Raw genomic sequence first — 60,798 nt, 5'->3', positions numbered from 1 at the left:
GGGTATATACCCAAAGGATTATAAATCATGTTGCTATAAAGACACATGCACACGTATGTTTATTGCGGCACTATTCACAGTAGCAAAGACTTGGAACTAACCCAAATGTCCATCAATGGTAGACTGGATTAAGAAAATGTGGCACATATACACCATGGAATACTATGCAGCCATAAAAAAGGATGAGTTCGTGTCCTTTTTAGGGACATGGATGAAGCTGGAAACCATCATTCTGAGCAAACTATTACAAGAACAGAAAACCAAACACCGCATGTTCTCACTCATAGGTGGCAATTGAACAATGAGAACACTTGGACACAGGATGGGGAACATCTCACACCGGGGCCTGTTGTGGGGTGGGGGGAGTGGGGAGGGATAGAATTAGGAGATATACCTAATGTAAATGATGAGTTAACGGGTTCAGCACACCAACATGGCACATGTATACATATGTAACAAACTTGCACGTTGTGCACATGTACCCTGGAACTTAAAGTATAATAATATAAAAAATGGGAGAAATAGTGTGATAAGGGACAGATGGAGAGGGTAAGTTTGATGCTACAAAAGAAGGGGGATAATTGCTGAGCAATGCCTTTCAGGAGGCAGAGGGATAGGGTCTAATGCACAAGTACAAGGTTTGCTTTAGGTAAGATTATGTACGAGGAGGTAAGATAAAGTATATGGGCATAGATGAAGAAAGGTGGATACTGTGGTAGGGAAAGCTTCTGGAAATTCTGATTGCTTCTAGTTTTCTTAGTGAAACCAGAGGCAATTCATCAGCTGGGTGTGAGGCTGGATATGGCAGTATTAAGGAAAAAGAATGAAAACAGTCATCTAGGAGAGTAGGAGATAATAACTAAAGAAATATACCAGGCATCCTGGGTAGTGCTAAAGGCACTTTTGAGGTTCAAGACCATGAATTTAAAGTGAGAAAGCCTAGGCACGGTGGCTCACGCTTGTAAATCCAACATTTTGGGAGGCCAAGGCGGGAGGATCACCTGAGGTTGGGAGTTCGAGACCAGCCTGACCAACATGGAGAAACCCTGTCTCTACTAAAAATACAGAATTAGCTGGGAGTGGTGGCACATGCCTGTAATCCCAGCTACTCAGGAGGCTGAGGCAGAAGAATCTCTTGAACCCGGGTGGTGGAGGTTGCAGTGAGCCAAGATCGTGCCATTGCACTCCAGCCTGGGCAACCAGAGCAAAACTCTGTCTCAAAAAAAAAAAATAAAATAAAATAAGTAAATAAAACAAATTAAAAAATAAAGTGAGAAAACTCAGTGTGGTTGTATTTTATGCAGCCTAATTTAGCTGCTTGAGTACAAACACAGAATGGGAGGAGAGTTGGGTTAATTGAATGTTGAAGTTTTGCTGTGCAAGCATGACAAAGGAAGACCTGCATGCTAGAAAGTGATTATAATGATCAACCATGGAATCTAAGCTGGGATGGGGAGGAAGGATGCAAAATGGGAGAAACAAAGTGAAAAAGTGATAGGATCATTGGATTTTAGGACCTGATGGCAACCAAAGAATTGTTAGAGTTGAGGTATCAGAGAAAGTGAGTTGAAAGGACAGAAGGTAGTTGTTGTAGAGTAGAATGCTTGAAATTGAGATTATTGCCAGTGATATGATCTAAGTTCTAACCAAGAGGAAAGTGGCTAAAATAAAATAGAGAAAAAAAAATCCTTGGGGGAGAGGAGGTCAAGGTCCAAAGGAGGTCATGATAGATCATTTATGAGATAGTGACATCAAGAGTTATGACAGAAGCAGTGATGCAGAGTTTTACAAAGTCAGCAGCTAAAATCAAGGAATGGTAGAGGTGGGGAGAGGAACAACAGAAAACTGTGATGAAAGTGTAGTGGATAGCAAAGTCTAATGACTTGATGTTTTAAACTGAAGGTTTGTAGAGGAAGGAGCAAAAAGGATCCAGTTTATGAAAGATGTTGTAAAGAAAACCACACCATTTGAAAGGGCTATGGAGGAAGTGTCCTCAGATGGGAGCCAAGTTTCAGTTAGAAAACAAGGTGAGGGAAATGTTAACAGAAGCTAAGAGTAGAAGGGATTTGTTGGTGATTAATAGCAAGTTCCAGAAGGCACAATAGAAGGGTTTCAAATGTTAAAGCTCTTCCACAACATGGATTATAGTAAGCAACTCCTGGTTTTGCTCGTTCTGTACCAGAATCTTGAAAGGACCTGCTTGATGGGTAGCTATGTACACCAATGCATAAGTGATGGCATAGTTCAGGTTTTCATAAAGGTATCTAATGAGGTATTTGTTTATTTTGAGAGAGTCACGCTCTGTTGTCCAGGCTGGAGTGCAGTGGTGCGATCTCAGCTCACTGTTGATTGCTCAAGCAATTCTCCTGCCTCAGCCTCACAAGTGGCTGGGATTATGGGTGTGTGCCACCACGCCCAGCTAATTTTTGTATTTTTAGTAGAAACGGGGTTTCGCCATGTTGGCCAGGCTGGTCTCGAACTCCCAATCAAATGAGTTTTTGAGAATAATTGGGCACACATGCAGAAACAAGATCACCTGTAGTTTATCCTACTTGTTTTCAAATAACAATTTATAAAGGTTCCTATCTCACTCAGAGTAAAAGCCAGATTCCTTACATGGCCTATTAGGACCACAAGATATACCTTTCTCACCCTTCAGTCCCTTACCCTGCCTTGTCACTTCTTTGCCCTTGTATTCTGCTACTCTCTCCCTCATTCACTTCAGCCTGCCAAGCTGACACTCTTGCACTAGCTCTTTCTTGTCTGGAATGCTCTTGTTCAGATATCACACATCGAATTCTCTTGGCTTAGTCTTTTTTACTTTCTCAACGAGGCCTGTTGTGACCACTATATTTAAAATGGGAAACTGAGACGAACTGAGACACTCCCTTACCCTTCACTCTCCTAGCCCCCCTCCTCTTGCTATACATGGTCCTTATCACCTTCTAACATATCATAAGCTTTACTTATTTATTACATCTATTATCTAGCTCTCCCTCCTAGAATTTAAGCTCCACAAACTCAGAGATCATTATCTCTTTTCACTGGTCACAGGTAAGTCCAAACACTTAGAACACTTAGAAAATGCCTGGAACATAGTATAGACACAACAAATATTTGGTAAATGAACAATAAATGATACTGATCTCCATCTCTACTTTTTCCTTACAAAAGAGTTGAAAATCACCCTTAACCAATCATAGAACAGAATGCATCAAAGGACAGTTGAGGCCCAGTTTGGATCCCCTTCTATATTGTTCTTACTCCCTTAATTACAACCTTAGATTTAGCTTATATATTCCAAGACTGGCAATGTTCTGTCCTCCCCAAGTGGATATTTCTGCATTCTTTTTGAGGGCATCAGAGTTCTACGCTGGCCATTTTCTGTCCTTAAGCTTCAACAATGACACAGATTTTAAAGTTCTTTTGTCTTAAAGACAGAAAGGAAAAGATGTATAAATTGGGTTATATAAAGAGTGAAGTTTTCTACAAGGCAAAGCATCTCATAAAGTCAAAAGAAGAAAAACAAACTGAGAGAAAGTATTTGTCACATTCACGACAAACGGCTAACGATATACTTATGGAGAACTATGACAAACCAATAAGAAAAAGACCAGCAACCATTAGAAAAACAAGCGAAGGAAATGAAAGAAAATGACAAGAACCAATTTTTCATGGGAAGAGATTTAATCTTACAAAAGGAATAATGAATATAAAAAATAAAACAAAGAGTTACCATTTTTCCTCTATCAGAGGCCAAAAAGCTTGAAGGCGTAATGTTTGCAAAAATGTAGGGAAATAGATATGCTCAGTTTATGTACTTTCGGCAGGCATGCATACTGGTGCAACCTCTTTGACTTTATAGGCAATCATAGGCAAATTTATAAATGGACACACCCTCTAAGAGGATGGTTTTATTCACTGTATTTTCCTTGATACAATTTGGATTTTTACCACGTATACATATTGTTTTTTCAGTAAAAAAGTTAAATCATTAGAAAAACATTAATTCTCATTTACAGGAAGACCCTCCTTCCTATTCATACAGCAACATTTTACTTCCTACGTCACACCATGAAGCAGCCCCCAGCAGCAGTAGGCCAGAGTTGTTTTCATGTCCCACATCCCGGCTAGGATTATTCCAGGGCTCTGAGGGCATCTGCTTAGATCTATCTACACATTCATATTTTTTCCCTTCCTTCCTTCCCCTTATTTCAGAAATAGTTCAAGAGGACTGATAACTTGATAAAGAAGTTCTAAAACTGGATCAAAGTAACATACTTCTTTGCACAATTCATAATATTAAATTTTGATGAAAGGAAACTTAACTTCTGAATTATGCTTAGTTTAGGTTATTTTAATAATGTTGCACTTCCTGAATACATATATACTATTACAGTAGAAAAAGTTTTCCCAGAACACAGAAGAAGGTTGGGAGTAGTTAGCCAAAATTTAAAAGTGGTTGTGGACAAGGTACCCTTCAAACTGGGTTTAAGATTCCCTTCTGAGAATGAAAATTTGAAGAATCAAACTGTGACAAATGAGATCAGTAATCTGTAGCAATCACATAACAAAAAAGATTGCCTTTTAATATTTGATTAGTATTTGGGTAATATCCCAAATCCAATCAAAGTGATCCAGCTATAATTTTAGGATAGCAACACTTCCACATGACTGAACTGAAGAAACCTTAAACCTCATCGACTATAATATGCTCTTTTGGGAGGCAGAATTATTGGGGGTGGAGAGTGCACGATACATATGAAAATGGCAGGTTGGAAAACATTAGTCATGTGTCCCCAAGATGGAGCAGAAGAGGTTTTAACCAGCCAACATTCAGCCCACTTGGAAATGTTTATCCCCATGGAATGTGTGTATCAAGGAAGTGCCATTAAGGTTATTTAGCCTGTGCCTCGCAATGATTCCATGTTCCCTGTACTACCTTCCCATGTTTATTTGCCTTCTCACAGGCCACTGCAGTCAGCCTCACAGGATGCCATTTAGTGTCCTAAATCATATGGGGGATTTAGAAGTCATTTAATTTAACATCTTCCCAATACAGGAATGCACCCTGCTATGGTTTGAATGTTTATGTCCCCCCAAAATTCATAACATTGAATCCCCCAAAGCAATGGTATTGAGAGGTGAGGCTCTTGGGAGATGATTAGGTCATCAAAAGTTTAACCCTCGTGCCCTTATAAAAGAGGCCTAAGGGAGTTTGTTCACCCTTTCCACCATGTGGGGATGCATCAAGAAGGTGCATTCTTTGAAGCAGACAAGCTTCAACAAGCCCTCATCAGACATTAAATCTGTTGGCACCTTAATCTTAGGCTTCCCAGCCTTCAGAACTGTGAGCAATACATTTCTGTTGTCTATAATTACCCAGTCTGAGGCATTTTGTTATAGCAACCTGAAGGGACTAAGACACTCTCTGACTTGTCATCACCTTCTACTCCAGACCCACTATCCATGATCCTTTCAAAGAAACTTGTTCTGCCAGTCCCCGAGTAAACTTCCCATCCAAGCTGCAGTCCCAGGAGAAACTCTTCAGTCCTTTGTAAGGCTCCTGAAACTCCAATCCACTCTTAGGAAGTAAATGGGTAACGTTCTCACAACTTTATTTGGCCTTAATTGGGGGAAAGGAAACCAATAAAACTATCACTTTAATTTCTTTATTCATCAATAGTATCCGAAAAGAAAGAATCAGGAGTTACAAAAACAAGTTAAATGCAATATGGAAGCCTACTAAATACAAGTTCACAAACACATATGCAACAGAAACTTGTTTAGATTGTTTCTTGAAGTTTGACTATTTAAAAACATAGGTGTAAAGGAAAGACATTCAGACTGGTCCACGTGGGCTTGTTAGCAGGCAGAGGAACCCTGCTTTCAAAAACTGAGAGTCCAGAGTCACGGCATGTGGGAAGGTTTCCATGGACACTGGATCTTAACAGATGCTATAGTGTTTACAAAACTACACACACAGAGAAAGCCCAAGGAAGCCTGCAGGCTAAGCCCTATGCCTTTAGAGGGCTGAAGGAACCAAACCTGATTTAATCCTGTTTGCTTCATGCAAAACTTTATGCAAGACTTCCCAGACTAGGCTATTTAGCAGCTTTCCATGAATGGTCCTCAGATCATGTGATTCTATGGCATAGACAACAGCTGCCCTATTTACACAGAAGCAGAGGAATGTGGATTTGCTCTTGAGAGTTCAATGTTGCAGGATAGAGTAGTCTTGGATGGTAACCACTGTTCTAAATATGACTAGTGAAGAGACACTGTGGTTTTTTTGCTTTTAACAAACGGATACTCTTGCCCTCCTCCCATAGTGTCCAAGGGCTGGCAAAACTTTTGATTAAGGCATGCTGCTGTGAGTTCTCCAAGGCACTTGGACAGGGAGCTGCATTTCAGACTGAACAAGTGGAGTTTGAAGAGAGGTTTTAGATGGGATTGATACACAAAAGCTTAAACTGCTGAACAAAGTGGAATTTTCTCCTTTCAAATAAGAACAAAGAAAACTAGAAGGAATTATATTTTTGGCACAACAGTTTCTCACAGTTGCTTGTGCATTACAACCTAAATAATTTCCTTCTGATGGTCTTTAATCTACTTTCTACAAATGAGATCTTATGTCAAGGCTTTCATCTTTGGTATTCCAAATGCATCTTAAATAGGGTAGTGAGTGGGGTTAACTATCACAGAAGTCGAAAGACACAAGACTAACTGTAAATGACTGACCTCCCCAAGTCACAGTTTTAGGATTAAATCTCCATTTTCTTCCCCCTGTTGAATTACAAACTTTCTTTTATCCTCATCGCTAAGGGAATGCTTTCTATTTCCAGCCGGAGGTTAAACATGAAATGCAAATATGAAGACAGAGTGGGGTGGTTCTCTTTCCCACTCTCTTCCTGCTTTACCCATGAGGACTCTGTATCACAGCACAACCTGTAGCGTCATCAGGCTGAGATCAAATTTGGTCATCTTGTTTTTGGCCATCTGACATTTCTTGTTCTAACAACGAGATTTCATTTATTCTACAGAGAAGAAGGAAAAATCACAGGAACCTATCTCCCCTCTGGACCAATGTTCAGAACCACAGAATTTATAACTTATCAAATCAAAAGGCTAGTGCATTCTTACCAGCTCACTGAGGAAACTGAGGTCCAGAAAAAAGAAGAGAGACAGGGCCAACTCACTCTCCTAGTTAGTGGTAGGCCAATGAGCATATTGGTAGGCTGGGATATCCTAAGCCTGCTTGGCTGTACTTATCTCCATCCTTGGGAATACCGATTTGCCTGAACTTCTCAGAATAAATAAAAACAAATTAATGTTTGGATCTTGAAAGTTTTTTATGAAGATGCTTCCTCCCCTGGCTTCGGTCTAAGGCACCCCTTGCTCCTCTGGCAGATAGTAGACTGCTGGAAGCTGAGGGGCCAACTATGGGCTGCATCTAGTATGTGGCAGGGTGGGGGCATCTGGGTTATTTGAGCCCCTGCACCAGGAAGAACCCCAGACTCCTTCCACCTATGAAGTGGTGGGACTACTGAAAAATAATAAAAAAAAGCTTAATACCTAGTCAAGAAAATAAAATATTAAAAAACAATAATATAATGATAATAATTGAAGAATAAAGTCAACTTGCCAAAAAAAAAAAAGTGTTTTACAGAGAAATAGCACCTTTGGTAAAAAGTATTTTTAAAATTTGGTTAGGTTGCCAAGGGCCTCAAAGTATACAAGTATCTGCATCATTTGGGTGTACTCTCCCAGAAACTCCATCTAAGTCTGAGGGACACTGGGTTAACTAGCAGGATGGCTATGTATCTAGAGGCAGTAATTGGGACCAAGAGATGCGTGGATGCTGGAGGTCTGTCATGCTGACGGCAATGGAAAGAGGCTGGAAGCAGAGAGCGTTCCTCTCTGTGGAACTTCCCAAACCTCTCCTCCAGGGACACCCTGCTAAGTCCTCTCTGGCATTGTGTGCACTCCCTGTAACCTGCTGACAGATGCAGTAAACTCAAAAGAGGTTCAGATTTGGGTTTGTTCCTCTTTCAATCGTGATGCAGTTTCCTTACTAAACGGCCCCAGAGCACCGTTTACAGTTTCTCTTAAAGCACTCCTAGAAATGAAGGCTGTGGCCCTTCCCCTCCTAGCCAGCCACCTTCATCTCCTTTATTGCAAAACAAATAAACAAAATGAAACTCATTGCTATATAAACAAATACTGGTGATTTGGCGACTGTAGCAGACACTCGTGTATACTGGACTCAGCGCTGAAGTGGAAGAGAAGATGCTGGGCTCCAGACACTATCCTGTGCCGCCTCATTAGATCTCTTTGGTGCTCACTCTCTTGGTCTTTTCAGCTGTTTCCTTTGAGATGTAAGAGAAAATAGGCGTCATGGAAATATTAAACAACTGTTGGCATTTATTCTTCAAGACTACATAGCATTGGCATTTACAAGCTTATGCTGAATTTTAGTTGTTTACTTGTCTGGCTCCTCTGTGGACAATGAACAACTTGAGAACAAGAACTATGGCCTATTCATGATATGGTCATGCAGGGGCTGTCTACTGAATTAAGCTGACTCCATTTGGACTCCTATGAAACAAGCAGATCAGATATTATGGTTCCCATTTTAAGAATGAAGAAAATGATGTTAAATGGAAATGCTACAAGATGTTCTGAATCCATCAAGTCCAAAGAAGTGTTAATTAAGTACAACAGGTTCTGGAGGCAGACTGCCTGAGCTTCAACGGGCTGTGCTACTTTTTGGGTGACCTTGGGCATATTGTGAAATCTTCTGTGTCTCAATGTCTTCAACTGCAAAACCACAGTAATAAAGTACCATCTCTTACAACAGTGCCTGGCACAAAATGGCCAATAAGGACATACGAAGATGCTCAACAACATCATTAATCACGTGGGAAATGCAAATCAAAACCACTTCACACCTGCTAGGACAGCTAAAATAAAAAATAACAGTAACAAAACCATTGGTGAGTATGTGAAGAAATTGGAACTCTATGGTGAAGATGTACAATGGTGCAGTAGCTTTGGAAACCAGTTTGGCCATTTCTCCAAAGGTTAAACATGGAGTCACCGTATGACCCAGCAATTCCACTCCTAGGTAAATACCCAAGAGAGCTGACAACATGTATCCACACAAAAACTTGTACAAAAATGTTCCTAACAGCTTTATTTATCAGGGCCCCCAAATTGAAACAACCTAAATATTCATTAAATGATGAATGGGTAACACAACATGTGGTATATCCATATAATGGAATGTTACTCAGCCATAAATAGGAAAAAAGTACTGATTCATACTGTAAGAAGGAACCTTGAAAACATTATGCTAAGTCAAAGACCGAAAAGGCTATACTGTTGTATGATACTACTGTAATATGTCCACAACAGGAAAATCTATAGTTAGAAAGTAGATTAGTGGTTGCAAAGGGCTGGAGGAAGATGAGAATGGAGGGTTACTTCTAATGGGTATGGGATTTCTTTCTGGGATAATGAAAATGTTCTGGAATTAAGATAGTAGTGAGATGACTGACAATCTTAGGAATATACACTTTAAAGGGGTGAATTTTATGCTATGTGAATCATATTTCAATTAAAGAAATAAATTTTAAAAAACCTGACAACAGTGGCTGATATCTAGCAGACACTGCTGGGGTTCCATCCATAGCCCCTTTGTGTTTAATGTTTCGGTGTACACTGGCATGACTTCCTACCTATTGCCAGCACCTGCATCTCTGCCTGACGCCTTTCTCTGGCTGCTGTAGCCTACTCTGTCCACACACACTGGTAGGCCACAAATGCCAGGGAATTATTGTTTCCCAGTAGAAGCCCTCAGCCAGTGGCTGATGGGAGTTCTTGTGGAAACAGCCCAGCTTCATCCCGACTCAGGCACTGTTACTCCATTCCCAGAGATCCCCAAGAGCATTAAGAGCCACTTGTTAACAGTGGTAACATGCCTGAATACACACTCTTTATTACTTCCTTCCCTTCCTGGACTCATTTCCCAAATCTCCCCCTGGTGTTTCCTGGCATTGCTTCCCAAATAAACTATGTGTACTTGCATCCTTGCCTCAGTATCAGATCTGAGGGGACTCACATCAAACACAGAAACTTAAACATATTAGCTATTATAATTCACTCCGTACTGTCTGATAACTACTGTATCCTAGACGAAAGTAATTCCTATGAAGTTTTTTTTTCTCCTTCATGGGAATGAACTCATTTGGAGACTTAAGACTGGTGAAATCTGAAAAAGCAAAAGTCTAGAAGCTTTTGCTTCTGCTTAAACAACTGACATGAGATTTCTATACTATCAGTAACAATGATGACAAAATGCACATCGAGAATGATTAATAGATATGAGCAATTACTATTAATAGTAATAGTTCTGTTTGCTCATGTCAAATATTTCATATCAATAGTTTAGCAGTTCTTATGACCATTACATTCCTTAAAAACTTCTATGTCAGAGAGAAGGCTAATATTACTACATTTGGTCTACAGACAGGTAATGGAAGGTGCAATATCCTGTATTAAGACTACATAATAAGCCAGTAGGAGGATGGGCCAGGAGTTCAACAGTTCCACAATATGTCAGAGGATCACTATTCTGCTAAGAACTCTTTCCCCAAGGAAGCCTTTAACTTAATGACATAGAACCTGAACAATGTTCTTATTATCTTCTTGAGTCTCTGGGAAGGAGACTCTTTGTTAACCCCAGGCTATTTTCTAGCTAGACTGATGCTGAACTTAAATCCTTTCTGCTGTGGCCCCAATCCACTACTTTCATACTCACTGAGTGCTGACTACATACCAGGCCCTGTGAGACTGCGAGGGTACAATGATGAGCAAGTTACAGAGCCTGCTTTCAGGAGCTCACAGTCTTTGGGTCTGGACACTGGTCATGGCAGGATACACACTTCCTTAAACCATGCTCATTTGCAAACCACTTCCACCTCATTTGCAAATGACCACCTGCCTGATTTTGCCTTATGTAGCCACTCACTGAGCTGTAACCTATACCTGTTGAGACCTACTGGGCCCTGTGAGGACTTCATCAGGAAACTGTCTGTATCAGTTTGATAGTACAGGTGATGGGGTATCACTCAAGATCTACTGTATTGAACAGAGTGTGCCTCCTTGGTCTCCTGGGGTACTGGGCAGTGTTTGAGTGGTATAGGGCCTGATGGCAACAGCAACACCTGAACCAGCATGGAGGCTACCATTCACCTGATGCTTCTGGAGCTCCTGGACGTATCTGGTCATCTCCTCCTCTGTCTGAGTCTGGGCCCCCTTCTGATTCTTTCCTGCAAGAAGAACCAAAGCTCAGAGCAGTAGAAGCTGTGGTAAGCCAGTGAGGAATTCGCCAAGATCTACCTAGAGGCTCTCAATTTATCTCCCATTTAACTTGCGGAAGGAGAGGTGAATTACCCACATTTTCTAAGTATGAAGGCATGAAGGGGCCCTGTGTAATTGATACCTCCAAGGTAACACACCGTAACAAAGCAATCTATCCCAACTCCTCTCTGGCTTTTGTTCCTTTAACTGCTTAGCACATCCCTGCCAGAAGCTGGCCCTGCAAAAAAAGTTATGGTGAAAACCTGGATCCTGACACAGGAGATTCCTCTGAGACAATGACTCTCAGCCATTCACATACCATCAAAATGTCCTGGAGAACATTTGAAAAGATAGCTGTCTAGTTCCACCTTCAGAGATTCCAATTTAATTGATGTGAGGTGGGACCTGGACACCAGTACTTTTTTTACAAGTCTTTCTGGTTGGTTCTAATGTGCAGCCAGGGTTGACAACCATTTCATCTAGAAATGTTTCTCAAACTTGCAGTGATAAACAAAAACAAAAACTACACAGGTTCCCACGCTGCTCTTTTGCAAATGCTGATTCACTATGTTTAGGATGAAATCTCTATGCTTATCAAGAAGAATGTTGACCATTAGGAAACACTGCTAGGACGTATCTTCCAAACATTGCTCTCAACCTTCCCCTCACAGCAGTTTCCCTTGGCTCTGCCTCCACCTGGCTTCACATCTTGATGCCCCTTTTTGCCCATCCCATTTTGATTTGTGATCTAAGATCAGACTGCTCTCAGGTACTAACCTGAAAATGCCCCAGAATGCTGGCTCCACAAACTCCTCTCAGATCCATGGCCTACACTTTCATACGTGCTCAGACCCCTGGGGCACCATCATCTAACATGGATTGCTCCATGTTATACCCACACAGAGTTCTGGACTTGGTCATCCAGGGAGGATGAGCAGCCCACAGCTGAGTGGCTGTGGAAATGGGCAGTGTCCCATGGGGCTGATCATTTGAATTTTGTCTGATGCATGTGATAGAGATTATTATCCAAATGACCACGCTTATTCTGTAAGCCAACTGCATACCAACTGCCTGCACCTTAGAAATGGAGGGCTACCTTTACAAAGCCAGAACAGCAGCAGTTAGAAGCGGAGAGGTACTGAATGGAGTTTAGGGAAGACAAGTACAGGATGCTTCATGGTTGAGGCAGGCTAGGCCACTGACTGTTTTGAGATGTTTTTTGTTGGTTTCAGTAGCAACTCTGTGTTTCTTCTGGAGATCCTGGCTTGGTCTTGACTTCCAGGAACTTGTAGGAATTTCTAGTCTCTAAATAGCCTCTTCCTGTTCTTTCACCTGTCCCTGGAGTTACATTGGTTTCCTGTCTTTCCACACCGAAAACAGACTTGGTCCTGGGCAGTGGTAGGCCAGTGATACCTTAGACAGTACTGGACCATTTATACTGTTGGTGTTCTCTAGGATCCTTGTCTAGAAGAGCCTTCTAGTTACCATTTAACCTGATCTTCCTGAACATGATCCTAGGTTCCAGCCAGTTCTTGACACAGTTAACTTTTTTTTTTTTTTTTTTTTTGAGACGGAGTCTCGCTCTGTTGCCCAGGCTGGAGTGCAGTGGCGCAATCTCGGCTCACTGCAAGCTCCGCCTCCCGGGTTCACGCCATTCTCCTGCCTCAGCCTCCTGAGTAGCTGGGACTACAGGCGCCCACCACTACGCCTGACTAATTTTTTTGTATTTTTAGTAGAGACAAGGTTTCACTTCGTTAGCCAGGATGGTCTCGATCTCCTGACCTTGTGAGCTGCCCATCTTGGCCTCCCAAAGTGCTGGGATTACAGGCGTGAGCCACCACACCTGGCCGACACAGTTAACTTCTTCAACTTTTTTTTTTTTTTTTTTAAAGACAGTCTTGCTCTGTTGTCCAGGCTAGAATGCAGTGGTGTGACTATGGCTCATGGCAACCTCAACCTCCTAGGCTCAGGCAATTCTTGCACTTCAGCCTCCCAAGTAGCTGGACTACAGGCATGTGCTATCACACCTGGCTAATTTTCACATTTTTGTAGAGATACGGTCTCGCTATGTTGGCAAGGCTGGTCTTGAACTCCTGGGCTTCCCACCTTGGCCTCCCAAAGTGTTGGGATTATAGGCATAAGCCACTGCCCCTGGCTGATATAACTTTAGGTTTACCCTAGCTGGTGAAACTTTTGGGCCTGGTTCCAACTGACCTTAAGGCAACTCTCTGTCGCAGACCTAGCTTCGACACCCTTCTCTGTCTTGCCTCCACTCTGAATGTCCCTGGTTCTTTGCTAGGGCTCGGCTTTAAGAGTCCCTCTTGATCTTTGGCATCATTGTAGCCCAGGACCCAGATGGGACTCCAGTGGTTCCAACATAACCTGTAGCCTCACACTGCCCCCCAAACTCTCAGATTTCTCTGTCTCCCCAGACCACCCTGCACACATCTCAACTAGCTCAACTTTCTCTTTTTAAAAAAGATTACCCATCTCTGTTAGTTGAAAGAGGGTCTACAAACATTTTTTCTTTTTCTGCTGGGTGTGGCAAGGAGAAGTCATTTTGTCTTTCAACCACCAGAGTCTTTTGCTATTTCCTAAGGTGTTATAAGGATCAATGGGTTAATATATAAAATGCTTAGAAGAGAGCCTGGCAAATGGTTCTTGCTGAGTAAGTATTTGCTTTCACTGTTACTATTCCATTATTATTATTTTTAATTATTATTAAATAAATTATTTTTATTTTAACATTTTAATTATTAATTATTATTTTAAATTATTATTCCATTATTACTATTTCCATAATTTTACTATTATTTACTACATTATCATTTACTTTTGCTCTGGGTCTTGGTCCTCTCTTATTCCAAGCCTCTGGAGTGACTTTCAAACTGAATGCCTATAGGATAAGTGCTCTGCCCTCAAAGCTCCCCACTTGGGGCTCCAACCTTACAGGTGTGGGTCTGCCAGTTGCTCCCTGGGTTCCTTGCTCCCAGCCACCACCCTCTTCTCCATCATCCCCACCCCAACTTCTCTCATGCTGATTTCATGAAGCTCTCTCCTTGCTGTTTTTTCTTTCTTTCTGAAGCACAGCTCACCGTCACAGGTCATGGCTGTACAGACCCAGTTTCCACAGGCACAGACACAGCGGTTACAGTCCACCTCAGTCTCAGCTCCATCTGCATACGTTTCATCCTCCAGGGCACACTCTGTTGGGCCAGAAATGTGGGGCAACAGTTTAGTTGTGAGGGTGGAACAGGGCATCTTTGCTACAGTCTGTGCACCTTACCCTTTTTTCCCAGACAAGACCTGCCTGTCACTCAGAAGCACTGTATCTGAGCAAATGCCACCATCAACCTAAAGAATGTGGGGTCCTAACTTCACCATGGGAATAACGGGCTGGGGCCCAGTTTAGAATCATGGGAGGGCATTTTCTCAGCTAGCTCTAGAGAGTTCCACCAATCCTCTCTATCTTGGCTCCTACAAAATGCCTCCATTCCCTACAGCTCTCTATGTCTTAGGTTAGGCATACTCTTCTCAGGAGGGTTGAAAGATGGGTTGAGGCACTTGAGAAACTCTTGGAAGCTGAGTTTCCAATCAGCATTTTCATCAGACAGTTCAATGAGAGCATCAACACAGAGTCCCCTGAAACAAAACACACGATAAATGTGTTAGCAAGACCTTAGCTTCACTCAGAAGAAGGGAAGTAAGCATCAAGACCACATACACCCAGGGCTTCCATAGGAGGCCAAGAAGATGAATGCTAACTGTAACAGCCTCTCTCTACACTGACCCAACACAACTATTATCCATCCTCACCAGTGCAGGCATCTAACCTTTAGTTTGTTATACTGCATGTCAGATCACTCCGGCTGTTCAAATGTTCCCCTTAAGATGACTAAAGTTTCGTGAATGGTTTTGTCTACTTTGATTGACAAATGTTTTCACTGCCTGCACACCTTCCACTAGCAATTGCCTTTCCCCATGGTATACACATGTCAAGTCAACCAAACTAGGAAAATCAGAACAGAAGAGATATGACAGATGATATGAAAATAATACAGGATTTGAAAGAATATGAAGTTCAAGCAAGAATCACCATTATCATCATTCTAGAAAGAGATTTTCAGAAAAGCTTCTAGAACTCAGCTCCATTAATTCTTCCTTGGGCTGGATTTCAGGCCTGGCTCAATCACTTACTACTCAAATGAACTCGGGCTAGTTATTCAACTTTTCTGAGCCTGTCTTCCCATCCGTAAAAGGAGGTCAAGAAGCCCTCATTCACTGAGATATCATGAGGCTCAAACGTTGAAATTGTAAAACATTATATAATTTCAGATTATCAAAATGTGAAGGATTTACAGAACCTATAGTTTAAGGTCATAGACTATTATTAAAGAAGAATCCTTCTAGAAACTGTGCAATGTACTTCTTTTGAAAAAAAGAGATGCTTTTCCTATTTTTGATTCTTACTGATGCTGAAACCACATCAAAAGTTTCTTAGCAATTAGTTTTTATTAATATTTATTCTGGAATAATACCATAAAAGTAGATGGGCATATATCTGTAACAGTCAGGGCAATCGACATGAAATAGCACTAATTACCTAAAAATCAGAACAAAGCTATTTTGGACCTACAGTTAAATAATAGATTAATGTAATTCCTTCAGAAAATTAATCAGTAAAACATCACCCACAACATTCAGAAACAACTTGCCCTGATGTGCCCTTGGCAATTTATTTTAAAATTATATTCTTCTATTCCTTGCAAGTTCTGACCAAAAACAATAACTATTTGATTAGATATCAGTGGTACTCAATATATTAATTCATACTTTCATAAAATAGAACAGGATAGAATTCTCATTTTGCTTTTTACATGATATTCTCTCACTGGTGGCTCTTTCGCAGGTGGGAAAGGGTTTAAGTCCCCTCTCCTAGGCAGTCTTCCCTTGTGGATCATTCTCTGACCCCTTGTTCCTCTTACCTAAGCAACTTGTTGTTCTCCTGGTCTGGATACGTGGTAATATTGATGGCAGTTTCATTCTGTTCCACAAACTTCAGGAATTCGCTGGAGTCCAGGCGAGAGTCACCATTATCAAAGTTCTAGAAAGGGCATGACGAGATCTTTCAGGAATGTTTTGCAGAACCCCTGTTCCATCATTGCTTCACTTAGCTGACCCGCCTCTGATTCATCTTATTCTTAATACATTCCAACCCTGCCCTGGCCTCAGAGGGTCATGGCAACAAATGCTCTAATCCGTGGGACATGCAGAGAAGGTACCTGTGCCCAAGATGAAAGAGGAAAAGTGCCTGGGGAGAGGAGGCAACCTGAACAGAGGCCCCTGGGGTCCCTAAGCACACTGTGTGGCCCTATCTCTGACACTGCCCTGTAGACACTTTTGACTGTACCTTTGGGTACAGACCAACTTCCACATCATGTTCTCAAACCCTGACGAACATGTAACAAGAGTTTAAAGTTGCAAGCTGTGAATCAGAATCTCTGTAGCAGGTCCCAGAACATGTTTCTAATGAACTGCTCAGGAACAGCAATGCAGATAACCCTCTGAGCTCACTTCGGACTTATAAGATCATTTCTTGTTGCTTGATTCCAGCCTCCTTGTCCTGTTCTCGGTGCTTAACTTTCATCTTGGTGCCCGTAACTGATCACATCAGTGAGAAATCAGGCAAAGTCCTCAAAGCAATAAGCTACAGACAGGGGTCATCATGCAAAGTTCCTGTTCCTCTGCCCTGTGGGCCCCACTGCAGATGTGTGCACAGGTCCTCAGATCACCCAGCTCAGGCTGTCCTCATGACCCAGCTGGCATCCCACGAGCACAAAGTGAGGGGTGCAGTGAGCTCACACATTGTTCTCTATGGCAAGATGCTAAACTGAGACCTCAGCCATCTGGGACCATTCAAGAGACCTAGGCACTTGCTGCAGGAGGGTGTCAAAATCAAGACTGATCAAATTCCAAGTTGCATACTGCTGCTCTCCTAACAAGTTTCGATAGCATTTTCCCCTTCCCTCCCAAATCCTTTCCCTAGGCTGCCTCATGCTGCTGCCCTGGGAAAGGATTAGCTTCCCCATATTACTTTCAAGTTGGCTCCCCAGATGGTGCAAGGGATTCTGGAAGAAACATCTGTCCAAATTTCTAGATAGAAGGGCAAGATGTAGCTAGCAACTCTCTCCTGACTGCCACGTGTCACAGGTGTTCCACTCTAATGTTGTATAATGAAGGTGTGCATGAAACAACTATTAGGCCTATGCTTAGTACGTACTTACTATTCTTGTCCTAATTCCCAGGAACAGGTCTCTGATGTCCTTTATTCACTATACAATTTTCCCTGAGAAACTTCCCTAAGTGTTTACCTTGTGAGGTCTTGATTAAGTAATCGAAAATAATTAAATAAGTTTGGCTGGGGGCCACTGTTAGTAGCACAGGACTTTCTTGAGTTCAAATGCTGCATGTACTGGGCAAATGGGAGCAACCCTCCAAGACCCCAGTGTCGTCAGGGCCTGATGATGGAATGAGTGTAGGGAGGGGAACCATCCAGCACTAGCTGCAGACCCAGTGCCACATGGCCCAAGTGGGCACCATGAACCTGGCAACCACAGTCCAGCTCTCAAAAGGCAGTGCTGTGTACACACACTTCAGTAGGACTAGAATCAGGCCTGCAGCTGGGGGAAGGTCCAGCCCATGTGCTTTCTCAACTCATGAGGGCCCAGGGCTCAACTCCCCAGGCCAGAGCTGTATATAGAATCCACAGAACACAGAATTCTGGTGCCTGCCCCAGAAATAGCCTGGAATGCCTGGGGGGTCTGCCTGTGAGGTCCTCCTAATCATGGACCATGAACCAACCTAATTCATTCAGCCTCTCTTCAGTCAGTCAGTTACAAAGACCTAGTATCTCTCTGTGCCTGTAAGACCTCTCACCAACAGGCAGCTGCTGACCTAGGAGGAGGCAGTCTTCCTTTCAAGACAGCAGCACATAAGACTCTGATAATCGTCAAAAAGTAGAAAATGAAACCTGTTTTCTCCTGGAAGACACTGCCAGAGTGTCTGGGAAGAGGGGATTTTATGTCTGTCAGTCATGATCAAGCTTTCTTAGATGCTCGGGTGTGAGAATGCCCTAGAGAAGAGCTACACTCTCAAAGGGCCTTACAGCTTTCGGAAGGGAGCCTGTAAAAGTGAGTTGCTGCTGGAGGAGATGGAGATGTGTTGAAGGGAATGTGGTCTAGGTTCTTGGGAATCAAATCTAATAGCAGGTGTCAGTGATGCCCGAGGCGGAGTGCCATCGAAGGGCCACTAAAAAATGCTTACAAGGTCCCAAGTGGCCCTTGGAAAGGAGTGTCCTGGGTCCCATACCTCCTATGCTGTAATTGTAGGGCAAAGTCACTGCTCACAGCAGGCCCTGCAGGTACCTTTGCCATTCACTCAGCTTTTGAACAGTCACTTTCTTTACATTACTTTTTGTTCCTGTCCAACTCTCCTGGCTCAGCACTATGATGTGTTTGTCTGTAGAAGAGGAACCATTCTTGCCCTAAGGGCTCCGTAATGTGGGAGTGGTTGAGACAGAGGACAGAGCAAGAAAGGCTGTGCTTTTTCATCTGGGTATGATCTCAAAAACTTGAAATCCAGAGACTTAATATCTGCCATAGAGGAGAGAAATCTCTATATAAAAATAGTAACACAAGTGAAGTCTTAACCAAATATCCATTTGAAGCCAACACAGTACTTCTTCATCTGTAGGTTCTATAGTGTCAGAAAGAGAAATCCACAGACTAGACTGGCATTAGCCATATTAGGTGGCCTCAGAGCAGCCAAAAAGTCCCTCATGTGTCTGAAGTTGCTCCCAAGTCCCGACTGGGTTGGGCCCTGGAGGTATGTGAGGGAGTAGATGGCTGGGGCATCTACCTAGATGTCTGTAAGTGAAGAGGGCTTTGGTGCTTGCATGGAAATGTGGGTATCTGAATATGTCTGCGTGTAGGATGTGTCTCTGTGTGGCATGTGAGTCTCTGTATGTGGTGTGTGTGTGTGCGTGTCTGCATGTTTGAGTTTGAGTGTGTCTTTCTCTGTGCTTCTGAGTGTGATGCACCTGTGTGTGTCTGTGTTCTTGTCAATCAGCTGTAAGAATGCCCTTAATTGCTGCTTCTAACTCTCAAGTTCTGTGAAAGATCTGCATGCCATGATAGCCCGAGCCATCACTAAATATTATAACCTCCTTAATTTCTCTTTGTGGAAATAGCATCTCTCCTGCTCCCAAGTGGAACACTCTGTCTCTTCAACTAATTATGATAGGGAACAGCAATATCTTTAAGTTCAGGAAGAATCTCTGGACCCATGAAATGCCAGTCCATTGATTCTTCTCAGATGAAGAATCTCTCCAGGCCATGGGCAGTCAAGTTAATGACTTAGAGAAATGTCAAACTAGGCAGGAAAGAGGCTGAAGTGGTCCCGGTCTCGGTGCAATCAGAGGGTATTTTGTATTAACAGCCAGCTCCATAAGGTGTCATGGGGAGTAGGGGACAGAGCTTGGCCCTAACTGACAGGTTCTCCAAGACCTTTGTGGCTTTAACTGCCTGAAGGCAGTAGCACATGTGTGTTAGATCCCAAAGACTCCACTGCTTACTCCCACTAATAAAGCTGGTGAGAAGGCAACTTTCATGGCTTCATCAATGATCTATGATGAGGAAACTCAGGGAGTCTATACAGGTTTACATTTCCTGTGGTCTGGGAAGATGTGATCGGGCAATGGGAGAAGGAAGCTTCCCTTTCTATGGGCCTGAATAGTCTTCCTCCTACCTCTGGATTACCTTAAAATACTTGTCTAGGATTTCACTGTAGTTGCTGCCTTTAGAGAACCAGCCATCTGGAATGATCTCAGCTTCCAGCCACTGGATGATGCGACGTCGGAGCTCATCACGGTTGGACTGATAGCAAACAACTGCAGGAAAGTGGAGGATGTCAGCTGGAGCAGTCAGGGGAGGACCCCAATGATATCTGGTACCCACTGTGTGGGAGGATCGGTGCCCACGGAGACAGGATTAGCACATCCAGGGTACACAACTGGAAAAAGTCTAGCCCAGGATTCAAGCTCCCATCTCTAAAATATTTGTAAAGATTGAGAATATTGAAACAGAGAGATTTTGCTGCTTATGTGAGAAATAACTAGAGCAGAAAAATAAAGGATACTTTCATTAACTTTAGGAAGCTGAAGGGGAAAAAAAATCAATAAAGCAGCTCTCTTGACTCAAAGATGAGCTGAAATACATGAATAAATGAGAATATTACAGTTTTTTATGCCACTAGATTTCTCATTTTCTCCAGTTTCTCCCTTTCTCACCAACTAGGTCCATCCAAACTTTCCCCCACTTACAACTGTATACCACCTACATCGTCCTTTATTATGAACAAGAGAATGTGAAGCCCAGCGAGGGCCATGTCGAAGCCATGCTCTGGACAGCTGTTTTCCACTGGAAATAACGGGGGGTGCTGAGAGTTGAGTGGATGGGGAAGCAGAGGAGAAAAAGCTTTGGCAAAAGAGAATTCCTGGAAGACAACACATGTTGCAGGTGAAAAGGGCACTGGGCCAGGGGAATGAAAATCTGGGAGTCCTTCCCCAGTCTGCCAATTACCAGCTGTGTGTTACAGAAAACTCACTTAGCCTCTTCGAGCCTCAATTTCCTCATCTATATAGTAATTACAGTACAATCTACTTCACAAAGGCTACTATCAGAATCTAAGGAAAGTATGCGCAAAAAAGTTCTGTAACTATAAATCATGATAAGATTTTAGTGATCACTAATAGAAAACCACAGAAGTCTTACAGGCACTTCCACTTATCCCCTTTCAAAAAGAGTTGTGCCTTCTATTTGCTAGTCCCATAACATGAGCATGTCTTACAGGATGTTGAAAAACGAACTCAGTGGCTGTCCTGTTCATGCAGTTCAATCACTACTCAGGAAAAATAGGAAAACAGAGTCAACATTCTGACCCAACCAGCTGCTTCAATTGGCAAACACACACACACACAAATGTAGTTTTGCAGCTTTTCTGAGCTGTGTTGAGGAGTGGCCAGTTCTGGGACACAATTCTGATGCACAGAAGATCTTACGAGCTTGGCAGGGATTGTGGAACATAGTATTTCTATCATGAAAAGAATGTCCTCCCCGAGATGCACACAGTAGAAAAAATAGGCACTCACCTGGGCTGGCAGATGGACTTACGGATTTCTTCTCTGCAAGACAAAAAAAGAAAATGTGTAATGCAAAGTGAAGAAAAAAAGAAAATTTTTCTGTATTTCTAGGATTACAGCTGCTCCACATGTAGAGGACGGACTATTTGTAACCTTTTCATCATTTTGTATTGAATCCTTTCCTTCTTCTAGGGCCCAGGTATGAGGATCTTCCGTTTCCTGCTTTGTCTGACAATTTAGGGCCACTGAGTTACCCTTCTGGTCTCACACCTCCTCCTGTTGCATTGAGGGGTCACTGGGATTTTGAGAATTCAAATGGAGAATCATTCTGGATAGGGAATGGAGTGGAGACAATCACCTGGGAAACAGCTTCTTGTTTCTTCAAGGAAGGGCAAGGCTGAGAGCGGCTGGGCAGGGCTATGGCTTGGCAGGGGTCTGGTATCTAATTAGTAACAAGTGTGGGACTTCCTTCTTATTCTAATGGCAATGGTTGCAGCGCAAAATAGAGGAAATAATACTGAGAGGTGCCCAAATTAAAAAGCATGAGGAAAGTGAAACTTACGTGCTTTCTAAAAAGGCACATAATTCATTTAAGGAACTTCATTATTGTTACTGAGTACTGATGGGGTCCACCGTATTTACTATCCAGCTGTAGACAGTGCTGAAAACCCCCCTGGGGATCTGATACAGCAAACCCCGGGAAGAGGCCTGGGCCATCCAGGGCAAACCCAGCAGGCTCATGAGTGACAAGAGGATGCAACTCCAACCAACTGGGTGCTTTCCACAGCTCTGAGAGGCTGTGGTCATGGTAGAAAGACCATGTGGTCAGCCAGGCCACACTGCTCTGTTCCTCGGCTCCCATGGCTGAAGCTGCCTTGCAGTGGTGAGAACACACCTTACCTTTGCAGTGTCCATCGTAATCAACCTGGATTTTGGATCCAGTGAGGCAGGCATCTCGATGCAGTTCACAGTGGTTGAGGTAGGTCTTGCCGTTACTGCCACATACAGGCCTCTTGTGAGGTTTGCATTGCTGAAACAGACCCAAAAGAGAATGTTTGTGCAGTTATGGATATCGACACACAGACACACACACACAGAGCCATTTTGTAAGCGGACTCTCCACCACCAGAGATGGTGCTTCTATCCTACCAGGGCACAGGCAGTCACAGTTCTGGCCAACTGACCCTGTCTCAGTTGCCCATGGCCCTTAGTGCCTATCCCAGTCCAGGGTCATCTCTTTTATTCAGTGAAGAAAGAGACACCCTCTATGGTTTGAATGTTTGTGATCCCTCCAAAATTCATGTTGCTACTTAATCCACAATGCAAAACTATTAAGAGGTGAGGCCTTTAGGGGGTGATTAGGTCATGAGGGCTCCTCCCTTGTGGATGAGGTTAAGAAGTGAATATATCAGTCTTCCTACAGCATTTGGCCCTTTGGTCCTTCTGCCTTCTGCCATGTGAGGATGCCACATTCAAGGTGCCATCTTGGAAGTTAGAGACCAGGCCCTCACCAGACATCAAATATGCCTGCGCCTCAATCTTGGACTTCCCAGCCTCTAGAACTGTGAGAATTAAATTCTTTTTATTATTTACCCAATCTCAGATATTTTATTATAGCCACCGAAACAAACAAAGACAACTGCCTTACCACATCAAATTAGCAGAAAAGGCGTTCTATTAAAAATCAGAAATTTGAATTCTCTGTCACTTTGGAAAAAGTCATTTAATGTCTCAGAAGATCTGAGATCCCTTAATATTCCAACATTCAATGACACAAAACAGCCAGAGCTGAGAGCTGGGAATGTGGAGAGACTGATAGGCAGGCAAACACACACACACACAGACAGACACAGACAGACACACACACACACACACACACACACACACACCTGTCTCTTATACACATCTAGATGTGTATAAGAGACAGCACACACACTCTCTCTCTCTCTCTCTCTCTCTCTCTCTCTCTCTCTCTCTCTCCAATTCTTCCACAGCCTAACTATAAGGATCTCTTGCTTTATATACTATTTGGGGGGCCACTTTGTTTTCCTCCTAATCTCAAGCCTTTGTTGTGAAGCTAGGAGTAAGGTTGTCTGGGTCTTTGTGAAGTACTACAGAGAATCATTATGGACAGGGAAATGGAACAAAGTTCATTTGGAAACTAGCTTATGCTTTGGCTGCTGAAGGTACCAAGATCACAGGCAAACTCAGTTTCTTTGGACTTCTATGGTTTTTAAGGGGGAGAAGTAGGAAGCAAGTTTAGCTCAGATCCAATAAAGAAAGGAAGTGAAACAAGAAAGAGCAGATGGTAAAAAGAAGCACAGAGCACTGGAAGTGGATGGCAGCCCAACCTCTCCAGTTTTAGTTGAGAATACCAAAAATACAAATTTCAGTGAACCAATATTTATTATGGAGTGCTCACTATGTGCTGGGAAATGGACAAAACCAAATGTGGTCTCTGTCTTCACAGCATCTCCTGAAACCTTAGGTTTGGTCCCAGCTCACCCACATCTAGTTGTACAATTTTTAGGATAAGGTTTCCAGATCATAAGGCCAGGCTTATGCCACCACACTGTGGCCAGGTACACTGCCAGTGAGGACCTCCCAGAGCTAACGGATCCCCAGCAGGATCTGGCTTTTAGGTTTCTGAGTTAGAAAACTTCCTTTCTGGGGCAACAAATCAGGATCCTTAACCTGGGGACTAAATTGGTTGTATTTAATTTGCAGACAGATGTGTTTCCAGGCTATGAGTTGGTTTGACAGAAAAGAGAATGTCCAGGGTATTTATGTTCACTTTGGTGGCAGAACTTGTCAGAATCTAGCCTACAGAAGAAGTATTTATCAAAAGCTCTCTCTGTTTTTTAAACATCAAAAAAACCCTGCATCTCATCTACTGTTTTTAAAAATTTGCGTATCCTCTGACCTAGCAAGCTCTGGTGTCAATCAATGCTACAGAAATAAAGGCAGTAGCATGTAAGGGTATTTGCACAAGGATGTTATTGGTTATAGTGGTAAACAACCCATAGAACCAACTGAATGTCCATTTATGGGAAAATGATAGAATAAATCTAGTTCTTTTGTATTACTAAATATTATGCCACTACAATGAGTTAAATGAGTTAAAACTACATGTGCTGATCTAGAGTGCTATCCCTGATAATGAGTAAAGAATATAAACTGTATATATCTATATCTGTATCATGATCCCATTTTTGCATAAAATAGGGGGAACCATTATGTCTACAGTACTATATAAACCCTAAGGCTTACAGTAACATAGAAAAGAAAAACATGTGGAACAACATGTACCAAATTGTTAACACTGGTTACTTCAGACTAAGGGATTGAAGGGTTATGGGGGAAGATTATAATTTTACGTCTGTGTAAATGTCTGTACTATTTGACTTATATAAAACAATTCTTATTTTTTAATTAAAAAAATCTTAAGCTAAATTAAAAAAAAAGAAAAAATATCCATGCATTAAAAATCAGGAACCTGGAATAAAAATTCCATGTTTCTCAGAGGCATGAGGTATGCTTTTATAAAGAGACTGAAATCATTGGCACTGCCTGCTAATGGGTAGCTCCGCAAGGTAGCCACACTGGCCTTGGCCACTGTTCTCTGGCTCCTGACATTAGGACTTACCTCAATGCAGAGACAGGTGGGTTCCCCTTTCTCTGTGACTGCACATTCCCGGCCAGCTCCACAAAACACATTGGCACAGATCTTGGATTTGCTCCTTAGCTCTTCCTAAAACACACAATCATAAAGGAAACCATGTGACTGAGATGAACCCACTAAGGGATAAGCCCATAATGAGATTATCTTTCAGGCTTGGGCTTTGCTCTGGAATCATGGCTCATGGTCTTAAACAGCTAGATGTTGGGTCTTAAACAGCTAGACGTTGCCTCCAACAGCGAGTGCCCTACTCCCAGACACTGCTTCAGCCCAGGTTCAGGTACTTCTGAGTCCCTAATATGTTTCTCAAAGAGCAAGAGTTCCTTTCTTGCATGCTTCCTTTCTCATAAAAATGCTTATTAAGCACCTATCTTATGCCAACACTACACTAAGGGATGGAGATACAAAGGACAGACCCTGTCCTCAGGAAGCTCCATGACTCTCAGAGGAAACTCACAAAGAAAGAGACATTTGGAAAACAACACAGGAAGTGCAAGAACAGGATCACCAGGGAGCTGGAGGGGAGGGGGAGAATTTTTCAGAGGATACTTTCTGAAGATACTAGGCCTTAACTGATTCTTAAAGGATGAGAGGAGTAAGTCAGGCAGAAATGGAAACATTGTGGAGAACTATGACTATCTGAAGGACCCAAACCTGACTGAATGGTGTTCAAGGCATTATCATCTCAAAGGGCAAAAAGAAGGATGGCTAAACCAGTGGAAACGTGGATTTGCTATATTTGCTATGGTCCCATTTAGCCTCTGCCCATGTCTGCCACTGGCTTCAAGATTAAGAGGGCTAAACTGCCTGACAGCAGAACTATTCTCAAATCATTTGCTAGTCAGGCATTTCCCTGTTCAGACATGTGCAGCAGAACTGACAAGGCAGGGAATGGTCTCGGTGTATGCACCTGAGAATGTGGGGGTATTGATAGGCACTGATCTGTTGGTGGCTTATCCCTTCCCTCCCATTCACTGGTGGCAGAAAGCCAGCCCCACCTCATTCACCACTCAACCCAGGGGTAGTGGTGGTTACATGAAGGAGAATGTGATATCCCCAGCTTCCCATCCTGACTGGCTGGGCAAGCAAAATCATGAAAGACCTCCAGGCCCAAGGCTACTGGGCTAGCATTGGCTGTGACAAAACCAACAAAGACTGCAGGAGGCACAATGGGGTCATCCGGCTGGCTGTGGTGAGGCAGGGATGGAACCCAACAGTCCACCCTCCAGGCCATGTCTACTACATTATGCAGAGAACTCACACCCACAAGTCTTGTAACAGTACAATTCTTATAGTTGGTGAATGTTTCATATTCAAGATTAGGGCAAAAAAGGCAAAAAGAAAGTACAGGCTTTCGAGCTGAGGTGCTGTATCCAATACAGCTAGTCTGCTGCCACCCAGAGGCTGCTCTGCAAACTCCAGGTTATTATTTTCTGTCCCAAGCCTGCTTGTGGGTCATGCAGGGCTCCCATTGGTCTAGAAGCCGTTCTCATGCTCACATTTCATTGGTTCACATGCTGTGGATAAACCAATTCTTTTTTGAATGTTGCTAAGGCGAATTCAAGAAAGCTAGCAGGCGGGGAAGAAAGAGGAAGTAATTCCCAGAAGTCTGCGGGGATTGGAGAGCTGTTGTTTTCCTAAACAGAGAGTGGAGATAAAAATCAAGGATATTCTCTGGGCAGGGCCATCTTGTGGAAACTGCCTGAGAATGTAAGGCAACACGAAAAAGGAAGAGGAAAAGGTTTTTGCTGACGAGTTGTAAAAAACCTCAGATATGTTTACCTTCTCCTCTCCCAAAAAACGACACTCTAGCCAAGGGATACAGACAAATATGCACCCCCCTGTGGGTGTGTCCCATGAGTTATGGACACACAAATGCATAAAAAAGCATGCTCAGACACATGCCTGCACTCAAATACACCCGCACACAGCTCCACAGGCAAACACCCACAAACCTCCACTCACTAGTCTCTGTCCTTAACTAGTAATTTTCATTCTTTAAGCCTCACATGTCCTCATCTATAAAGTAGGGGTAAATGCCAGCCCTGCCCTGTGGACATTCAGTGAGATACATTTGGAAGTACCAACTGTAAATCAAGCTGCCTATGAAACCTGTTATTCATGGGAATGCCTTATAGAGCTGTTGCAGAAAAGCCTGTGGCATGTATGGAACCTCCTTTTAACTTATATTGGTGTTTTTAGTAAGTATCAAAAATAGATTGAATTCAATCAAGTCATTTTTCAGGAATAGTTCTCAACAATCCATTTGAAGAAACATAATTTTTGAGTTATAACAACTAATATTTGAAGAGTACAATTAAGATTTACAAAATGTTTTCATACACATGATTTCATCTTACAGGGAAACCCTGCAAGAACAGGTATATTATTATTAACCCTATTCCATAGATGAGGAAATTGAAGACCAGAAAGGTTGGATAACTTGCCCAAGGTTCCAAAGCTAGAAATGAGAGGAGCTAGGATTCCAACTCATATCTTCAACCACTGATAACTAAACTCCCATTTATAAATACCCGGCATCCCACTAAGTTATTTTTATTATATGTGATTTAAGCTCCTCAATAACTCGCTAAGTTAGACATCACTAGCCCCATTTCACAGGTGAGAGGGCTGAGCCTTAAATAACTAGAAAGTGGCAGAGCTAGAATTCTGCCCAATCTAAGGGAAAGTAGTTTATATTTGATTTATTTTCATATCCAGATGACATAAGGAAATTATGACGGGGGTGTGAGTTGCATAATTAGCAAGTGTTGGGAGAATGTGCGTTAAGAGTGCGTCAGAGATTTAGATTTAAATTACCCACATCCCACCTCTATTCCTTACTTGCTGGTCGTGGGCCAGGTGCTCTCTTTAAACCTCAGCTTCCTCAAGTGAAAACTGGGAGTACTGATTCTTAGAGGGTTGTTGTGAGGATTAAATGGGATGTACTGCAGGCAGCACAGTGCCTGCCACACAACTGAAAGTGGCTATTACTACAATGGGCAATTTATTTTCAGACAACTTTCCCACTGAGATGCTGTCACTACCACCTTGGGCTGTCATGTCCCGTTTTTCCCTGTCCTCCCTTGCACTGCAGTGGTAATAGAGAACAGAAGGACTGACTGAATAGAAAAAACAAAAGGCCCGTTTGAAGAGCACACAGGGAAGAGGGGAGCCACTAGTTACACAATCATGCCTCTTTGCAGGTGATACATCTGTCAATAGGTGGCAATCTCTCTCTTTGTCTTGCACAGCCCAGTGCCGCAATGCAGAAGCGCAGTGTTGGCTCCTGCAGCTCCACCCAGCTCTGTCCTCGGAGCCAGAAGTGGTGCAGGAGGTAGAAGAATAGGGTGGCTGCCCCACAAATACGGGTAGGGTGATCTACCAACGTGGGAGAGGTCTCACTGGCAGCCTCATAGCCCTCCCCAGTGATCCCCATTCACAGGCATGCTTTAATGCAGAAATGAACAATGAAGAAAATTTTCTCCAGAGAGATAGCTTTTGTGCCATTGAAAACCCTTCTCCAAACCTCATCTTCTCTGGGAGTGGGAGTGTCAGGTGCATCCCTGAGGTGCCTAGAAAGTTGCTTAGGGTGGTGGGTGGTCTTACCCATCTGCTGAGAGACTGATTCGGAGTGGGGGAAAAGAACACCTTGAGAGGGGTTGAACATTCTCATGGGTTGGAGTAATAGCTGCCTCGTGGGGAGGGCTGTGGTGAGGAATAGGGAGATGAACAGGGTGGCAGGTGATGGTGGGGAAAGGGGTGGCGCTCGATGGCTGACCCGGGGGGCTCTCCACAGCAACTATGAGCAGTGAGAACCTTGGAAGGTTTGGGATTGGGTAGGTAACATGATGGATATGGTGATTTGGAATGTTAATTTGTGTCGGGTCCTTTCTGAAATTCTGATTCAAAGTGTGGGGCAGCCTGGATGGAGAGAGGCTGCAAGCAGGAAAACCGGCCAGGTTTAAGACTGTAATCTAGTCGGGGATGACAACGGCCTAGGACCGAAGGCCAGTGTTAATTTTAGCACCTTCAGCTGAGTGAGGCTCTGCAGATATCTCTGTCCTCACAACCTCTGTGCAGGTCTCTGTATTTTTAGTCCCATGTAACAGATGCAGAGGCATTGGAGAGTCAGAAAAGCTCTGTGATGCATGGAGGCCACATAACTAATGAGAGCTGAGTCAGGAACAGAACAAAGGCCAGCCGGATTCCAGAGCCTCAAGGTTCCCTCTTGGGGTACACAATGAAGGCAGTGAGCTTTGGGGAGGGGGGACAGTTCCAAGGGCTGACACAGGGTGAGGTCACAAGGTACAATGCAGTTCTTGTAAATAGAACTGTTTGCTCTACCACTGTAATGATTTTAGGAATGATGTCCCAAATCAGTATGAGGATTTCGTGTATGCACAGATGACCACATTGGCACATGGATGTTCTCTAGGAGTATGAGGTTATGGGCAGGTCCAATATTACAAAAGTATTAACCTATAAGTCTAAATGTACCTGTGAGAATGTAATTGATTTGAGTGGGGGTAGAGGGTGTGTTCTGGAAGTGTGGACACTCAGACATATTGATAAAAATCAACAAAATATCTGCCTGCAATGGAGAAACATCAGATTTCTAGCTTTATCCTTCTGCATCGTCTTCCTGACTAGTCTCCATGTTGTTTTCATTTCGTGTGTTGCAAGCCAAGCTCTGGCGATTTGGTCTCATTAATTTTCACATTGCAAACTCCCTTTGGTAGAACACAGACTGGGAACATTCCCGACTTTTTACTAGGTAGAAAGTATCTGAGCAACCATTGAAATGGCAATAATGATACTTCATACTTGCACAGCAATTTTGGTTAATCTGTAATTTTTACAGATAGGCAGGCAGGGGTTACCTGTGAGGCCCTTCCAGATTTAAGATCCTATGGTGAAAATAAAACTGAGGCTCACAGCTACATGTGACTGGTCCAAGATCTCACAGTTGTAGAGCTGGGGCCTGGCCCTAGGTCTCCAGACTTTAATCCAAGCCTCTTTCCACTAAACCACTCTACCTCTTTACAAATCAAAGCTAGGAAAGGTGTTGTCTTGAATCCAAGGTCTTAAAAAATGGAATTATTTCTGCAATCAAAAAAGATCCTTTGCAAGCAAATGGAGAAAGAAGTTATTTACAAAACCACCAGTAGAGGTGATCGTGTATCTGAGTCTCTGGGCCAACCAGAATTAAGTCTGAACATAAAACACACGTTGAATGTTTAAAAAGAAGTCTTCTGAAGTAAAACAATTTCTGGAAGAACAGTGTGCTTTGGCAGGGGAGGAAGCTTATAAGCAAAGCCATAAAACTGTCAGCTTAATATACCATCATTTCACTAACATGAAGTGGGTCGGCTCTGTCCCCTCCATACTTTTCCTCTTTCCAACTCTTTTAAAAAAGAACAGCTCTACTTATGCCAAGGTGGAATTTTGGCTCCACTTGCCACTATTCTGTGACAGAGTGGCTTTGTTGACGTGAGAAAAGCTCTCTTTGCTTTGCCAGAATTAGTCATGGAAACTTCACAGGAACACCAGGGCCCCTCAGATATACACAGAGTACCATGGAGCTGGGGACAAAGGAATTCGCAGAACTGGGAAGAGCAGGGGGAGGTCTGCAGTGGGGCGTATGGGGTGAGATGCTGGTTGCTCCCAGGCAGCTCTTCTGGAACCCAGTAGCACAGGCCTGAGAAAAGCAGAGGGAAAGAGCGAAATTGCTTCAGGACCTTGAAATCTTGCTGGAATATCTCATGACCTTGCTCAAGTCTCTCTGATTATTTTTTCTGGAAAGTGTTGGTACATCCTGCATATGCTATGGACAGACAAGAGGGACTGGTGATTTCTAGCAGTGGTTCTGATGTGTGTGGGCGGGGGCACTGCATGTGTGCAGTCCCTGCTATAAGTGTCCCTTCCTTATATGTGTTCACAATCAGTCCCCCATCTCAAGGTTAACGCACCACGGCCAGACCCAGGTTTTGTGGGGCCTGAAGCTTAAATGGTTTTGGGAGGGCTCTATAAGAAAAAGAATATGCAATTATAAATGCAAATTGGGTACATGGCCTGGCAAGGCCCTTGCAAATAAAAGGTCTGAAATCAAAGCTTAATTAGCTTCATGGTAATCCAAGTCTCCATTTGCCCTATTATTTTCTTCATAAACAAGATCTTTCCAATAATGACTTTTGGGTCCTTAGTCTATTAGAGACAGTCCTAGTCAATATTTGATGCACATATGGCTTATCTCAAGTAGACTGTAAGAGCCTTGCACACTTCAGCTTCCCACGGACCCACCACAGTGTCCTGCCTGAGAAAATGCTCAACAAATGGTTTGTATATTAAATGTCATTTGGGGGTACAAAGTTTCAGTTATGCAAGATGAGTAATTTTTGGAGATCTAATGTACAGCATGGCAATGGTAGTTAATAATACTGTTTGTATACTTTTAATTTGATAAGAGGATAGATCATAAATTATATCTTCTCAACATGCACACACACAAAATGGTAACTATGTAGAGGTAGTGAATATGTTAATTAGACTATGGTGAACATTTCACCATATATACGAATATTAAAACATTAAAACATTTGTACACCTTAAATATATGCAATTTTTATATGTCAGTGATATCTCAATAAAGCTGCTTAAAAATAAAGAAAAATTATTTTAAAATGTCATTTGCAGTCTCTTCAGGTTAGTGCAGCAGCCAACAGTGGCACTTAGGATATTTTTGGGTCAGTACGGCTGGACTCCATGACATCCAAATAAGAGATGTATTGCCCAATGAAGATTAGCTTTAAGATTTTAAAAAATCTACTATGAAGCTGTCAGTCAAGAATTTTTTTTTTTTTTTTTTTTGAGACGGAGTCTGGCTCTGTCGCCCAGGCTGGAGTGCAGTGGCGCAATCTCGGCTCACTGTAAGCTCCGCCTCCCAGGTTCACACCATTCTCCTGCCTCAGCCTCCCGAGTAGCTGGAATTACAGGCGCACACCCCCATGCCTGGCCAATTTTTGTATGTTTAGTAGAGATGGGGTTTCACTGTGTTAGCCAAGATGGTCTCGATCTCCTGACCTCGTGATCCACCCACCTCGGCCTCCCAAAGTGCTGGGATTACAGGCATGAACCACTGCGCCCGGCCTTTTTTTCTTTTTTTTGAGATGGAGTCTCACTCTGGTGCCAAGGCTGGAGTGCAGTGGTGCGATCTCAGCTCACTGCAACCTCCGCCTCCCGGGTTCAAGCGATTCTCCTGCCTCAGCCTCCCGAGTAGCTGGAATTACAGGCGCACACCCCCATGCCTGGCCAATTTTTGTATGTTTAGTAGAGATGGGGTTTCACCACGTTGGCCAGGCTGGTCTCGAACTCCTGATTGCAAGTGATCCACCTGCCTCGGCCTTCCAAAGTGCTGGGATTACAAGCCTGAGTCACTGTGCCCCGTCAATCAAGAATTATTTAATTACCCTTTGATTTATTTCTATGATTAGCCTCTATCACAGCTTATGGGATATAACACGTTCCTTTTACTACTCATTGCATATTGTGTGCCTGGAAATTACTACGTTCAGATTTCAAATGGGACAGTGCTGTTTACCTCAACCATTTTCTTTATTATTTTACAGATTCTGTCACATTCTCTAAGTATTTGTCTTTTCAGACTGAAGAATCTAGGTTGGCTCAGGCCACCTTCACAAGGAAGCCTCTCCCCTTCGCTGCTGCTCACATGTCATCTCTGGAATGTCTCCTGCTGCCTATCCTTAGGGCTTTCTTGAAGTGGCCCAGACATAACATAGCACACTAGATGCTTGGTTTCTAAAGAATGATCAGTTCCTGTGTTCTGCAATGGTCTTTTCTAGTCATAGCAGAAGTATAGCAGTATAGTAAGCACTTACAGAGTTAGAAACATGTTAGGCCTGTTTATATAGGACTGAAAATCATCTCACAAAGATCTATGAGGCTCGGGGATTCATCCCTGTTTGCACTGAGGAGACTGTGACTTCACGAGCTGGGCCATGACTGCGGTAAGAGTCAGACCCAGGTGGCTCCAACTCTGGTACCTGAGAGAGGTGCTTCTGTTCTCACGTCCACAGTGACGAGTTGGAGAGTCTCCCCTGTGACATACCACACCGCCTTCTCAACACAGGAACACTCAGTGACTCCACCGCTACTGACGGGGTCTTTCGGGCTCCCCATTACGAAAGCAACACTCCTCAGAGTGATTCCTGGGAGTTCCCAAGATATCTCGTCACTCTTCCTAAAGAGTGTTTTTGTAAGGCTGCCACTAGTTTCACAATTTCACCCTTCAGTTTCTTAGGAAAGCCCAAGTGGAAGTTTCTAATACAGACCATTTATCTGTCCTGAATTAGCTTGTTAGGTTTGAGTATGGTTCTTATTTTCTCCTCTCCAATTGTCTACCTAAGACTTGTCCACTTTGACGGCCAATATAGAGAGTATAAATCCTCCAGTCTTCTTCAGTAACAGCCAAGGAAAATGACTTAAACCCATCAAAATGCATATTTGATGAATGCCTGTAACGGCAAAACATAAAAGAGAATGGTCTGTGATAAGCATGGCGCAAGCTCTGTGGCATAAACCCAAAAGGGAGGCCCGGGTGTGGTGGCTCATGCCTGTCATTCCAGCACTTTGGGAGGATTACTTGAGCTCAGGAGTTCCAGACGAGCTTGGGCAACATGGCAAAACCCTGTCACTACAAAAAATAAGATTAGTTGAGTGTGGTGGCATGTGCGTATAGTCCCAGCTACTCAGGAGGCTGAGATGGGAAGATTGCTTCAGTCCACGAGTTTGAGGCTGCAGTGAGCTAGGATCATGTCACTCCACTCCAGCCTGGGTGACAGAGTGAGACCCTGTCTCTAAAAATAACAACAACAAAAAAACCCAAAAAGGAGCAGAGGATGTGGCTGCCCCTACCACAGGAGTGTCTAACCTAGTTGGGCTGATGAAACAAGAATACAGGCCAATGCAGTCTGAAGTAATGGGGCCAACTCCAGGAGATGGGACTTCATAGAAGAAATGGGACTTGAGCCGAGCTCTTTAAGAAAGGTAGGATCTGGATGGAAAATCTATAGGTTTTTGAGCAGGAGAGTGTTAAGAAGAACACTTGAACAGTGGCACATGGCAAGAAATGGGTAAGACGGAATTGGGGGCAGAAGGAAATCAGTTGGAAAAGGCCTGGGTGATGAGAGTTGCATCTACACTAGTGATGGATGGCATGGTTACAGAAGGAAGGGATCCAAGAGAAATCTCTACAGAATAACGAGGTCTGGCAACATGCTGAATAGAGAGAGGAAGGAGACAGTCTGGGGGGCTGCCAGATCTTTGGCTTCAAGGGCCGGGAGGGTTGGCGGTGTGTCTCTGTCACAGATAAAGCCTGGGAAGAGTGTCCCTTGAGGGTGGGGTGGGCAATGATGAGTCAATTATGGACATGTGTCTCAAGGGACAGTGAAACATCCCACCGACAGCTGCCAATATTGGCTAAAAATGCATATCTGGGCGCCATCTGTGTAAAGGTGAGAAATGGCGGCAGAGGAACAAATGAGCTCAGGAGGAAGGGGTGGTCATGGAAGGCTGAGGGCGGCTAGGGCGTGGAAGGAAAAGGGGGAACACAGAGAGCAGGAAGAACAGCCCAAAAGGGGTCTCTGTGTAAATCAGAAAAGGCACCTTCCTCTCCAGGGAGATGCAGCACACCACCAGGGTATGGGGCTTGGCTAGCAGAGCGCAGCTTGGATTTCAGCCCGTCACCTCCTCATGCAATCAACAGCCTGTACAACGGTATGACAACTCTGACAGCAGAGCAGCCAAGAGAGTAGAGTAGGAGCATTCAGAGAACTGGGAGGAAAACCAGGAAGCCTAGAGAGCTCCCAGAAGTGGATGATGAACACCATGTACGAGAAATCATTTGGCAAATGTTGAGATAAAACAGTCAAAAAAAAAAAAAAGCTTTTAAACTTCTGCTGAAACCTGAACTAGTAACCCAGAGTGTAGGCCTGGCAGAGGCAGTGATGTCCTGTGTAAGAAGAATTAATGCAGGAGGACTGAAATGGGCCCTGGACATATCTCTGCCTCTAACATATGGTGTGACATGGGGCAAGGTGCTTGACCTCTCTGGGTCTCAGTTTCCTCAGCTATAAAATGCAGAGGTTATAGGTGATGCCTAAGTCCCTTAAATTGTAAGAATTCTATTAATTAGAAAGCTCAGGAATTTACCACTTCAGATGTCCCTGAATATCAAACTTCACCCACCCAAGGAAGCTAACCTATATGGCCAAACTAAAGAAAGTGGTTATGTATACAGTCACATGAGGGTGTTTCAGGGTTTTTGCTGGGTTCTGAAGGGGGGATTAAAGTTGGCTCTCATTGTCAAAGGATTCTCATAAGCAATGCCTTTTCATTCCCTCCCAGATCATGGCAGAGGGAATCAGGGAAGCAGTAATGGGACCCCAATTGAGTGTTCTGATTTTGTTTCTAGTGAACTGGCTGGAACCCTCTATGCCCCTAGAATGCTACTAATAAAGTTTTTATTCTACTTGCATTTGCCTTGCAAGGAGAAAAGGGAAGAAAAGAAAGGAGAGAAAGGCTAAAGAAAATTCACATGAGATTCACAATTCTTCATTCCTGCCAAGAACCTGTCACTGAAGTATGTCTGGGGCTGCCAGGGCTCACATTTACTCAGCATTCATGCTCTAATTATTTCCACATGTAGTTCAAGGAAAATGGTTGATCAAAAGTTTAAAAAAAAAAAATTCCACACACCTAAATCCCAGTACCTTCAACTGAAAGAAGGGAGAAAGCTCTAGGACAGCTGTGGGAAAATTCTCAAGACAGGCAGTTTTAGAAGCATCCCCTGCAGTGCCTGCCACATCTGGGCCAACATCCCTGCACATTCCCATCCCTCCATCCCATGCAAGCCCACCCTCCACCCACCCCAGCTTCCCAAGCCCTGAACCTATTAGGATTTGCATTCTTTGGAGTTCTAAGTGGAATGCAGGATTTACTTCCCTGATACAGTGGAAGGCAGATGAGATGGATATCGCCTAAGAGGTATCTAGTTCTCCTCTCCACCCGTTTTGCCTTGGGTGCCACTGAATTTAAGTAGTCCCTGGGTGGTTCCTGATACCACGTACCTGCTGGGAATGGAATCCACTGTGGCAGAGAACTTGTGTGCTTCCCTGAGCTGGAACAGTCCCCCCATCACTTCTGTGGCTGCTTTCCATTACCCTAATTTGCACGATTCCCCCTAAACCTGCAAGCTGAGCCACTATTCTCCAAGGTGGTCCACATTGCCCTGGCACTGAGTTGCATGCCCGACACTATCACCTACTGCCTTCTACCTGGGCACTGTTAACAAAGTCTTTGGCACATGGCACAGGGTGTTTTTCCTTTCTCCTGGGTGACTTCGTTGTTCACGTAGCCTCGAGATCCTTGGGCTCCTCACTTCAAGCAACCCTCCACTTCTTAGGGACCCTGGCTACTGAGAGCTTTGGGAAGTGTCTGTGAGCAGAGCAGGTAGCCACAGCAGATTTAAGCTGTAAGTGGACTAAAATTAAAAAAAGGGTCGGCCGGGCGCGGTGGCTCAAGCCTGTAATCCCAGCACTTTGGGAGGCCGAGACGGGCGGATCACGAGGTCAGGAGATCGAGACCATCCTGGCTAATACGGTGAAACCCTGTCTCTACTAAAAAATACAAAAAACTAGCCGGGCGAGGTGGCGGGCGCCTGTAGTCCCAGCTACGCGGGAGGCTGAGACAGGAGAATGGCGTAAACCTGGGAGTCAGAGCTTGCAGTGAGCTGAGATCCGGCCACTGCACTCCAGCCTGGGCGACAGAGCGAGACTCCGTCTCAAAAAAAAAAAAAAAAAAAAAAAAAAAAAAAAAAAAGGGTCTAGGGCTCCCAAGGCTCTATGTTTTCAAATGAGAACTCATTAGCCTTTGAAAATGTCAGCATGATGAGGAATTGTTAGATGCTTCTTTAACCTTCAGATGGGCAGAGAATGTCCCATAAGACCACCTAAAAAAATAATGTCGCTATCTGGGAAGTCTGATTTGTTATCTGGCTTGCCCAAATTCTCCCTATCCTTCAAGGCTTGGCTAAAGTTGCACCACTCCATTCTCAGTGAGCTTTTACTTTCTACTGGTATGAATTCCCCCTTCCTTCTCTGAACTTTGATTCCTTTGTATGAACTCATTTTGATCATTTATTTTTTAAGAAATAGAATTGATTGTGTGGATTTTGTCTTTCTGGCTGACCTATAAGCTCCTAGAGCACAAAGATTCTGTTTGTCCATCCTTTTGTAGGACCTAGCATATACCTTGTGCCACTCCATTAACTTTTGTTGAAAGCAAAACAGGATGGATTGAACCACACTGCCCTGGGGACTTGGGATGGGGACAGAGAGGAACAACATTTGTGCCAAATCTTTTCCTGGGGCTGCTGCCTCCCAGAACTGGTCTTTTTTGAGGAAATACCCTAAAGACCCACCCTCCACCACCAGGTCATACATATTCAGCCTGGATAATTAGAGATTGTCTTAGGCCCACAGAAAGACACTGAAGAGTGTGTGCACACGTGTGTGCATGCATATGTGTGTTAATGAGGTAGACAGAAGAGCAACGGAGGTCTAAAATGGCTTTCAGTCATTTCCTTTGTCCACAGTTAATATATAACCTAACTGAGACATGCTGAGAGAAGTAAGAATTTGGTGAACAGGAACATAAGGTAATGTGGGAATGTGGGGTACGTCAGAGCAAAGCAAAATTGGGTGAGACTTCCGAGTACAGGGCAGGGGCAGCCAAAGAGCTGCCTGATACCTTGGGGGCCTATACTAGGGGGAAGTAGAGATGAAGAGAAGCAAGTGAAAAGAAGGCAGGAGAAACTGCAGAAATAGGATTATCTGAGGCTACTGCTTTTTGCGTGAACCCTTCTGAGGAACCCCACCCTTACACTGTCCTCTGAGGTAGAGGGAGGCAGGCTGGTCAACATTCCTAGACCAGGAAAACTGCTTCTTGCCTTGCTCTACCCCCTCCTCCACTCCCAAAATATTCTGGGGATCTCTAACTGTTCCCCTCTGGTTCATCCCCTAGGCTGACCTTGCAGTGGGGTGGAATACACTGAAACACGAGTTGCCAGGGGACAGCAAGGCCTTAACTGTGCCCACGTGATTTATCTCCCCTTGGATTGGGCACATTAATAGGAACTGTGATGCCCAACCAAGAGGTGAGATCATCTGATACAATGGTGGAGGCTGGGGGGATAGTAGGGATGTCAGGGTTGACAGAAACAAAATGGAGCAGGGAGATCCAGCATAGCAGAGTAGCACCAGTCTCCACTTTAAAAACAAGGACAGGCCGGGCACAGTGGCTCACACCTGTAATCCCAGCCCTCTGGGAGGCCTGGGCAGGTGGGTCACTTGAGGACAGGAGTTTGAGACCAGCCTGGCCAACATGGTGAAACCCCCTCTCCATTAAAAATACAAAAATTAGCTGGGTGTGGTGACTTGCACCTGTAATTCCAGATACTCTAGAGGCTAAGGCACGAGAACTGCTTGAACCTGGAAGGCGGAGGTTGCAATGAGCCTAGATCACACCACTGTACTCCAGCCTGGGTAACGAAGTGAGACTCTGTCTCAGACAAAAAACAAAACAACAAAATCAACAGGGACAAAGTCCTGGGAATCTCTGGGGGTAGTGTGGCTGCAAAGCAGTTAAGGCTCCAGCACCCTGGCAATTATTCTCTAGCCTAAGGATGCAGACAGGGTTAAAACCCGCAAGAAACTCCAAGCTAAATGAAGTCTCCATATGTGTGGCGCAGTAGGGTTCTAGGAGAAGCAGACAAATGTAATTAGAAGTTCTCAGACATTGTGTTGCCACAGCTACTGCTGGCCAGGAGGAAAGTGGGGGAAACCTGGAGTCCGAGGAATACAGTCTTCCAAGGAAATGCCAGTGGTGTTCATCATGCTTGGGCTTCGGCTTGCCCATGCCCAGGCTCTAGAAGGCCCTCTCCCTCAAATTCCTCCTCATCCCCATCCCCACCCCGGAGCAATTCCAAGTGCAAATCAAGGGCTCCCTTCAGAGGGCACCCAAAGGAAGGAATGAGGAACTCTCAGAGGAGAGTTTGTGCAGAAGAGGCTGTTCTTCCGAGTAATCTCTGGTCCCTGGGGCTTTCTGGAGCTGAGTGAGGATCAGTCAGGGAGGCTGCAAGTTTAATTTATGCATCACTCTGGAGCAACCATGAGTGTGGCCTTCAGCCATATATTTTATCATCCAAAAGGGGACATTTGAGAATTAAAGGAAACCTTTTAAACAGACACACTTGGACAACAGGCCTAAACTGTGACACATGGTTGCCTGAATTACTAGGCTGCCTATGGGATGGGAAAATTTGTGGTTTTTATTTTAGAGAGTTAGGATGCTAACCTGGTATCTATGGACCCCCAGAAACCCAGCCATAAATTTTGGGACTGGATTTTCAAGGGGGCATAAATTTTTCCATACTCAAAAGACCCAAACCCAATAACCTACGAAAGACAAACCCTAATTTACTGCTCTGGGCATGAACTGCCTTTTGTAGCCTTAATCTCCCTTGATTCAACAGCCACAAGAAGATTTTTTGGGGGTTCTGCTGCTGGGAAGCTGGGGAGCCTCAGCAGATGGGACTATCTTTGCTTCTAAGTCTTGATCATTACAAATCCTTCCAACTACTCCTCTTAACTCCTCTTCTTTAACATCTGAACTGAAAACAGTGGCACAGGGATCCTGCAGTCATGAAATCAGGGAAAGGTCAGGCTCTCCCAGGGCACCAGCAGAAATGACTATGTTTTAAGGCATAAGATAGCCAGCCTAGATATTATGAGCATGTGGTTCAGCCACAGACTCAGTTACAAAATTGTAGGATGTTGAAAGGGTAAGGCCCACCCAGAGTGTGTCTCCTAGAATTTTCTCAAGGACTCTGAGAATCACAGCCATTTGGTAGGAGTTCCTGACAGTTATTTAATGACTGAGGCTGGTGGTGGCCCTCTTCTCAACCCTGGTTTAAGGCTGGGAGTCCCTGGGCCAACATGCCTAATTTATTGCACCTATTACTCAGGTCCTGAAAAGTAGAGCACAAGTTTCTGAGCTGAGTTTGGAATTTCTCCAAGATTTCTAGGGTGGTCAGGAGGGGCTCCTTAAAACCTGTAAGCATCAATTTTAACACCATTGTTCTCTGCTAGGCATGGGTGTCAGGAAGTTCTGGCACCCTCTACAGGTCCCCTGGATTTTAATAGTCCAGTTTAGAGGAACGTTAATCTTTGTGGAACAAATTAAGAACCACATAAAATCAGTTCCTTTGAAAAGAAAAGCAGCAATCCAAACACAAATTAATCTGCATTTCCTTATCATTATCCAACACGGAAATAGAAGAAACCAGTAAGTAATACACAGGACAATCAAACAAAAAAATACCAAACATCATGCCAAGTGCTGGGGGCTCAAGGAAGAGTAAAGCACAGGCTGTGTCTCTAAGGAGCTTGTAGCTTAGGTGAGGAGCTGGAGGAATGAATATATGCAATTTTAAATAACAGAACAACACAATCGAATAAGAGATAAGTCAATGTGTGGTTAAATGCAATGCATGGTTAAGTGACAACTGTCTAGAGCAGTGCTATCCAACAGAAATAGAATAGCCGTCTCATATAGAATTTAAAATTTTCTAGTAGGTACTTTTTTTTGAGACCAATCTATTGCCCATGCTGGAGTGCAGTGGCATGATCTCAGCTCACTGCAAACTCCACCTCCTGGGTTCAAGCAATTCTCCTTCCTCAGTCTGCCAAGTACCTGGGATTACAGGCACCTGCAACCATGCCCAGATAATTTTTGTGTTTTTAGTAGAGACAGGATTTCACCATGTTGGCCAGGCTGGTCTTGAACTCCTGACCACAAGTGATCCGCCACCTCAGTCTCCCAAAGTGCTGGGATTATAGTTGTGAGCCACTGTGCCTGGCCTCTAGTAGGTACATTTTAAAAACTCAAAAGAAATAAAGTGAAATTAAGTGTAATCACTTATTTTAAGAAAACATATCCAAAATATTACCATCTCAACATGTAATCAATAATATGGAGATATTGTACACTCTTTTTTCACACTAAGTCTTTGGAATCTGGTACGTCTTTTACACTTACAGGACATCTAAATTGGACTAGCCACATTTCAAGTGCTCAATAGCCACTGTAGCTGGCAGCTATCGGCATCGAATAGCATGGTTCTAAACAGTTATGGCTGGATGCAGTGGCTCACACCTGTTATCCGAGCACTTTGGGAGGCCAAGGCGAGACAATTCCTTGAAGTTAGGAATTTGAGACCAGCCTGGGCAATATAGCAAGACCCTGTCTCTTAAAAAAAAGAAAAAAGGAAATAAAAATAGTTCTGAGTTCTGACCTCACTGTGTCAGAGGAGGAGGGTCTGAGTAGAAAGAGTAAGACCTTCTTTAACTTGGAATACTTTTGAAGTGATTATCTGAACATACAGGCAAGGCAGCATGTCAGGCTGCATCTGGGACCAGGATACTGAGTAATGAGGACCTAGTCCTTCGAGAATGGGCAGGCGTCATGGGCACTCAGGCTGAATTCTGGCTCTGTTTTCAATGCCTGTGGACAAGTCATTTCACCCTTCTGGTCTCCTCTATAAGAAAGGTAAAATGTTTGGTACTTTCTCTCTGTAAGACTTTCTATGGCTTAGCTCAGAAACAATGACAAAAGGGCTAATTAAGTTGTACATATTTGGAGCCTTCTCTTAGCTACATATGCTTTTTTGGGGGCATACAAATCGATGGACAAATTTGGCAATGAGATAGATATTATCTTTTCAAAACCTTTTTAAAAATTTTTCTTGGCTTGACTGCTAAACTCTTTTGCTGCCAGCTTTCAATATTACACACACACACACACATGGTTTCAGTGCCTTGAGATTAAAGTCAATGAAAACATGCACATTCTATTCTTCTTGAGACATTCCTGCCTTGCATTCTTTCCTTGAAGCAGTTGGGATGTCACAGCTGGGGGGAAGGAGCTGTAAAACCTACTTATCCTGGCCAATCAGGCCTTGGCTGACAGGAGGCCCACCAATGAGGGGCTGCCAGGTATTCTGTTCCACTGCAACAAATTCCCCCCTATTTTTTCAGAAATTAAAACCCTCTGGGACCCTCAAGCTGTACACAATGCACAAAGACCTCCTTTTTTGTTCATTCTGTCTTTCCCCAAGGACTGCATTAGAAACTCTACACAAAAACGTACTAGCTTAGTCGCTATGGATAGATTATCATTTGTGGTAAAAACACTTCCAAGTATCATGTAACAATATTGTTCTCACAGCTCTGGTATCCTTCATTTTAACTATGTAAACACTGGAGAAATGCCACATATTTAAATGTTTGGGGTTACCCTGAGGAACCCCCAACTCCACTGAAAAATGAAGCAGTATGCTAAGTCTGGGAACTCTGACTTAAGGAGTTAAGGCCACAGGTAAGTGGGAGGTGGGTGGTTCCCCAGGGCTTCACCCAATGCTGACCACTGTGTTAGTGGTAGAACTTTCCCCAGAATGAGACTTCACCTCTGAGATCTTAATGTGTAAATCCAGTGACACTGAATGCCTTTTTCGTTGTTTTATCCATACTGGAAATATCACAGTTGCTATTCAAATGAAACCAGAGAGAGTAAGAGCAAGAAGGATCCAAAAAAAGTAAAGGTTTCAGCAAAAGTGAGGTCAAAAGACAAGGGTGACTAGTGACTTTGGGCAAAGAATTACCAACAATATAATGTAATGCTTTATTTTATATTCCTTGGGACATTAGCTTCCTCTGGGAATGGTGCCAAGTTATATTAAAATTGCTGATCATGGAAGGAAAGAATAAAAATATTTACTATTCAGCTAGCCTCTGCTTAAATTCCAGCTTCACCTGGGGCTGAGAGAATTAGAATCCAGGTGTCTGATTAAGCAAGCCCAGCACTACTGTCATGTCCAAGATTAAGCGAACTGTTGACAGGCAAGTGCTGTCAACCATCTTCCCAGATGCACAATATTCTTGCAGAATACGACACAGAGATGACTATCATTAAGATACAAAGATTGTAGGCACCTCTTCATATTACATATGAGACATTTGGCCTTATTAATCCATTTAGCTAGTGGATTAATTCAACAAATATTTACTAAGCATCTACTATACACTAAGCACAGCTGGTTCTAGGTATCAGAGATCCATTGGAGAATGAGAGAGACAAAGCCTCTGGTCTAAAGGAGTACACGCTCTAGAGGGAGGAAGGCGAATAAACAAAAATAACAAGTTCATTTCAGCCTGTGATCAGTATATAGAGGAAAATAGAGTATGTATGACTGGGAGAGAGGGCACCACTTAGATTGAGTGGTCAGGGAATGCTTTCCTGAGCTGGGACCAGAAGGATGAGAGCAATTCAGACAGAGAGAAGAAAAGTGCAAAGGTTCTGAAGCAGGGTGGAATTTGTTACATTCCTGGAACAGAGAAAAGGCCAGTGTAGCCACATCACTGGGTCCAAACGGCAAAGCAGCAAGAAGTAAGCTGGGAAAAGCTGGCAAGGGGTAGAGCTTGTAGGGTCTTAAAGGTACTGATAATAAGTCTGTATTTTATCTTAATGCAATGGATACCACTGGGGGGTTTTGCTCAGGGAGTGACATGATCAGATATGTGTTTTATAAAGATTACTCAGGCTGTCCTGTACAGAAAGAGCAAGGTTGCAGGAGAGAGAAAGGGGAGAGCAGCTAGGTGCTATTGCAATAGTCCAGGCACAATAATGATGGCAGCTTGGCTAGGGTGGGGACAGAGGACAGTCAATGGAGAGGTGATACATTCTGACAGTTCAGAAGATGGGACTTTCTGACAGACTGGGTATGAACAGGGGAAGTGAAAAATCAAAGAGAAAATTCCTGGGTACATAAGTTGATATCCAAAAGCCCAGCCAGTTCTAGGTAGATGTGCACATGGCCATGCTGATGGTCCATTTTAGAGTCACCACCAAGAGGATCTTCTCTGAGAGAGGCTCTGGGTCCAGACAAGTCCCATGTCTTCCTGAGGAAACTCAGTTTATGAAGTGAGTTCAGCAAGGCCACTAAGACCTGGGGTCACATATAAATAGATCCTGTTCATGGGAAGTCTGTCCATGGAACACTAGCCTTGAAATATTTATGGCTTTTTTTGAAATGGTGTTCTGTGGTAAAATGTTTGGGAAACATTACTTATTATACTTCCTTCCTAGAGTCATAAATGCACATGAACTTTGTAAAACTCTGGAATGTCCTCTAACTAAAAAACCATTTAACCTAGCACATAGATGGACTTCACTCACTACACACTTTGGGTCTAGACTCTTCATGTCTCTCCCTATGGTGTTACTGTTCCTTGGAATTCAAGCCATAACAACAAGGAGAACAATAGCAACTACTATTTATTGAGTACTTTCCTTGTGGGAGGCACCTTTGTAGACGTCATCTCCCTTGCCACATACTATGTAGAGGTCCTATTTTAATTTACAGCTTTAATTATCATTTGTAAGTTTTGCTTACAGACCACACATTTAAAATACAAAAATTAGCCAGGCATGGTTACAGGCACCTGTAATCCCAGCTACTTGGGAGGCTGAGGCACGAGAATTGCTTGAATCCAGGAGGCGGAGGTTGCAGTGAGCCAAGATCCTGCCACTGCACTCCAGTCTGAGCAACAGAGCAAGACTGTCTCAAAACAAAAACAAACAAACAAAAAACAGTGATATATCTTTTCTGATCATATATATCTGCAGTGTTCACTCACAGTATTTTCTTATGAAGCACTTAAAGAATAGAAATTCTTCACTCAGTCGCCTCATCTACATTTGCTTAACCCACTAAAATTAACGGAGTTTCCCACGTGCATCACCACCTCCTTTCTCCCAGTCTTCCTCATCCCTATTTTCCTTCTTCCTATTTGTTCCACCAACTTCTAGGACAAGAACCATTTGGGGACAGTTCATCACATGCTTTGAACACTCTTAGGCTTAGAATTGCTAACTTTTGTCTCTCTCTCAGAGACTGTCATGACTTTCTGAATATGGCTACTGTCACATCTGAGCCCACAGACTGGCAGTCTAGAGCCTCAGCTATCTAAGCGCCAAATACATGCACACACTTCAGCCTAGGCAGAGAACATACTTTTTCCTGGAGTTAAACAACAAATCACTGGAGAATGAGGAAGTCTTTACATTCCAGGCCACTGTTAACATGAGTAATTACGGTCACTACACGACAATGCTATTTAGACTGGGCAAAATAATGATAGTACTACCTGGAAAATAACCCAATCAACCAACGGAAACACAGCCACTGGGGAGGAACCCAACTTGCTCTCTAATCCACACAGCAATTCCATGGAGCAACTTAAAGCAGGAAATGAAGAGACTTCTATTTGATCAAATGTGTATGGGGAATTTGGAGGAAAAACGCAATTACCTAAGCTGTAAAATGACCAATATAGTGGGGTTAGTCATCCTCAAGCGCTGGTTGTTTTTACAGGACTTCATATCCCTTTTTTATTTTTGTCAAAAAAAGTACCTAAAATAGGACATGTAATAAACAAAACAACCCCAACATGGTTTCTTATTATCTAGCTTATATATGTTCTTTTGGAGAAAATGAAGAAACACAAAGACTCTTCAACTGCATCTGTAAGAGGAAGCGGTTAACGTTGTACCTATCCTTTAAAACAACATGGTCCACAAGTAGCTTGGGGAGTTTTATTAAGAAATAAGCCTGCAGTGAGTACTGAAATTATTTTACCCAACATTTAGCCAAGACTTGAATGTCTGGCCTCTACTCAAAACACTTCCCAGTCCCATTCTCCCTTCTAGTTCCATCTCCCAAGAAAGGAGACTGAGAAACCCAAAGTGGACTCACACCTGAAGTGTGTTCCTACTGGGAACTGGGGTTTTCTTTGATCATTATCAAGCCCTTAGTGCCACACAGAAAATTACCCTTCTGTGGAACAGGAAGCAGACGCCAATTAATGCATAAAGTGAACGTCTTTCTCCTTAAAATAAATAGCTAAACCAGAAAATCTGCATCTCTGCATGTGGCTGTCAGCAAGACCAAGGCCACACAGGATAAGAAAAGAAAGAAAATAGAAAATGTCAAGGAGGGAATACTAGAGTAAGGGGAACAAAGCATAGACAGATACATTCCTGAAAGACTGTTGGGACTCTCGGGAAAAGCCAGGTGAATTTCCTGCTTCTGATGTAGGCCTCGGCCTGTCCCTATAGCATCAGAATTATAGTACACAGTGCAGAACCAAGGATGGTGGTGCCCTGGGAGAAGTGAAGCTGTGTGCTCCAAGTATTTGTGAATGACTGGCAAGCATACATCTGCCTCCATCCCAAAGCAAGTTTTGTGAGCTGGGCTGGGCCGCCAAGAAGCCATGCTGGGCCCTCCTGGTAGGGACCCTGACAATAAAGAGAACTCAGTATGTCTGAGGCTTTGCTCAGGGTGAGCGTCTGCATTTCTGTTTCAATAGTGTTTAGCCTCTCTGATAGAAATTCCACATGTATCAATTTCACACTACAGTTTAGATGAGCCAGGTATCTGTGTGAAAGTGATCAGAAATTTCTTGGCCCATCTTTGAGGTCCCGTCCATTTTCTATTTCTCTGTCACAAATGTCATGCCACAAACTACAAACATGGGCCTTCTCAATAGCTAAAAATACATGTAATTAGCCCAACCCTTAGAGAAGCTAATAGGCTATGTTGGGATTAGGGAGGGAAAACCTCTTACTGTTTGGAATATGGTAGGGAATGAGTGAATAATGACATGCACTTATTAAATTCATTAACAGGCCAACTTCGCACCATAAAAATAAGCACTGTGTCTATGTGTCCAGGCTTAGAAAGAAATCAGGGCAGTATAACAGAAGTCAAACATGAAACTAAATTAAAACAAAACAAATTCCATAGGAATTTTTGTGAGAAAAGTCTCACTATTTGAGCTACAGGGAGATGGCCATGTTCTCCTAGTGGTGAAATTTAAGTCAGTGTCTATCTGTGTGTGTGTGCATGTATGTGTATTCTGTATGTACACAGACACACACACACATATAGTCTACCCTGGGGCACGGCCAATTTTAATTCCTAATCTGTACTGTACCTTTACTAGGAAGGCCACCTCCGGTATTGAGCTGGCTGGCTCCCCAGTCAGGATCAATAGCACGATTTAGCACACTGGGATTTTCTAGTGAGATTCGGGAACTGGAGTACAGGCAAGGTACCAAGCATTTCAGTAGGACTAAAACATCTGCATTGGCCTCTGCTTCCTTATGTGTTCACCGTAACAAGTCACTTGATTTAACCATTGAGTCAAAGCAAAAGACCAGTGCCCATGGGCTGTAGTAAGAGCCCTGATCTGACCAGAGATCAGGGCCAGGGGAGCAGGGCAGGCAATTCATTAATACTTGTTCAGGAGCCCCTGGATCCTGACCATGGGCCAGGCAACATGATGAAAGGTAATAAGAAGTATTCCAGAAAACAAAATCAGGGTCCATGCAATAGTTTCAGACAACTACTTCTGTAAGCCATTTGCAATACTGCATCATTATTTTTAAAAGAAAATGTGAACATTTACAGAAGTGAGAAGAAAGTTTTGTTTGCTTTTGTTTTTCAAATAAGTTCAATAAATCTCAAATTGCACACTCTGAATTAGGGGTTGTCTTCCCTTTTTTGCCCCCAAAATTTCTTGATCAACTACAAGGAGACCCAGGGTTCTTCATTTCTTCCCCAGTGTTGTTGAGCAGTTGGCTTCTGAAGTGGAAAATCAAGGGATTCCTTTCTGTAGAGTAAACAGCATTTGGGATTCCTGGGCATGAAGACTGTTCAGGTGCCATATGCTGTACTGTTTATATTCCACTCACTACATGGCGAGAGGAAGTAAAGGACACAAGATGCCTCCTGTTTTTATTCACCTTGTTTTCTCATTCTTGAGCCAGCCTATCTTTCAAACTGTTCTTCGCTAGGCTGTAAATCACGGTAAGAGTTAATCCCAATTCCAAGAAGTAGAATATTTTGATAATCCAGCCTAGAATATCTGCCTCCTTTTATATGAATAGGATTTCAAACCTGCATTTTAGAGCCCACCTACTCTAACCCCCCATATTTGGCAGTTGAGGAGTCAGATGGCTGCTCATTACCTGGGGTGCCACTATCTGTCCCGAGTTATTCGTCCCAGCCCATCTCTGGCCAGTAAGTGGAGGTTCGTTTGAAGCCAGCTCACACCAGGGATGTCTGTAAACTCAGTCACAGTTTCAGCCAGCACTGCTGCTATCTTCACTCTGAACCTTTCAAGGCAGTTGAATGCTGACAGGCTCATAAATTCACTCACCTGTTTCCTATGTGTGCGGCTCGTTGCCAGTCCCCCGAGACAGTTTAAGGCTGACTAGGAAAACTGGGGAAACGAGTGAGGACAGGCAACCAAAGTAAGAGCTGCAGAACCGTGCGGATTGTGCTAAAAAGGCACAGAGCCAAGCAGACAGTGTCTAGACTTTAACTGGCCTCTCCCAGCGGAGAGGCGTGCAGGGAGGAGGGGAGAGCAAGGCCGGAAAGCCTGCTCGGTTTTTGTTCAGCTAATGCAAACACATGACACAACCTCTGACAGGCTCCAGGCTGGGGGTTCACTCTAAGACATTTCTTCCCAGGGGCTGGAATTCAGCTGGAGGCCGGGGAAATTCTGCTAATCCAGCAATCAGAAGGAAGCTGGGAATACTTGTTTTAATTCCTGGGAATCACAGTTCCCAAACTAGACTGAGTAGTGCAACAGCCCAAAGTAGCACACTGTGGGTACAAGAAACCAGATGTTTAAGATTTTCATGTCTATCATCTCTGCTTATCTATGAGGAAAATCTACAAAAACACAGAACTGGCTTTTGATGGAGGCCTAGTACAAAAACTTTGCAAGAGTCTGAACAAAATCAATTTATAAGATGCACAAATGTAGAAATGGCCACCACAGTCTAATAAACATCGTATGACTCAGAGATAACATTGGGTTTGGAGAGCTTTGCACATCAGTTAGAAAAAAAGGTGCCCCCCCTTCCTGTGGGTGGGCAGACAAGCCCTGCACCACACACAGGTACATGACACATTTGTGCAGTGAACAGTCTGTACAACCCTACCTAGCAACTCAGCTGGCGTTTTAGAGCTGTCTTGCCATTTGGCCTTATTTAATGCGGAACACTTGTGAATACATCTGGAGAACAAAGAAATTGCCTTAAAACATCTCCCAAGGCTGGGCGCTGTGGCTCACGACTGTAATGCCAGGGCTTTGGGAAGCTGAGGAGGGAGGATCACCTAAGCCCGGGAGTTAGAGACCAGCATGGGCGACAAGGTGAAACCCTGTCTCCACTAAAAACACAAAAATTAGCTGGGCCTGATGGCACATGCCTGTAGTCCCAGCTACTCTGGAGGCCGAGGTGGAAGGATTGCTTAAGCCAGCATGTAGAGGCTGCAGTGAGCTAAGATTGTGTCACTGCTATCCGGCCTAGGCAACAGAGCAAGATCCTATGTCAAAAAAACAAAACAACCACCACAAAAAAATCCCCCAGACTCCTAAGTCACTGATCATTAGGCTGCAAATGCTCCATTGTAAAAACCGCATTCCAATGTGACTCAGAAGTAACTGGACCGAATTCCAAATGGAAGTCATGCCTGCCATGTCTATGTGGCCAGAATGGCCAAGTCTGACCCGTCATTCCAGACACATAGCCATATAACAAGTGATGTAACCCGGAAAGTGAAATGATGGGCCTCTACAATGCTGAGTGCATGTTACCCAGCGCAAGTGTCTTTGGTTTGTTTTCCAACTTCCACAAGTAAGACACAGTGACTATCAGTCATTTTTCAGAGCTCAGCTGGTGGGTCACTTCCTCCTGGAAGCGCTCCTGAGCCTGCTATGCTGGGTTAGGTTTTCAGCCCTGCCCTAATACTCCTCACATTGCATCACTTTGAGCCTGTGTTCCTGTCTGCCTCCCCTCTGGACTGCAAGCTCTTTGTGCACAAGGTCTCTTATCCACCAGCACTAACTCAGTGCCTGAACAGATTTGCAATACCTTTTGCCTTCCTCTTTTGAGTTGACTTTGAAAAATTTTACTTTGTCCCAGATGAGTGATGAAAAATAGTGTACTGAGACTTTGTGCAGTTTTATCTCTGCATCTAATGTGAACATGATGATTCGTGAATGTTTGGCAGCTCCTACTGCGGCCCAGACACTTCAGGATGACCTCTCTGTGATGGTGAGAAAAGGAAAATAGAGGAGAAAGATGAAGCGAAGAGCAAAGAGCAACATAAGGAGTGGTAAAGAGAGCTGGCTCCACGGCCAGGAAAGGGTGGCCATGTGAGGCTGGCATCGGACTGGCTGCAGACACAGCAGCCCCTCCCTAGTGGGACTCCAGGTCTGTGTGCAAAGTACCAGAAGCTGTGGCCTTGGCTCCCAAAGGGACAAATTCCAGCTTGCTCAGGAATACTTCTTACCTTGTCTTTGAGAGTAACTGGCACTTATTTTTGAAATAATGAAAGCAAAGGATCCTATTCCTTTGCATTATCACATTTTCCACACCAACAATTTGGAATTTATTGCCTGGTAACAGGTCATGCTACGAAGACCACAGCAAAATGAAAATGACCACCCAAGATATCTGTTTGCTACCTCCATACATACATCTTTTTTTGCCTTTTCTTTCTGTTTTCTTCCCAGTTATTTCCATTCACTCACTCTACCTTTAGGAAAACCTATGCTGGCTTCCTATCCTACTGCCTCTGCACAAGAGACGCTCCATGAGTACTTCAATCTCTTCCTGGAGGAATGACAGAACTGTGGCTTCACAGAAGCAACACTATATAGAAGTTTAAGGGCAAGATTAGCTCAGTAGAAGCAAGGGTTCTGATAAAAATTCTGGGCCTTAAAGCATCCACTGAAATAAATATCCTAGTTTTCTCTTTAAAAAAGAAGGTGATACTTAAATCTCTGGAGAGGGAAAAAGCAGCAAGGAGACTTCTGCATGCCATGAGCACACATATACACATGCGTGAATGTGTGCTCAAACACACGCGTGTACACATACACAACATACACACATATACACATGCGTGAATGTGTGCTCAAACACACGCGTGTACACATACACAACACACACACATATACACATGCGTGAATGTGTGCTCAAACACACGTGTGTACACATACACAACACACACACATGTACACATGCGTGAATGTGTGCTCAAACACACGCGTGTACACATACACAACATACACACATACACATGCGTGAATGTGTGCTCAAACACACGTGTACGCACATACACAACATACACACATATACACATGCGTGAATGTGTGCTCAAACACACGTGTACGCACATACACAACATACACACATGTACACATGCGTGAATGTGTGCTCAAACGTGTACACATACACAACATACACACATATACACATGCGTGAATGTGTGCTCAAACACACACATGTACACATACACAACATACACACATACACATGCGTGAATGTGTGCTCACACGTGTACGCACATACACAACATACACACAAATACACATGCGTGAATGTGTGCTCAAACACACACGTGTACACATACACAACATACACACATGTACACACACACACACACACACCCCATGGCTTTTGGAGTTCATCCCATAGAGATGTCATGAGGATGATAATACCAACTAACACTGCACACTGTGTGCCAAAACACTCTGCTTTACATGTAAGAGTTTATTTCATTCTCACAACTAACCTATGGGGTAGATACTCTGGATTAAGCACATTTTAGAGATGGGGAAACAGCCTCAGAGAGGTTTTAAGTAGTTTTCCCAAGATCACATGGCTACTAAGGGCAGTGCTAGGATTTAATCTAGCTTCCAGGTCTGAGCACTAAGCCATTATGTTATACTTCCTCTCAAGGTTAAATCAGTATCAGAGTAACAACCTGAGCCAGCACAAAGGCTATGCAAATAAAGACAATGCCTAGTGGATGTTTACTTGTATATTGAGAATTCTCTTGGTGAAATCAGTAGTCAAAAACATTCTTTGTCCGTGCCTCGTAGGGACTGGTAAGCGGCCCTTCATTTCTTGCAAGTATTTGTTTTTGGTGTTGACTATATACCATGAGTGGAGGAGATCTTTTCCATGATCTAATCGAGTAGACAGGCAGAGACACGGAATGATTCCCATTCTACTGGTAAGGAAAGTGACTTCAGGGAGGTTAAGTAACTTGCACAAGGCTCACAGCTAGACAAGGCCAGAATTCAAACTCAGTCCACTGCCTCAAAGCCCTCGCTCTTAACTGAAGCTACAAGTTAGAGACATTACATGACTTTAAAAAGGTGCCCAGAAAAGGGCAGAGCAGGATTTCTAAGTGAGACTCTTTCATTGTTCTACAATGTTGCTCTTAATAACAAAATGGGTTTGTTACAGAGTCTGTGAAAAAGACAGATTTAGGCCTGGCATCGTGGCTCACGCCTCTAATCCCAGCACTTTGGGAGGCTGAGGCAGGTGGATCACTTGAGGTTGGGAGTTCGAGACCAGCCTGGCCAACAAGGTGAAACCCCATCTCTACTAAAAATACAAAAATTAGCCGGGTGTGGTGGCAGGCGCTTGTAATCCCAGCTACTCAGGAGGCTGAGGCAGGAGAATCACTAGAACCCGGGAGGCGGAGGAGGTTGCAGTGAGCCAAGATGGCACCACTGTGCTCCAGCCTGGGCGACAGAGCGGGACTCCATCTCAAAAAAAAAAAGAAAAAGAAAAAAAAGCAGACTTGGAGACACCCAGAAATGAGAACAAGAAAAGACAAGGAAAACGGGAAGAGAAAAACAGCAGACCCCCGGAATGGTCACAAGGTAAGATAAAGTTCCCCACAAAAAGCTGCCATCTACTGGCCATACTGATTAGGTGGACAGGCTGAAAAGGGCCCCAGCTGCCCAAGTGGAGTCTTTCAAATTCCGAGAGGGCAGGGGCCATCTATCCCACTGCCATGTTTCAGGATTTTCTGAAGTAGTGGCAAGAGGTGAGGAAGGGGAATTTCTGCTAAAGCCCTTACATCTGACCCCTAATGGCCAAGAAGCTATGGTGGTAGCAGCTCCTTCAGAACAGGGATCTGTATGGTGAGGCTTTTTAGTCCAACACTGTTCCTAATAGTAGCATATGTGCAAACTGACTAGCATAATGCCTGCCACTTCTGTAGATCAATAAATTACACTTATTAACTGTCATTGAAGGATAAGAGGAAAGACAGGAGAAAAGACAAATTTTGCCTCAGACATAGGATTTTAAATCTTGAAACAACAAAAAGCATAGAAAGACAGAGAGATGTTTTCCTTACATCAATTCAAGCCAATATCCCATGACATACACACACACACGCACACATGCATGCACGTGTAAATCTGGGCCTGCAACATGTGATAGCTTTTGTCATGTATCACATGACTTGTTTGGCAACAGCTTGGCTGGTCACAAATAGTGTCCAGGATTATTCAAGGGATATATGGGGGTCATACATTCAGACTTAATCCTGGGAATAGTTGATTGGTGATGGCTTCCAAATGAGCATCTAAAGTCTACGAAAAGATTAAATGGAAATCCTCCAACCAAAGCAGGAAATGAAGATTTATGGGAATTATTTTGTACTCCAAATACCCAAAGAGCATTCTATTAGCAAGTTATTGCCAGGCTGCTGCTAATGCAAAAGCTGTTATCTGTGACAGCAGCAGCTCTTAGAACTTTAGCAGAGCAACTGTTTACTTCATCAGAATAGCCAAGAAAATTCTCATATTTTGTTGATAGGGCCAATGTTAGAGGGTCTGGCTTATTTTAAGGTGTTCAGATTCATCCAAAGAGCTTAGAAGCTTGGGCCAAAATCTGGTGTAAGTGCTGTTTTCCTGACATTTCATCCATTTGCTAACCCAGTTCTATCACCTATTACCCCATGTTGTTTTTGTCAGTTTCATACAGTACCAAACTCTGCCTTCTAATTATCTTAATTTTGGCTAAAGATGTGTCAATGTTTGTCAAATTGGACTGATTTTTCCAGCAGGGATGGTAAATAGCTTTCATCTCATATAGACTCTCATTGCTAGTGGCTACCTAGAACATTGCTGAGTAGGATTTTCAAACCTTCTCCAAGTTCAGTAGGAAAGAATTCTACAATTGATTAGAAATGTGTGTCATGGGTAAGGGAGAGGGTAGTGGTAATATGTATGTCATGTCTGTGCCATCTCTGAAAGGCCATTTACCACCCCACCTTTTTCTCCTTAAGCAATCCCTGAAGTCCTGCCCCTTGGATATTGCATCCAGTGCCTTGACATCGTGACGATTCTTGTTATCCCCTCCTTTCTTCAAGAGGAATTTTCCCTTCTCCTAACATGTGGTATTTTATTTAAATAAAAAAGTTAGTATGTTATTTTCTGATAAAATATGAAAATAAAATATGCTAAATAAAAGCTGAGAGAATATAGAAAAGACTAGGACAAAGAATAAAATGACCCATAAATCCACTACCTACAGATAATTCCTAACACATTTGTTTGTACTTTTCTATAAATGTTTACAGTTGTGAGAATAAAGCTGGGGGGTGTGTGCTTTCTAAATTAAATTATAATCATTTGCCAGAGCTTCAAAATGTTTTTGTAAATGCTTTTGGTGGCACATATAGCTGTTCCATGATTTATTTAACCCTTCTCCTATGGTTGACTATGTAGTCAGTGTTACGTTTTTTGCTGTCATAAATAACATGACTGACATCTTATGTAGAGTCCTTTCAAAAGTAATAATGACCAGGGCAAAGTGGTCTAACAGAATGATTTGAGTTCTTTGCCAAATTTAATAAAGATTACAGTGAGCCCTGGAATATCTATCCATCCAAAAAACAGTCAAGAAAGCTCCCCAAAGCTGATCTAAAGTTTACTAAAACAGATTCATGTCAACAAAGGCTGTATTTCACTGTGTTTGCTGCACATCCTTGTAGCTAACAAGGAAAGCCATTTATTGTTTACGAGTTAAAATGTTAAAAATAACATCCAAATAGTAAGTCTCATATAGAGAGGGTTAATTTACCTTTCATTAATTATTGAAGGTTTGCTGTTGTTAAAACATGGATTAAAAACTTGCCAAATGTTACCTGGGATAGACACCAAGAGAAGACACAGATTAAAAGATGGTCATCTTTGGGCACAGAGTCATGTACCCTAGACCATCCCTATCCCTCATTTTCTTCATGGTAACTTTTTCTGTATGTAACTTCATGGTAACACACAGGTTCATAGCCTCCTTTCTGTACCGACTCCCTCAGTCTTGTTGGATGGAGCCTACATGGGCCAGATGTAAAAGTTCACGGAGCTATACATGGAAGATTTGTGCATTTTGCTACCATAAAAGGATCTTACAAAGGAAAGCCCTACATTAATGTAAATTTAAAAAACAAACAGCAATAATAAGTATAAAACTACTAGTTACTATGTAGTTGTAATAATATAAACTGTAGCTGCCACGATTTAAAGCACCTGGGCCCACCACTAGATTGTAAATAATTTGAGGGCAGAGACCATGCCCTGTGCTTCACTGTGACTCAGGTCACCTGAGTACCAGGTGCACTCAGCTGCAGGAGGGAATAGGCTCGATGAGGACAGTGAAGGGAAGGCCACGCCATTCATGGCGTCCTCTTAGAGAAAGTGCCCCTTGCCAAAATAGCAGGAGTCAGAATAGAGCATCCTAGACAAAAAGTATGCGTTTGCCTTCCGAGGACATTAATCATCTGGCTTACAACATGAACCTATCTAACTCTACTTTTCCCTATTAACTGGTATCATTAAGCTAATAAAATTTATGTCTGCTAGAAACATTCTGCCAGACATCCAGTTATTTGAAGAGGACTAAGACAAAGAATCCATGACATTTTCAATTCTCACATGTGATCACTGGTATTTACAGCTCATCCTTTACTTCCTGTTCTTGTGGCAGCATGTGTTGCTCTGCCTCACTGACTTTGAAGACTTTCTTTTCATCTTTGGGGCATTTCCTCTGGGATCATTACATCCACCTCAGCCCACAACCAGATTGTCACCTCATGGTTCCTCTCCAACTTGCTTCTGTGAGCCTGGGGATGGAGTCTTGGTTTCTGTCACCCAATCCAGAGAGTTCTAAGAGAACTGTAACGTGTCCACCTTCTAAAGCCACTTGCAATGGCCAGGGCCTCATATGCTGGGTGCTTGTCCTTCTGTTCTGGCTAGTCCACAGAGTCCCTGCTATGTTTTACACCCCAATTTCCAGCAGTGGTCTCTAGAATTGCAACAAGTAGCTTATTTGCCAAAGGATAAACAAGCAAGAGATCATTTTAGTGATCTCTTTAGCTTTGTTAATAATACAAGTTGTGGCTCCAAGAAGATGCAGTCAGAGATACGGGTTAGATGCAAGGCTTACTTGAGTCTACCATCAGAACAATTCTAAAGAACACAGAGGAGCTCCCGAATAAAACCCCTAGTGGTTAACTATATGCTGATAATAGGGTACAAATGAGGTTAAGAAACGTGGCCTCAGAAGGACAAAGCCCTCATAATCTTCTAGTATTGCACGTCTAGAGCTAAGTGAAGTACATCTGTTTGTAGAATTGTTACTGTTCTCTCTTAGGTAAAGCACTCAAAGTTCATGGGTCAAGCATGGATCCCTTATTGGAACGAGGATTCTGAACTACAAATCAGTCAACTGTACATGTGACTTATCATAATGAATTTCTAGACCTGGAATGCTGGGAATCATAGTGACAGCAGAGACATCCACCAAAGGAGAGTTGGGATATGCTTGGGTACTTGCCAGGGCTGTCTTCCTAAAGCAGGCAGTTGGGCTCACAGGGTTCTCTTCAGCCCGCCATGTTAGAGTGACAGATATCCACTGACTGAGCTTCAAGGGCACACACACTACCGCCTGTGTTCTTAACATTTTCCCAGGCTCCGTACCATGCATCCACCATCAACACTTCTCAACGAACTGCAGTAATTCCCAATGCGAAGGGGATGGGAAAGGGTTGAAGAGCAGGCTCACACAGGCCCCTCCCCAGATAATCTAGAAAAGGCGTATCTGTGTAATTGTTAGTGGAGGCATTCCCTCTGCTGCTGTCCTCTCTGCCTAGTCCATTCACATGTTAATCTACACACATCTAGAGACATACGCTGCACCCAGTACCCTCTTTCAAGCAGACTACAGAGTGCATGGATGTGTGTGCTCAGGTGGATGTGGCAGAATCTGGAGGGAGGCTGGCTGAAGGTATATGCTGCAGACAGAGTAGTAAGAGAGTGAGCAGGTAAGAAAGAGAAGCAGCAATGAGAAAGCAATCACGAGGTGCCAAGGAAGTAGGAGACCATGAAACACATTCAAAACAATATGACACTCTGCTTAATGAGTTTGTTTCTATTTTTTTAAATACAAGGTTTCGTTCTGTTGCTCAGGCTGGAGTGCAGTGGCACCATCATGGCTCACTGCAGCCTCAAACTCCTGGGCTCAAGTGATTTTCCTGCTTCAGCCTCCTGAGTAGCTGGGTACCAGAGGCGTGTGCTAACATGCCCAACTAATTTTCTTATTTTTTGTAGAGATATGGTCTCACCATGTTGCCAAGGCTGGTCTCAAATTCCTGGACTCAAGTAGTCCTCCCATCTTGGCCTCCCAAAGTGCTGGGACTACAGGCATGAGCCCCTAAGCCCAGGCTCCTTAATGACTTTTGTTAATAATTTTGAGAATCTAACCAAATGGGATTGACATAGACTGGCATTAATACTGATGACAATTACCTTTTCCCAAGTGGTGAGCAACTCTGATTCTGAAGTTTACTACAGAGGCTTTGGCTGCTTCAAACATCAACATGATTTGTAAAGCGATTAAAATTTTTTAAAAATATGCTGAATTAAATATTTACGGTTGCAAAAAAGCAGAAAGCACCAAGACACCTCAATTTATTTTCTAAATTTCATTTCTAAGAAGTTCAACAATATTCGTACAATTTTAGCTGATTTAAAGTTTACAATAGATTCCTGTCAATAAAGACTGTAAATATCATGATGTGACCATTTCTGCAGACCGTCCCTAGAGTTAACAAGGAAGACATTTAAACGGCAAGCACCACTAACTACAAGATAAAATGCTTTAAAAAAAATCCAAATTTCCATTCCCAGAGGGAGAGGGTTAATGTACCTCCTCATCAATAGTTAAAGGTATATTATTATTAAATGGATTAAAAACTTGCCAACTGTTACTTGGCCAGGCACCAGGAAGTTGGAATAATTAAAAGATAATAATCCTTAATAACCTGGAGCCATGGAATGTAACCTAGCTCATACCTACCCCTCGCTCTTTTCATTGTGACCATTTCCACACACTGAGTTTACAGCCTCCTTTCTCCACCAACACACTCTGTTTTTACATCTCAGTACTTCTCTATTTTGCCTTCTTCCCTGTAGAGTTTGCCTGGGAATTCTGTGAGAGCACTGGATGCTCTTCTACCTCCAGCAGGAAATTGCTGCTGGGGGAACTTCCTACCAGGGATAAGTTTTCCCTGTGAGGAAGGGGGTTGGGAGGGGTGTGTGTCTTGCAGGCCGCCTAGAATAGATCCCAGACCTTGGGCCACACAGCCTGGTGAGTGAACCAACAGCCTCCTCACACCTCATATTTGCATTCCAGTTCACTGAGTGATTTCACACACTGGCTGGCAATTCTTAAGCCTGCTGGAAAACCAACCAGGGATTCACCTCATCCATCACTGGTCTGCAGCTGCCTTTTGAGGGCCACAGCAGGGGATGGAGGAATGTTTCTTAACCAGGGCTACATCAGGCAGTGAAGGGGAATACTCCCTCAAATGCAAACCCTGGACACCAAATGGGTAAGAAGCAGACATGGAATTCAAGATGGGCTCCAAAGATAGACAGGTGGGCTCAGATCCTGCTTCAGAGCTAACTAGTTGTATCACCCTGGGCAAGTTACCTAATCTCCTTAAACCTGTTTCCTCCTCTGTAAAATCGGGATAATAAAACCCACATTATAGGGTTTGGGAGCTTTAAAAGAAATAACTGCAAGTAATGGACATAGCCCAATGTGTGGTATACAAAAATGTACTTGGTAAATGTTAAACCATTGTGCTTGGAAGTGGTGTGGTCTAGTAGTCAAGAGCCTTGGGTCCGGAGCCAGACTGTTTGGGTTCAAATCCCACCCTTAGCATTTAGTAGCTGAGAGCATTGGGTAACCTTCTCTGACTCAATGTATCTGTTATTAAAGTGGAATTCTATTACAACACAGCAGATATTTAATAAATACTAGCTACTTTTATTTCATTGGGAGTAAAAACAGTTGAGTTTCCACCTCAATCAACAACGTAGTAGTGAATTAAATGAGAATTCAGACCAATGCGTATTTTTTAAAAATTGTGAAGACCTTGTATGCATTTATGACTTTTTTGGGCAGAGTCAAGCTGCGATGCTAAGGGTGTGGTTAAACTGTAATATGAAGGAAAAAATTCAAACGGGGAGCATAAACCACCCACCAGGGAGCTATTTCTTTTGTAATGTGCATTCCATTTCTTCTCCCTCATGCTTTTTAATTCCTTCCATATTTCCTGCCATAATTATCAAATGTTTAGTTTCTGACCTCACTTTCCTGGAGACTGGAGCCCGGGGAATTTAGAATTGTTTATTTTCTGTCCATAAACCTTTGAGTTAATGGAGGGGCTTCTGAGCAAAGAGTTTGTTGGTTTGTTTGTAGTGTCTCAGGAAGGTCGTTAGAGTTGAAAAAACTGGTACAAAAAAACAAGCGCTGAAACGCTTTAACTGGAAACTCGAGCCCCCAAAGAGCAGAGCAATGGATTTTCTCTTACACTTGCGCAACGTTACAGGGAACATTTCGGAAAAGGCCGTTACATGGCCCAGATGATAACACATAACCCGAGGGCACTTCACAAAGAAGAAAATACAGTTCAGGGAATCATGATCTCACTTTAAAAGAGAGAAAGGAAAATTAATTTTGCCCCAAAAGAAGAATCCGGAGATTCCTCTACCCCTGTCCCCCGGAGACAGACTTGGGAGGGAAAAGTCCCCAACTACTCTGTCTCCTCTGAAGTGAAGGAAGGAACTGAGGCGCCTTTTTTAACTCGCTGCTGCTCCAGTCGCCGCCTCGTCCCCGTCGGCCCAGCCCGTCCCCTCTCCTCCTCCCCGCTCTCCCTCCATGTTAGCCGCGTTGGGGCTCCCGCTTACGGCCCGAACTACTTTTCCTGCTTTAGAGATTTAAGTTTCGTGAGTAGCATTTCTGTTCACAGCATTCCCCCAGCTCCACCCGAGCCCACCCCAAGGACGGAAACTCCCAGCGCCACCCCGGGAGAGCATCCCCAGGATGCGTGCCCACCCGCCCAGCGCGCAGACCCAAGCGGCCCCGGGGACCGAGTTCGGACTCCTCGGCCCCTCGCCTACCTCGGCGC

At 43.5% G+C, this 60,798-nt stretch overlaps 1 protein-coding gene across 1 annotated transcript; it reads right to left on the bottom strand.

Annotated features, from left to right (window-relative positions):
* Positions 1–5,656: 5,656 nt before the first annotated feature.
* FSTL1 (follistatin-like 1) lies at positions 5,657–25,589 on the bottom strand. The gene is made up of 10 exons (XM_011987164.1): positions 25,578–25,589; positions 25,209–25,313; positions 22,463–22,592; positions 21,572–21,604; positions 20,181–20,311; positions 16,350–16,468; positions 14,894–15,006; positions 14,460–14,570; positions 11,257–11,333; positions 5,657–8,369 (listed from the first exon to the last, which is right to left on the bottom strand). The coding sequence occupies exons 1-10, from the start codon at positions 25,587–25,589 to the stop codon at positions 8,325–8,327; spliced, it is 876 nt and encodes a 291-aa protein (XP_011842554.1). The 3' UTR covers positions 5,657–8,324.
* Between the last annotated feature and the right edge of the window lie 35,209 nt (positions 25,590–60,798).

Source organism: Mandrillus leucophaeus, unplaced genomic scaffold, assembly GCF_000951045.1.
Source record: "Mandrillus leucophaeus isolate KB7577 unplaced genomic scaffold, Mleu.le_1.0 Scaffold302, whole genome shotgun sequence".
Classification (NCBI taxonomy): Eukaryota; Metazoa; Chordata; class Mammalia; order Primates; family Cercopithecidae; genus Mandrillus; species Mandrillus leucophaeus.
This window is presented reverse-complemented; position numbering and strand designations above follow the sequence as displayed.

What these genes read in the sequence shown, in the direction of transcription:
- FSTL1 (XM_011987164.1), bottom strand. An exon ending in GAGAACAACAAGTTGCTTAG is followed by an intron (nt 15,007 to 16,349) that starts GTAAGAGGAACA and finishes GTTTTGTTTCAG; the next exon opens with GGGACTCTGTGTTGATGCTC. An exon ending in TTTCAACCCTCCTGAGAAGA is followed by an intron (nt 14,571 to 14,893) that starts GTATGCCTAACC and finishes CTGGCCCAACAG; the next exon opens with AGTGTGCCCTGGAGGATGAA.